The 71,476-nt window shown below is 42.1% G+C and overlaps 2 protein-coding genes, 1 long non-coding RNA gene and 1 other non-coding gene across 13 annotated transcripts in view; 2 read left to right on the top strand and 2 right to left on the bottom strand.

The window, feature by feature from the left end:
* Positions 1–6,971, bottom strand: part of LOC142095175 (uncharacterized) — a 187,208-nt gene extending 180,237 nt beyond the window's left edge. Inside the window, exon 1 of the long non-coding RNA XR_012677752.1 lies at positions 6,917–6,971. This is a non-coding gene — a long non-coding RNA (uncharacterized LOC142095175). The remainder of the gene's footprint in view (positions 1–6,916) is intronic.
* A 20-nt stretch (positions 6,972–6,991) lies between these two features.
* On the top strand, positions 6,992–23,293 carry NOL11 (nucleolar protein 11). The gene is made up of 18 exons (XM_075178026.1): positions 6,992–7,190; positions 8,572–8,685; positions 9,090–9,146; positions 9,585–9,733; positions 9,845–9,902; positions 10,006–10,147; positions 10,424–10,603; positions 11,226–11,302; positions 16,110–16,233; positions 17,414–17,496; positions 18,015–18,086; positions 18,170–18,354; positions 19,093–19,218; positions 19,299–19,529; positions 20,277–20,355; positions 21,132–21,224; positions 21,689–21,796; positions 22,991–23,293. The coding sequence occupies exons 1-18, from the start codon at positions 7,041–7,043 to the stop codon at positions 23,105–23,107; spliced, it is 2,145 nt and encodes a 714-aa protein (XP_075034127.1). The 5' UTR covers positions 6,992–7,040; the 3' UTR covers positions 23,108–23,293.
* A 3,046-nt stretch (positions 23,294–26,339) lies between these two features.
* On the bottom strand, positions 26,340–26,421 carry TRNAS-AGA (transfer RNA serine (anticodon AGA)). Its single transcript has one exon. It is a non-coding gene; the product is annotated as a tRNA-Ser (tRNA).
* A 2,316-nt stretch (positions 26,422–28,737) lies between these two features.
* On the top strand, positions 28,738–70,881 carry BPTF (bromodomain PHD finger transcription factor). 10 transcript variants are annotated; one of them, XM_075178016.1, is made up of 32 exons: positions 28,738–29,395; positions 35,336–36,158; positions 40,060–40,283; positions 40,610–40,783; positions 40,941–41,093; positions 41,583–41,747; positions 41,830–42,014; positions 42,654–43,009; positions 43,093–43,224; positions 43,403–43,532; positions 43,616–43,748; positions 43,864–44,055; positions 44,735–46,769; positions 47,755–47,879; positions 47,982–48,110; positions 48,198–48,348; positions 48,583–48,706; positions 50,807–51,056; positions 51,427–51,573; positions 51,655–51,803; positions 55,187–55,316; positions 55,422–55,636; positions 55,760–55,976; positions 56,253–57,223; positions 61,094–61,176; positions 61,262–61,487; positions 61,567–61,886; positions 65,256–65,429; positions 66,002–66,194; positions 66,829–66,913; positions 68,217–68,403; positions 69,932–70,881. In XM_075178016.1, the coding sequence occupies exons 1-32, from the start codon at positions 28,936–28,938 to the stop codon at positions 69,963–69,965; spliced, it is 9,072 nt and encodes a 3,023-aa protein (XP_075034117.1). In that variant the 5' UTR covers positions 28,738–28,935; the 3' UTR covers positions 69,966–70,881. The 10 variants fall into 10 exon arrangements, with proteins under 10 accessions (XP_075034117.1, XP_075034121.1, XP_075034118.1 ...); XM_075178020.1 differs by having other exon boundaries at positions 40,610–40,795; positions 41,583–41,732; positions 41,830–41,939; XM_075178017.1 differs by having other exon boundaries at positions 40,610–40,795; positions 41,583–41,732.
* Positions 70,882–71,476: the final 595 nt, after the last annotated feature.

The raw sequence follows: 71,476 nt of genomic DNA, 5'->3' as shown, positions 1-71,476 counted from the left end.
GCGGCCAGGAGCAGTCACCATTCTGTTGAATGGTGACTGTTAGAAAAAACGAACTGCAGCGAAAATTAGTGGTTTTGAAGATTGAACAGTCGAACGGAGCTGTCTTAAATATCAATTGCAGACTTCCTTCACCTATTTTCACGGTAAGTGCACGATAGTGCAATACCGTCATTTGTTAAATGTGCCCCTATGTCCGCACTGCATGGCGAGCAATATGAAAAGAATGAAAAACACCACATAAGCCTGTCTACTACTACTTGCGAACAATTCCATAGTTACAATTTGTATATCTTTCTTCTAATCTACAGCTTGTTGGCTCTTTATTCATTTGTTCAATAAATCAGTAGACATTTAGGCTCTCTTGTCATGCAGCGCATTTTAGTGAATGTTATTGCGCTGTGTGCATATAAAGAAACTATATAAAGTGTGCCCGTATTACACCTCACTGAAAGTAGTGGCAGATAACCGTTCCACTTGGAGAAGGTTTATTAATCAGGTCATTTTGGGGGAGAGGGGGGGGCTCTGCAGCCACTCACTGAACCCTATAATATGCAATCCCTTTAAAGTTTACCTAAATATCTTATACTGCAACACAAAACCTCATTTTTGCATTTGGGGTGAGGAGTACCCTGCCTGCATTCAGCACGAAACACTGATCCACCAAGCTACTCTCACCTGAAGGAGAAATACGCAGCACCGATGCAGCAACCACTTTAACGCACGCATACATGCACGCAAACTGGCGCCCTCTTGCAGAAATATATCCATGACCACACCAGACAGCACTGGTGCTGCACATCTGCATTTTGTAAGCTTTGGAAATTATCCTTATTGACTTCGGTCATAACTTTGTGACGCACACATGGTTAGTTAGTGTAGCTCATGGCAACCAATCAATGCAAGGTTTAATAAATTGCTTAATTTGTGAGGTGGCCCTAAGCAGAGGTTTAAGCCAGCAAAGCATATTTTTGTTTTTGTTGGAAAGTTTTGCTCAGAAATAATAATAATTAGCTCAGTTATTATAGGTATACAGCAAGTATGTTTTTAAAACGTTGTCATTTTTAACACTAGTGCAATGTCATTGTAATGTTTGCATCAACTTCGTATGTTGATAACATTTATAAAAGTAGGAAAACTGGAATAAATGTGAAACATTGTAGTGTCTATCATGACAAGTTACTAGTTGTCATGATGTTTGTTAGAACTTCTAAGACAAGGCAAAGGGGTTTATTTACTAAACTGTGGGTTTGAAAAAGCAGAGATATTGTCTATAGCCACCAATCAGAATCTAGCTTTTATTTATTTAGTGCATTCTATAAAATGACAGCTAGAATCTGGTTGCTATAGGCAACATCTCCAATTTTTCAAATCCGTAGTTTAGCAAATAAACCCCAATTTGTTGAAGCAGCCATTTTATTTTCAAGATAGTTGCATATACGTTACTGAAGTTAGAAAACAATGGCTGATTCAGTAACATGAAGATAAAAATATGCTGCAACTCATAACAACAAATCATATCACTGCTTTTATTTTGACCTGCACTAGATTGAGCTAAGCTAATATCTGATTGGTTGCTATCGGTTACATAGCCTTGACCTTGTCTGTGGTGGTTGTGTTGGACATATTATAAGTGATTTATTACCTTGAGGTCTTCAATGAAGCAAAATGCCTTCTGTCTGCCAACGGACTATTTAAATGTACCTAATCTTCCGTTTAAAAACAGGACAATTTGGGCTCTGCACAGTAAAATTCTCTGTGGGGTTCCGATAAAACAATTCAAGTGACAAAGCCAATAATGATGGCCACACACTGGCTGATTGACAGAATCTTTATCCAATTTGGTGACACACAGAGCTGGTTAAATTAGACAAGATCAAGCGAATAGGACCAAGTGACTTTCGTCATCTGTGGGGCCTGTTAATGTGTTCGGAAGAAGATCTCAACAACAGGCCTATAGAAGTCAACTTGTGATCACATTTACAAACGTGCCCAATAATGATCCAATTAAATTTGATGAGATTATTATCAGCAATGATAATCACACATTTGTGGCTGCTTGACTAATACTGACTGCAATATCACAGCGTATTTAACTAGCATAAAGTCTAGTGGAGGCCTGGCCAACCTGTATCTCTCCAGGTGTTGTGAAACTACAAGTCCCAGCATACACTGCAAGCTATTGACAGGTTATCTACTTGTAGAGCACGCTGGGGCTTGTAGTCTTACAACACCTGAAGATGTCTGATCTAATATGTCTGTATATCAACCTCAAAGAAAATGTTCCGTTTACATGTAGCTTGATTTCAGGAATTTTTACATTACAGATCGTGTATCTGTTTTGCCGTCTGGACAAATAAAGGACCAAGTTAAAGGAATATTTTGGTGTGTGGGGATGAGTCCGTACGCTGACTGTGAACCTAGCGCATGATAATCCATATTACTTTCCTGTTTCCTCCTTATATATTTCTGTTTTTGTTTCCTTTTGGGTGCTTCATTTTCCCATTATGTTTTAATGTAAATAAACTTCCAAGCAATCTTTTCACGTGTTTCTTGTGTTATTTCAAGATTAAAGGTGGAGATGCTATTTATCCAAGAAGAATATTGGATTTGTACAGTAAAACAAGGGTACTTCCATCTCCTAGAGAGGTTTTCAGTACACACATCGTGTGCACTCACGCAGATCTTTCATCCCCATATATAAAACACCACATGTCTTTAAATAAATAAAGACATGTGTCTATGTCCAGGGGCCGGCTGTCAAATTTTAGGAGGGTAGAGACTCAGCTCGGCAGCCTTTTCGGACATTTTAAAGGAAAAAAATTCAGGTAGCCAACTAGGGATAAGATGTCCCCGGCCCAGCTAGTCGCTGGACATGGACACATATAAAATATATAAAGTATTTTTTCATTCCTCTTTAGAATATTTGGTGCATGGGCATCACTGGGCTATATAGTAAAATTTGGGGGAGGACCCAACTATGCTGCTCCACCCTCCCCCACCCAACTGTGCTCTTAAGGCTTCGCTGCACATAGATCCCCTGCTCTGCTTTTATGAGAACAGATCAGGGGGTCCCCCTTACCTACAGACCTTTCAGTGCCCCCTTCAGAGCGGTAGTATCACCACTAGTTTAGTTTGTAGCCATCATTCTTAATACTGCCAAAAATTCTGCTCAAACAGAACCTCACTACACATGTGCTACACACTCACAAGAGAGCAGACTGGGGACCTTTCTGTGGGCATACTTACCTACTCTCCCCGAATATCTGATTTGTTGGGAATCAACGCTAAACATCTATATTAGCGTTGATTATGTGAGATAATTACACCTGGTTGCCTCAACTATGATTGGACAAAGGTATTTTTTTAAAAAAGTTTGTCCATATTGCACGATCTCCAAGCCTTGATAAAGATTGTTGTAATTGAAAAGCGTCAGCAGCTGGGGATGATATGCATTGAGGATTTTTTTCTAACATACATAGATAGAAAGTGCCAGCAGACCTGAATACCATCCTGGGGTTATTAATCTTTCCACGCGTATAACATTCGTATTAGGGTAAGCATCCACCTCGTATGTGCTGCTGGATTTTAGAGTGTATTGTTTTGGGGGGAATTTACCCCTAAGTGAGCAGTTTGGATTTTAAATAAATGATATCAAAGTTAATACACTATTAGTGCTATTCTTGGCTTTATATATGGAACGGATGAATGAAGTTTATAGTAGCTCCACACTCCAAATTGAGAAGATACATCTGATGTGATAGTCAATGCTGTTGTGGAACAGATATCTTGTAAGTGCACTCACAACAGGAGTTGAAGGGACTCAAGTGTTATCACTTTTTGATGATTCATGGGTGATTAGTTTATAACATTTATTATTGGATTAAGAGGATTAAGAACATTGTTTACACACAATATTCAACAGTGTTACACTATGATCTGTTTTTTTCATGTTTCCTTTTTAAATACACAATTCTTGGGAGTGAATATCAAAAAAAGGATTTGAAAATGGATTGCTTGACATCTATGGTATCACTCTTCACGTTATTTATGAATTGAAAAGTAGAGACTAAAATGGACTTCCAGAATTAATGGCACATTTGCTGTATTTTTTAAGTTGATTTTGAAGGTGTTTTCAAAAGAAGTGTTGACAATGTTTGTTAAAAGTCTACCCCCAATCCTCAGTCAATTGCATATAATAAAAGGTACTGCACCGGATTCTTCCCCACTTATTTCTTTGACTTGGATTGGTGGAGTCATTAGCTGGAGAGTATCCGTAATTCGTACGGGGGATGGAGTTTGAAGAACACTGGTGAAAAGTTTCCATTTCTATAGTTCACGGTGGAGAGAAGAAAGGGACTGTGTCTCTGGAGGGACTTTTGGGTCTTTATTGCTATATATGGGACATATTACACTATGGAAGTGTTTTTGTGAGTTTGGATTTCAGGTTCAAAGAATTTGTCAGATCCATATAGAAAAGGTCCTTTTGTTTGGAAAGATAAAAGGAAATTATCCTACTCGAGTAGAGATTGAAGAAATACCTCTGTGTGAAAAAGTGAGGGCTTTATGTACGTATATATAACTTACTGTTTTTGAGCTGGATTAGGTGTGCAAAAGGAGTGCCAGGCCTCACTGCTACAGTCCAAGGTTGTGTGAGGTGAAGGAAAAGTTAAGTAGGCAAGCAAACATATGAGACGAAGTCAATGCATGGCTTGTATTCTAACCACTGCTCATATATAGACTGCTCCAGATGTTGAGAGGAGCAGTCAGCACTCAGAGCGAGGGTACAACATATCTTTATACCAGATGTGGAGGCAGGCCAGTGGTAGGCCAAAAATCTCAGCAATCCTGGCCAAGCTGATAAAACCGAGAAGCTCCAAAGGCAGTGTGGGCCTCAATGTACAGATTAAAGGAGCCTGTAAGAGGATCTAGGAGTCTCTGTGGACCTGTACAATCAGTAGGCTGTAGCCAGACGTATTGACCTCGCAGTTGGTCAGGCCCAAACCACTGGAGGACCAAAATATACCTTAGAGGTTCTAAGTTAGCCTTCATGTTGATGCACTGGTTGGGGAGATCTGGGGTGGAGCTCAGTGGTCTCATAGAGGCAAGCATAGAAAGGGATCGTGGACCACTGCGGCGGTCACAAGGTGAATCCGGATGCAGGCCCCATGCAATCAAGGAGGAAGTGGCTGTAGGGGGGATGCAAAGGTAACTTGACATCCTGGGTGAGTCTGACACAGAAGCCTCAGTTAATATAACTTGAGGCAGCTGGGCACCAGGTGCACGGTGGAGCTACAGCTCGTAGCTCCTGTCCAAAGCGGCTGGTTTCATGGCCAAGCCCGCAGTTTGTAGCACTTCACTGGGTGTGATGAGCAGGTTGATAATGAACTCGAAATGGGCCAGAGGCTCTCTGATATTCAAACCTGGTGAAGTGGGCTGCTGTTGTTCAGGACAACACAATGTGTATGGATCTGCTGGCTTGACGGAAGGAGCTCTCAGAAACCACGACCAGTAAGGACGCCATCATACAGTCACGATACAGTAAGGAATGCTGCAATTTGTACAGATACACACACTAACACCTTGCTCGGCTCACTTCTATGCAACTTTGTGAATAACCCTTATATACCTTCCAGCATTTCAAAATTAGAACAAAATAAACCCCATCCCTGATTCGCCAACATCTCGCCTGAGCCATGCAGAAATGACCATTTCTGGATGAAACTTTGCCCACTTTCATGTAAGCATTGCGTCTTTAGTAGTCCGCGGATTGCGACCGTCCTGCCAAAGTGTTGGTTGGTATGCCTTACATAGCTGCCAAAAATGTAAAAACCTTTTTCCAGGTACACTTTGCTGCTGAGCCAATGCATCCATAAAAATTACATGCAATCCTGTCCTGGAGGAGTAAAGTTGGCAACCATCTAATATATAAATGCTTAGTGGCGTCTGTGTGTGGAAAAAAACAACCAAGTTGCAGCGCCACCTGCTGGGCAGAGTTATACACTGACCTACTAAATTCTTAGTATGTGTGGGGAAAAAAATTAAAAAAGGGCTGAAATTTGGTAGGGCTCAAACTCATTTTCGTGAGGTAATTTTACCTCATGAACACACATGTGTAGAGGCGTGCGTTAGTGTGTGTGTGTGTGTGTGGAAAAAAACTATTTTCTCAGAAAGGGCTCATCCAATTGACCTGAGATTTGGTATACTGACATTATTTGACAAAAAAATTAGAATAGTCAAGTCAGTTAACTTCCATCATCCCCCCTTCCCCCCGTGGGAGGGGTAGTAAAGGCTAAATTTACGAGTTGAGGGGTCAAACTCATTTTCGTGAGGTAATTTTACCTCATGAACACACATTAAAAAGGCCGCTTGCGTCGGGAACTAACGCTCTTCCCCTGAGGAGGCCTGGGCTAGGTCCAAATGCATGACAAGAACCTTTTTAAGACCTTAAGTATCTTGATTTGACTAGAATGCATGAGTATCATGCACGGGTTAACTTGTGTTTAATAATTGTGTACCTTTTTTTTTTTTTTTAAATACTATAACTGTTAACTGAAGCCTAGAGAGTAAGAATAGATAGCAGAATTGGTACAAAAAATTTAACATAAAATGTATAAAAATAAGAATTTAACTGCGCAGTGGCTCAATACTGATCTATTTTGATAGGCACAAATCTTTAAAACCTTGGACATTCTTTTGAAATTAGGTTAAGTTGGCATCTATGCTCAATCAATGTAGGGGGCAGAAAGACAACAATTTGGTTCCATATGTAAGTTTCATCTTCACTTGCATGTGAAGTTTTCACAGTGCCTACAAATTGTAAACTTCATGCAGGACCATTTTAAGTGCGTCATTCATTTCCTAAATAATAATAAAAAATAATAATAATAATACTATGTAAACACAGTCCATTACTCACATACGCCGCCCAGCTGTTACTCAGTCCTCCGGCCGCCAGGTGGCGCTGTTACAGACTATGACCGTCTTATCTGAGCCTCGTTCACTGACTCCATGTGACGTCACACGTCTGTCCGGCTGCCAAGATGGCGGCGTTCTGTGAGGAGTTCACGTTGTGCGGGCTGTTGCCTGGAGGACAGGGGAAGCAGCAGGACAGATTGCAGGGTGTGGAGGAGGTCGCGGAGCGAGACACGGTGCTGCTGACGGATGCTGCGAGGACAGTCACGTTGTATAAGGTGGAGATCAGGGAAGAGACCCCACGTGTGTGTGTGTGTGAGGGGAGCCGGCACTGGGCACGGCGCTGCCTGGACCGTCTATAGGGGAGACTGTGTGTGAGGGGAGCCGGCACTAAGCACGGGGCTGACTGGATCGTCTATAGAGGTGGCTGCTGGCACTGGGAACTCCTGTCTGGTTCCTCTACAGGGGAGACTGGGAGGGGAGCTGGTACGGGGCTGTCTGGTTCCTCTACAGGGGAGACTGGGAGGGGAGCTGGTACGGGGCTGTCTGGTTCCTCTACAGGGGAGACTGGGAGGGGAGCTGGTACGGGGCTGTCTGGTTCGTCTACAGGGGAAATTGTGTAAGGGGAGCTGGCACTGGGTACGGTGCTGCCCGGTTCATCTACAAGGGAGACTGTGTGTGAGGGGAGCCAGCATGGGCATGGTGTTGTCTGGCTTCCTCTACAGGGGAAACTATGTGTGAGTGGAGCTAGCATGGGGCTGCTTGGTTCCTCTACAGGGGAGACTGTGTGTGAGGGGAGCTGGCACTGGGCATGTTCCTGTCTGGTTACTCTACAGGGGAAACTGTAAGGGGAGCTGGCACTGGGTACAGTGTTGCCTAGTTCCTCTACAGGGGAGACTGTGAGGGGAGCTGGCACTGGGCATAGGGGGCTGCCTGGTTCCTCTACAGGAGAGACTGTGTGAGGGGAGCTGGCACAGGGAGCTGCCTGGTTCCTCTACAGGGCAGACTGTGAGGGGAGCTGGCACTGGGCATTGGGGGCTTCCTGGTTCCTCTACAGGGGAGACTGTGTGAGGGGAGCTGGCACTGGGCACGGAGGGCTGCCTGGTTCCTCTAGAGGGGAGCTGGCACTGGGCACGGGGGGCTGCCTGGTTCCTCTACAGGGAAGACTGTGTGAAGGGAGCTGGCACGGGGCACTGCCTGGTTCCTCTACAGGGAAGACTGTGTGAAGGGAGCTGGCACGGGGCGCTGCCTGGTTCCTCTACAGGGAAGACTGTGTGAGGGGAGCTGGCACTGGGCACGTTGCTGCTTGGTCTCTCTACAGAGGTGGCTGCTGGCACTGGGCACACTCCTGTCTGGCTTCCTCTACAGGGGAGACGGTGTGTGAGGGGAGCCGGCACTGTCCTGTCTGGCTTCATATGAGTGCTGGATTGATAACCTGAGTTGGTTAGACACTCAGAGTATGATCAGTTTGTGGGGAGAGATTTGCATGACTTACAGGTATATTTTTGAATTAACAAATGGTGCTGTGGTATGCCGAAAAGTCACACGGCTAAACTGAGTAAAGTTGTAAAACTCGCGGTTGGTTGAATGTTGGGGATTTGATGGAGAGGGGAACATTTGTTAGATTAATCAGAGCAATAATTTATTTTCTATTTCTAGGTATCTGATCAGAGGCCCCTAGGTAGTTGGGCAGTAAAACAAGGTCAACGTATCACTTGTCCTGCTGTGTTTAATCATGGGACTGGAGAATATGTTGTTGTACATGACGACAAGGTAAGTGTGTAACTTCCACTGTTTTTCCCTGTGTCATTCCATCATTATTCCACTGCGGTCTCCTCTTCTGCAATGTAAGCCATAATTAGAAGCAACCAGTGAAGTTCAGCATTTTTATACGTGACATGACAAAAATGTTTAATGCTTTAGTCGCTGCTGTATGGAAACTCTTGCTTTTAATGTGTTGATGGGTTCCAAAACCTAACTGTCCACTCTCCTCCTATGTAGTCACATGTGTGGACTAGATAAGTCATCCTGCTTCTTCACGTTCTATCGGAGTAGTAGGATTGACCTGTGTGAGGCCACCAATCGATTTTTTTTTTATTTTTTTTTTCAATCTCTGTGACACAATCAGCCTGTAATTGAGGCTGCCTTTCTAAGTTGATGCTGTGTTTTCTCCTCAGGTGCTCAGGGTGTGGAAGGATGATGATGTCAGCTTTGATAAAGTGTTTAAAGCCACGGTATGTAGTGTTTCTTTATAGAGGGGGAATGATTGATCTTTATTTGGCCTCTAGATAGTCATAAGCATAAGATAATCACTCAACTAGTAACTTTTATAGCGTACCATCTGGTTTACTTTTTGTTTAAAATGAAATATGGTCCCTAAACACTAATGAACAGTCTCTCCAGTGGGCAAATTGACATGGGAAATGGCATTGCCAGCTAAAAACTTTCCTGATGTATAACCAACAAAAGTGTATTTGTTTAGTACAGAAAAATAAGTGAGCTATAAAATTTGTTGTTTTCATAAAACTTTTTAACATAATATTCCCTGAACATATAACTAACTCCACACAAAACATGTCACCAATATGAGAGCATTCTGCCCCCGGAGGCTGATTTGGAGCATTACAGACATAATTGAAAGTAGCAATCGTGTTTTCTTTCTTGTTCTACAGCTCTCGGCTGAAGTGTGTAGAATCCACAGCCTCCCAGACACAGAGCCACTCGTGTTGTTTCGAGGAGGAGCTGTCCACTTCTTGGATGCTTTACTTGCAGATCCACAACAAGAAATTGAAACTAAACTACCAGAAGGAGAGACGATCATGTATGTTTCATGCTGAAGGGCTCGGGGGCCTTATTTATTAGTTTTACTATGGGATTTCCTTTTATGTTGGTCATAAGTGCACAATACTTATTTTTTTTATTTATTCACTAGGTGGTCAAAAATGTTTATGGAGGATGGACAACTTGTATTAATATACATTACAGCGAAGGTATGTGTTTTAAACCCCCAACCCCCCCCTGCCAAAAATTACATAGCCAAAAAATTCTCAGCGAACTGCTAGCAGTAAGCTTAAAGCTATTTTACCTCTGCAGCTTCAGGGTTGCTTTGTGCACACTTGGCAATCTAATCCCAGTCTCTGCCAGAGGTATAAACTACAGCCGTTCACAGAGCACTCCCGAATATTGGATTTTTCAGCATCTTTGAGGAACAAAATGGTGTCTCTAATGATTTTGGGTAAGTAAACGTATACACTTCGGTGCTAATATTTACGTGTTACCTACGTTCTTTGTTAGTTATTTTGAGCCAATTGCCATAATATTTCAAAAGGGGAAAGACAGATTCAGCTGGCCGCTTGTTCGTACACGGCAAACCTATGGCTCCTGGCACTGTGGGTGGGGTTGCAGGGTTTGTTAAATTTACTAGTATGAATGCTTTACACCCAATCCATTGCATTACACCTATGTGATTTAATTCCTCAGTCCATTATGTAATAGTTATTTCTTCCTCCAGACTCCACCGGACATGTGTGCCTGTCTCGGGTTTCTCTTGTTCAGGCCGATCAGGGGACAGAGCCGGTCCTGTCGATGTCATCTATACTGCAGCTGCCAGAACCTGTAGAAGTCGGAGCTTTAATAGTTCTTGATGACTCTTATATTGCCACCCTTGCACCCTCCACAGCAAAGCAGAAAGGTAACGACTAGTCTTTATTAGTGTATGCTTTCTTCTATATTGCACAGCTTGGCCTGGTCACTAAAGGCATAGTAGCCCTACTTAAAATTCTCATCACATTTGTCTTGTATAAGTAGACTAATGTGTCAACAAAACAACATTGATGGAGACATGGTTTGGCTCACTCTTCCTGTGCTGTTAGCTTACAGCATCAGTTGCCTCTCTGCTTAATGTAAAGAAGGATCTCTCTGGAGGGGACAGGTCGTGGTTAGGCCAGGTTGCTTCAAAGGGGAAATCCGCCTTTAGAGCACATACACACTGCTGACTTTTAAATTCCTTTTACATGCAGTGTCGTTCTTGGTTAAATGCATGCAATCAGGTCTGACATTTAGAAACCATTGCTTCCCGTGTTTTCATACCGTTTGCACATTCTGGAATACTACTTGTTTCATTGTTTAAATGCATCTGAAGCCCTACAGATGTAAGTAAAACGCCTTTGTGTTTAAGAAGTCTGGCGTGTACCTGTATATGTAGTTTGAAATAAATTTGCAGCTCAGTAGTGACGTTGATTATTTAGCGATTGATAGTCTGATCTGGTCTATTTTTTTTTTTATTTATTTTTTTTTCTAATTTTTTTTTACAGATTGCCTCTGTATATGGAACACGTCTTTACAGACTATGCAGGATTGTAAAGAGTTCACACAGAAAACATGTGCTCAGGTAACTAATGCAAAAATTAAGCAGCCAATGGAAAAAAACAACTTATTCTGCTGCAAGTCAATTCATCATTTGATCAGTACAGCTTTATGTTTTGGTCTTTTCTGAAAAATATGTTTAGATCAAAAGGCTGAAATTGTAAATAGACCTCCTCGAGCTTGTGACTGGAAAGTGTAGCAGGATGAACTTATTTTGCCACCCTGTTGTGGAAGGAAGTAGTTTTGTAGATTATCTTAGGGTTTCTCTTCTTGTTAGTTAACCTGCCCTTACTGACGTCTACTGGTTGCTGCTTGACCACAGTATACACAGACTAAAGGGCTGTTGCAGTTGGCTGCAAAATGAGAATGTTACTCTTAAACAGAACACAGAAAAGGAGCGTATTTCTGTCTATGCAGCGCCGTACACATCGAAAATATGCCTGGTTTGCTGTGAGTTATCAGCTAGTATTTGCACATTTCCTCTATCTAGCAAATTAAAAAGCTGTCTCCTTACGGGGTGTATTGGCGTGTTTCAGCATTCCTGCGCGAGTCGAATTTGCGAAATCACATCTTTACAGCTCGGACAATGTTAAAACAACCCATCCCTCCCCTGTCCCGTCTCCAGGCGCACGCAGGCATAAGTTCCTAAATGTCGCGAATTTGCGTAGGTACATATGCGTCTTCCCCAGCACCTGGGATTGCACCTCTTTACTGGTCACCCACATAGGATATCGGGTTTGCAGCAGCCTTAATACTACTGCCCCCCCCCCCCCCCCCCCCCCCCTCTCTCTATCTCCTGCATGATTGGTTTGAACTCTGCATAACTATAACTATTGTAGTGCTTTCAGTGCTGACTTGTCCCATTCCCATTACTCGTTGGCAGAGAAGGCAACACAAACACTACTGGAACCCATAGCATCCACACTAGATCACCATGGATAAGTTTTATTCTGTTTTTAGCCTGAAAACAATAAATAATTTACGTATTTACATGGGCCTGCAATGCTTTTCGCAACGTTAAAAAGCAGTCAGGTAGAGGCAGTTTGCAATGAAAATGAAAAATGTTGGGAGCTTATTACTCAAATCTGCCAGAAATGGTCAGGCTGGTGGTCAGTGGTCTAACACACACTGCTGGCTGTAGTGCTCACATGCCTGTTATAGTAGAATAAACCATTGTTTCTCCTATTAGAATAGGACTCTGTTGGGCTCCAAGAGCCGGATGGCAAGTAAAAACAGACGGGTGGAGCACCCGGGAAATAGGTGCTGGGGAGAACACTGAGTTACCCGTACATCACTTAACTGGATATTAACATTCCATGCTGTCTTTTTTTTATGTACACCATGTGAACGATCATTAAAGTAACTTTATAAATGAAAAGTTTCACACAGACATATTGTTCGGCCAGCCATTAAAGAGGAGTTCCGCTTAACTAACTTTGCAGCCTAGCAACTCTTCCCTTTTAATTATCCGAACTTTGAGGGTCTGGGACCCCTGCTATATGAGATGCTGGCTTGCCAGTTATTTGGTAGTGTTTGTTTTACCGAATTGGCCAATATTTCTATTGTGTGTATCACATAGGTCAACACTGAAGTGGACACACATTGTGTTCTGGCCACCTTGACTGGTGCCTGAATGACGGATCTGTTCATCTGGGCTTCCATGTGATATACCAAATTGCGCACCAAAGGATCGGCAGAAGGTGAGTGTCTCCACTTTCCCAGCTGGGAGAGGGGAGTATAGCTAGTCCACCTGCAGAGGGGGTGCCGCTGTCAGTGGCCTATCGGTTGCTGAGCTAACCCAGATTGCCACTTTTCTTTGTGATGAGCGCTTGTCACATCCTCCGCAGAAGCATTGGTGAGTGCCGTTCCTCTTCTGAGGGAACTTGGCCATGGGTTTCCTGGCTCTGTAGTGACCTTTTCAGATGAAGCAGTCTGGACAGATAGCCTGGCAATGTCAGTGTAAGGGCTGGTTAACGTCGTGTAGTGCGAGCCACAAGACAGGCCCCGGACATCCAGGATAGCTGGGCGTGCTGGCAATTTGCGGTTTATTAGGAAAATAAAAAGGTTGGTATCCTTCCCTGTTCTCTGTATTGGAGTTTTACTATGTGAAGTATGTACCCGGCCTGGACAGAGGTTCATAGACACTCTGTCCTCTCTCTGTCAGTGTGTACACTAAGTGGGAATCTCCTCCTAAAGTTCATGCAAACTTTATTTCTAACATTGTAACTCATATGGGTAACAAGGACCCCTTATGGTTTAGTACATATTTAGGTCTATATGTGTGGAGGCTAGGGCTGCTCTCAGACCTGTGTTTGCTTCGGGTTGAGTCCATACAGCGGCGGAAAAGTGGTCAGATCTGCCTTTATATGGCTTACATTCCGGAAGACCAAAGTCTTATTGGGTATGAACTGGATCCGATTATTTACCAGGCAATGGGTGTTAGAGGTTCTTTGTTGCTGTCTATGTTCTTCGCGTGCTTGGCCTTAGGTTTGGTCTTTAGTGCTGGAAGAAAATTCAGGAGTTGGACTGTTGGAGCTCAGTCCTTTTCGTTTAGTGGAAAGCAGGTTGCGTCTGCTAAGCAACTTAGTCGACATGGCCTGCAGGTGGCTGAACCCAGTTAAACACATGGTGGGAACCTTTCTGTTTATTTTTGGAGGCCAGTGGGCCTGTTCCATATCAATCTCCTGGGTGAGAAGGTGAGTCCTCTGTGGAACTCCACCGATGAGTGACGGTTAAAAAAAAAACAAAAAAAAACAGTCTTACCGGAGGCCACTCAAAACACCAGATGCTGAGGTTTCCATCCAGGCATTAATTTCCCTGAAGAGGGGTTATCCTAGTGTCAGAAGAGCAAAAAAGAGCAGTGTTTACTCTCTCATAATGGTCCAATAATCAGGGCGATACTTTCGCCCACTTTGTTTCTCAGGTCTCTGAACACTCGGGTCTAGATGAACAGATTCAATGGAATATTTGAGATCGGTAATGCATGACATGGAGCAGAATGAGGTTATGGTGTCTAGGGTCATCAAGATTGCTTCCGACAGGTTCCTATATGGGAAGGTTGCTAATTTCTTCTCAGAATTGTGGTACGGTCACAACTCTGAGTTTCTTGCTTTTCCTTTGTTTTGGTTACAACGCTGCAAGTATTCACAAGAGCAAGGCAGTCTTTGCTCCCTTTCTCAATTCAACAGGTGCCAATTCTTCCTTGTTTGGACGATATGTTTGTCAGGGCTGGATCTCCAACCTTGCCTACACCTCATATAAAAGAGATGGATGTTCAGTCCCTTGTGTGGATTGTCAATGAACGCTAATCTAACTTTATTCCTAGGCGGGCTTTTCTTTCTGTACCTGCTGTTTACTTCTTGACAGCAGATAGTATTCTTGTCTAAGGACAAAATAGACTTCAGTCTGGTTAAGCCTCTGTTGGCTCTCAGACAGGTATCTGTCATCCTTTTGCATGTAGTTCTCAGGAAGGAGGGTCTGGACCTTCTGGTCTATACAGTTTACAAAGTCCAAAACAAAGCTAGACCAGTTAATTCATCCTGTCAGACTATGATGTATGCTATCAAAAAGACGACCCTTGTTCAACCTTCAGGGAGGCACCAGAAGATCACATGCAGTATGGGAAATCAGTAGGATCTTACATGGGGCAGAACATAATGTTACAGTAATGTCGGCAGTATACATTCCAGGGTTAGCCAACTGCGAGGCAGTCTTTCTCAGCAGCCATTCCCTGCAACCTGGAGAATGTTCAAGATATATATCTGTATATCTAAGTTTTTCATCAGATTGTGGAAAGTGGGATCAACTGGTTGTCGATATAATGGCGATTTGGTTGAACCACAAGGTGGAATGGTTTTGCTCTGGGACAGGGGATTCAATCCATTAGCCTTCTCAGTTGACGCATTCTCTAAAAGTGGAAAAAGAAAGCGTCCAGACAGGCACTGCTAGTAGCCCTGGACTGGTATATGGATGTCTCAAAAGGATGAGTAAGCCTGTCTTGGCCTACTACTTTTAGGATGGGATCTGTTATGTCGGTGACTCTTTTTCTAAAAGAATTTAGAGGTGTCTTTAATGGTTTGGTGGTGGAAGCCATGAAGGCTTCTCTGACAGTGGTTGTCAAGATAATGCTTCAAGAATGCCAGTTTGGTGATGACTTTTGATGGGGTCTGGAAGACCTATATTTCCTGGTTCAATAACTTTTTTTTCTTTTCTTTTTTTTTATTTTTTCCCAGTTGTTTTGGTTTCTTCTGTTTTGCAGGAGGGAGGGGACAATGGCTATTGTTAGAGGATGATTACAATTTACTGGATGTGCTCACTTTATTCAGGGAGGTATGCATGGCAGCCTCCATACAGTACACTTATTTCGCCTTGGGATTTGACTTTGGCCTTGACCACTTACAACATCACCCCATCTAACTCTTCCCCCATTTTCACAAATCCCTGTTCCCTGCCTACACTATATTTCACACTGCTTTTATCTTACACCCAGTTCCTAGTATAACATTTCCTCCAGCTGTCTAATCATCTTCTCCCCCAGCACAGCAGCAACATGTCACTACAGAAGGGAGAAATCAGCCAAGTTCTCCAAAAATATGAGGATCCTCCTTCCTACATCAATGTTTCAGCCACTTACTAACGTCATATCGTCTTTTAGGTGTAGTACATGACACAAGCAGTATTTCAGATACTACATAGAGGTCTGCTTTAAATATACAGTTTAAATGCTAAAACTAGTATTTGAGGACCACCCATGTGCCCCCCTAGCTCTGTCATTAGTACAGATGGTCCTCCCAACAATCTATTGACCTGAGTTTTCCCTCCTCTGTCCCCAGCTCTGGAGTTACGACAGTAAACTGTATCTACCCCATGGAAACTCGCTGCTGGTTCTACGGTACATCTGTGAGCCATCGCGTCTGGCATCTGCACTCGGGAAAGCCATCAGTACCGGAAAACCAGGTAGGATTCTGTTTGAGGGTCTAATACAAATGACACCTTATTTACACCATCAATACACAAGCATATTAGTTGAATAGCATTTAAAGAAAACGTTTTTTCGCCTGCCTGATGCACACCAGTAACACAATTTGAGTTTGTGAATGTATAAATGATTATAAAGAGAATTTGTTTGATCTCTGTTCTTCATTTAAACAAAGACAAAAAATAAACTTGAAATATCATCTGACACCCAATGTTCTCAGCTTAAATTGACACAACTTGAAACCCACTGATGTTTGACAGTGTTGTGTTGGTCTGTATACTACGCCCACCCCATGAAAATAGAAGGCTCTTTGTTTTTAACAGATTTAGCTAGCGTATGTAATGAATGGTGCAAAGCTAGGGAAGCAGTTGGTATTTGCAGATGGAAACGGTAAAATATGAGAGTGTTGCATTTCCTAGTGTATATGGTAAGCAGCCAGGGCAAACTTAAGAAACTAAAGGAGAATGGACCCAATCTCCTGATGAATTGCAAAAAGAATTGAGTTCCCCAGCGCAATGAAAGGATGTGAGAGTAAATAAGATTGTTAGAAGGGCTTTATAAACAAAGTTGTGCAGTTGATAAATTAACAGATGCACAAACAAATGGTAAAGCGTGATCACTCGAGCTATGAAAACAAAACAAAGCATAAATTAAGCCAATTTAACAGAGCAGTCTGCTCTAGTAACACACATTGACGGTAATGGGTATTGCTGTCCTAAAATATAGGAAAAGAAAAATCAAGATTAATAATAGCTCTCAAGCCCATAATTTGGTCCTGATGCACATAAAGTCCAAAAGTTCATCTAATAAAGAACAAGGGCTGGCAGTATCTATTCTCAAGCAGAGCAAAATTGCAAAACTGTTCCTCTGGTAACTGAAGCGAGTGTCTGAATATTACCCAAGAGATGTATCTTGATCAACAGTTTGCTCAAACCTAATATATTTAATCTGGCTGTGTTTCCTCTATAATTTCCTTTTATTCCTGTTAGGAACTAACTGAAATCATGCGGTCATTATTCCACTTAATAGGCATAAAGTCTGGTTGTATACATTAATCGGCTATATGGTTTCTGCAGAGTGGTGTTTTTGGTCACCGGTCTCACTAGGCTCTATACCTTATAAGCCATGTAATAATTTGTCTGCACCATTCTATTTCAGCCCTAGAATCTGTTCCAGTTGTAAATTGGGAATTATTGATTGGAAAGTCCACACAATCCAGACAGTTCGAAGGACAGAAAGGGGTAAGTTCCCATAAACCTTCTCGGGTGAATACTGTGCATTGGTTCATTTATCTGCATGTGATTAAATTTGTTGTGAGGACTAGAGTACAGTCCAATTTATTTTACTCTTGTGTGAAATTACTTATTGAGGTTAAATGTGATGTCCATTTAATTTTTTTTATAGTCCTTAGTTGATCTGAAAGTTTTATTAATTTGTTGGTTGAAAGACAAAAAACATTGTTCAAGAATTCCTGCCATTTTCCTCCATGCACACACGGTGATCACTTCTGCTGGCACCTTAATGGGCTTTCTTGTGTTCTGTCCACGCAGTTGATGTTGTGTCATTTTTTAGTTGTGGGTGGAGATGTTTAATATACGCTGCTTTCTCCTCCTTCAGTAGAGAGATAGCGGGTAATCTACACCCTGTAGGGTGCTGGAGAAAAAAATGAAAGCTGTAAGGTGGGCTCTGGCCGCATATTACTGTTATCTTTTATATCTGTGTATTTTATGGTTTTGTTTATTTCCTCTTTTGTTTTCAGTCCAGAAGGAAGAGGAATCCAGACAGCAGTGAGAACATATGTCAGTTGCAGGTTCTCCTCTCTGATATCCAGGTATGTGTAATGTGGTAAGGCTGAGCTCTCATCTCGTACAGAGCGTGTAGTCCACATGTTGTAAACTTCTATCTCTATTCCAGACAACCACGGAAAAGAAGATTCCCTCTCTTGTGCACCGTGCCGTATCCGGCCAGCAGCTGCCAGACTTCCAGATAGCTGCTGGTAAAATGATGCAAGCACTGGTAATTCGCTGCCAGAGCGACCCCAAGTTCTACCCCCAGAGTTCTCTCGTTAAACTCATCGAGACCAAAAAGTTGTCCTACAGGTGCGTATAACAAGGCCTTGCCCAGGCTTTCATTTTGTTTTAGATACAATGAATTATTTGGATGAGCACTGCATTATTATAAGCAATTTCTCCTTTATTTCACTAGACTTCAGTGTCCTCGGTGAGGCACAGTACGTGGGGTGCTGTAATTATGCCTCAGTGGTTTATACAATGTTTTCCTAAAATATGGCTTCCTCCACTGTATTTAAACAAATGTCCTTTAATGAGCTGTTCACCTCCATGCTCTTCATGCCCTAAGATCACCCTGTGTATCCCACAGTTTTACTTCTACACATGAACTTTTCTTGGAAGTATTTTGCAAGATAGAAAAATGAGGATTCTTCAGTACCCTCTTCTACAGTAATTTGGAATTAGGCATTCTAGTCTCCTCATGTTTCAAAAACCACTTCCTCCCCCAACTAGTGTCTTTCTAACTGTAAGGGGGTGCGGGGAGCTGTGGTTATACTAGGTGGTGGATAGGGAGAAATGTGAAAGGAAATACTTAGAACACTGCAGCTGGGCTACTGTTTAGGGCCCGCACTGCATTAATCGTACATTAGGACATAGTTTGAGACTTGGCAGCAGTACTACTAAGACTTATGTTGGAGATGTGCTGTTACTCCACATGTTCTTATTGTTTTTTTTATTTTAAAGAAATAACCAGTGATTTGTCTTTCACAAACACATTTTCAGTTTGTGTTTACAGAATAATTGATAGATAACTTCTATATGTTTCAGCTTATGCCCAGATTTAATGACGCTTTGCCTGGAAAAGCAAGATGTCCGCATTTTACAACTTTGCTTGCAGCAGTTCATAGATGTCCCTGAAGCTGTTGTCTGCTCCTGTTTAAAAACATTTCTCAGGTGAGCGCTGAATCCCTTTTCTGCCCAGGCTTCTGCTCCATTGTAATGTGCTTAGGCTAATACACTGTTTGATGTTTCAGTGTTGATGAAAATCTCCTACAAGACGTAGTCCTGGACACAAGCTCGTCTGCATGTTATATCCATCTGAGCGAGCCCTCGAGTGTCCTGCCGGAGCCAGTGACTGTGGTACAGAATGGGTTCAGCCCCATACTGATAGAGGAGGACAGCTGTGACGTTCAGATGTTGGAGAAGATAATTCGGAGGCCAGAGACGCAGTGCTCGCCAGTCAGCGTCAAGCGAGCAGTCCTACTGTATCCTTGTGTATACAAAAACAGGCATGATGATTTAGCAAGACTGAAGGGAATTTATTATTTATTTATATAGTGCCAAAATATTCCGTAGCGCTTTACAATTGGAAACACATTAATCAAACAAGACTAGGTATTACAGACAGAGGTAAGATGGCCCTGCTTGCAAGCTTACAGCCTATAGGACAATGTGTGTTTTGATACATTTTGTACATTGGTCCAGCCAGATGGCAAAGGTAAAAAGTGCTTAGTGGGCTATATGATCCAGTCACACAGCAATGTTGGTCCGGATCAGAATATTGATTGAGTATAGAAAACACATGCAAGCCTTTTGTGAACTGTGTAAAAGATGGTAATAGGGTAACCTAGGAAGATTAAGAGGGTGATTGAGAAAAATAATAAGCTTGCATGAAGATTTGAGGTTTTCAGAGAACACTTGAAGGTTTGAAGACTAGTAGAAAGTCGTCTTGTACGAGGGAGGGAATTCCACAAAGTGGATGCAGCCCGAATAAAAAAGTTCTGTAACTGAGAGCATCCACACGGATGAGAGACACAGATCTTGTGCAGAATGGAGATTTGGAGACAGATTCTAATACTCTGCTAAGGGCAGCAGGTAAAATTACCACCTTGAGCTTTGTGATAGCTTTGATGAAATCCTTGTCTCTCCGGAACCTCTTCCACTGTGTAATTGCTATGCAGGCTGTTAGTGTTGGTTGGTGCTTTGATTGTTTCCTTAATGTCTGTACCCAGAAACTCTGTGCTCACAGCCCTGTACAGTGAGACATTTATCCTGCCTCATCTGAAGGATCTGTCCTCTGACCAAGTCGTTGTACGTATCGCTGAGTTGTCTCTTTTGTTAAATTTTGCTATGTTTGAAATCCTTAATGTATGTAAGAAAACTGCTACCCTTTCTGTCTGTTAGCTGCAAACGCTTAACAAAATGACAATAAGCTGCTCTCAAGTCAATGCGTCTCCAGCTTTGACATAATCCATACTATGGCCTTATATAGGGCGTCTGTGTTACAGACAACCTATCTGTGTGTTGCCCTAGTGTTACAGTAATCTAAAACCAAGTGAGAGGTGGCAGGTGTGTGTTCAGTGTGGATGTCTCCATGTGAGAGTGGTCTTGAACCATACGCCCTTAATAAGTTTAAAGGGACGTCGTATGTCCACTCGACATTTAGTACAGTTGCCTCCTCTTACTGCTCTTCCCCATAATCCCTTTGTCTCCTTGCAGAGCTCTCCTGTTAAGTAAGGTCATAATCCTCACACTACAGTATTTTAAGGGCATAACCTAATGGCAACAGATGTGTCCTCTCTGGGGGCAAACATATGAATTCACTTGGAATAAAGCCACAAAAAGATACATTTTGTGTCCTGTGGAGGAGGGTGACCTACTTTAAAAACAAGGCAACTCTCAATGTATTTCTTCCTGTTAAAACCTTAACAATTGAGTTGAGTTTTGACATAGCAGCTCTCAGATTGCACTAAATGCTGTGCCTTCTATCCAGAGAACGTGTAGGATATTTGTTTTGTTTTGAATGATTGTGGGGGGAACTTATTCCACAAATGTATGACATATATATTTTTTTTGTTTTTCTCCAGTTGTTCCTGCGTTATCTGTCCTATCTGTATAGAAGGTGCAGTGAGAATGTTACATTAAATCTTCCAGGAGAGGAGCACCTGTCGGTTACACAGGTACTTGTGTCCATTCTATGAAGTGTGTGTATATGTGTGTAATTGTTTGTCCTACTACTGCAAGGCTTCCCACATGTTCTGTAATAGATGTCAGCCACCAAGGGTGACTTCCATTACTCTTATACCTGTATGTCCTCTCCCCTCTCTTGGCGACTGTCTTTTCTGATGCAAGTTGCTTAAGTATATAAATAAGTTGGAGGCAGCTTATTCTAGTGTAAGATTGTCCACATGAACTGGTTCAGAATGGAGTGCAATTCAAGCAAAACGCCGGCGAAATTGTGCGGCACTTAACCTCGTATACTGTTGTCCGTGTGGGCAGAAGCAATTTTGCTGGTTGTGTGGATGAACTATGTAACTGGAGAACTGTTTGTTTTTAATTAATACCTACATTAAAAAAAAAAAGCTTTCCAATCTGTTTTTAATTTTGTTTTACATAAATTTTTACTATGTATTTCTTGCATCAGGTATTAGATTGGATGAATCTCCTACTGGATGCCAACTTCACTGTGTTGGTTATGCTGCCCAAAGCCAGATCATTGCTACGTACCCTCCAGAAATTTGTTAGAGTACAGGTGGGTATCGTTAAAAACTGGAATCCCGCGAGCCTCAAGATTCTAGTTGCAGTGTGACCACATTCTACTGTAGTAGTGTTCACCTGCAGGAGCAATTATGATACAATAATTTAGTTTGTGTTCCATAATATTAGACACAAAAAAGAGATAATCTTATAGTGGAGGCACTCTTATGCTATGTATTACTTGTATAGAAAAGCAAAGATATTACATTTTTCATATAATCATCATCAGTTATTTATATAGCGCCACTAATTCCGCAGCGCTGTACAGAGAACTCGCTCACATCAGTCCCTGCCCCATTGGAGCTTACAGTCTAAATTCCCTAACAAACACAGACAGACAGCGAGAGACTAGGGTCAATTTTGATAGCAGCCAATTAACCTACTAGTATGTTTTTTGGAGTATATAATAAAAATATATCTTTATATAATTTAAAACAAGTGCAAAAAAGAGGAAAAAGGGGACTGCTCCGCACAGGATAGTACCCTACCTCACTAATATTTTGTATTAATAGAGTATGAGTGAGGGGGTGCTAGGTCACATATGAATATGGAAGTTCAAAGTAGGGAGAAAAGCGATGACCTAAATAGCACTCCAGGTACATATGTATTAATGCACTTACTCATTACTTATAAGGTTTTTATTGGTATGCATTAAAAATGATCGTAGAGAGTGTACTCCCTATTAAAACAAGCAAAATATTAAAAAATAGTGTTGAGAAAGATAGAGATTAAAAATGATTGACCCTGTGGTGGAGCCGATTAAAGCCTATATAATACTTCTAGAGTCCATATTGGCAAACATACATAATTAGTTCCATTCTAGATGATACATTGTATCAATAGAGATTCTACAATACAAGTACCATGTATGTATTTTTTTGGTTAATAGACTCGTATATGAATTTGTTATAGAGAGCATATATATTCCATATCTTCTATTACATCTCTGATTTGTTATTGTGTTTCACTTTATTGTGTCACAGAAACATTACATACTAAATTTCAGCCTTTTATTTATTTTTTAGCCTCTATCACTGATAATGACCACTAGGCTTGTATCAAAATGGTTTAGATTAGAATTATGTTCTTTAAATTACACATAGTGGTGTTTTAAAGTCAGTCTCCATTTCCTTGCCTAGCCTGTGCTCATGTCCCTGGCTTCTATTCACTGTTTTTATTTTTCTCCCAGATGAAGTTTTATTCCGAGCTCAACAAGATTGAAGGAAGTTTATCAGAATTACAGAATTTACAAAGGCCTTCTAAAACCAGCGGCAGATATTCCATCGAAGTTTTGGAACTGTATTAATATCATGGACGTTGCTTTGTTTTGTACTTTCATCAACAAATATATTTCTTGACGCACGGAGAACACTTCACCTGCTCCCTAGCTTTCTGTTATGCTGTCAGGATGAACAAATGTACAATGTGTTGATAAATCTTTGTATTTGTTTAAAAAGAAAAAAAAAAAAGAAAATATCTGTCTAATTTCTTATTCACTGGGTTCTGTGTTTTTGTGAACAAAGCTCAGTGTTGCATGAGAAAACATACTGTTGAAGCATAATACATACTATGGCAGCCTAGGTAATGCACCCAGCCTTTATATAACTTGTAGTTGGTCTCCTGTGTGTTTTGTTTTGGTTCTTTTTAAACCATGGACTTAATTTTATCTAGCCCAAGTTATTTTCTTTTCCTTTTGCATACAACTCAGCATAGTGTGTTCGAGACTGGTATATTCAGAGCATTTTTATATTACATTCCAGTACAAATTAAATCATTCTTTATGGATGGTATGAAGGCTTTGATGTAATACAAAGGAGCAAACTAGAAAAGTATCTATTAAAAGTTTGACATGGGCCAAGTAGGAGCTTCAAATTATTTGAGGGAGTCAGTCAATAACTCAGTGTGGTCTTTGGGTCCCTGTTTGATACATAACATGCAATACCTGCAGGTGAACTAAGCCGTAATGTTACCTACATCTGCTGGCCATTGTTCAGGCTACGGTTTTACACTAGACAATGTGGCCTTTGACTCCTCAGGGAAAGGTTATGTTACTGTAAATGTGACAATGATATTGTGACATTAAGGGCAGTTCTCGGGACATCTGGACAAAGTTGCTTTATCCGTTAGTGTGGCTGTCTGTAATCTCTGCAGGATGGAGAGAAATGGAACACTACAGTACTGGAACATGCTTTAAAGACTGCCTTTGTCTAAAATACAGTATAAAGTGATGGAATGCAGAGAAGTAGATATGTCTGTGATCTTACTTAGTAGCCATAGCAGATCACTACTAGATAGCACAAACTGCGGTAATGTGCATTCTGCACTGTAACAAGGGGCTTGCCAATGGGTGGCTGATTAACTACTGGCTGAAACTGTAAATGTAAGATGTGTAGTAGCCTTTCCCAGGCTGTAGATATTATGGTTGATACAATTGTTCTATACAGAACTTTAGTCTACAAACTGTAAAAGCAATAGTAATTAGTATGAGTATATACCAGTGATTCCCAACCTGAGTGCCTAGCCTTCCTGGGGTGCCTTGGCAATCTCACAGGGGTGCCTTGGCCAGGGTCAGTGGTAAGCAAGGTGGGGGGGGGGGACTACTTGGTAATTATTTTGGCTTAGGGGTGCCTTGAACTGAAAAAGTTTGGAATCCACTGGTATATACTGTCAACATTACCGCTGATCTCAGGATGCCCTTATATATGTTCTGCCGGCATGACACTGGTACAATAGGACGCCCCTATACCTGGTGTGTTGCAATGACACTGGTGCAATAGGACGACCCCTATACCTGGTGTGTTGCAATGACATTGGTGCAATAGGCCGCCCCTATCCCTGGTGTGCTTCAATGACACTGGTGCAATAGGCTGCCCGCCCCTATACCTGGTGCGTTTCAATGACACTGGTGCAATAGGACGACCCCTATACCTGGTGTGTTGCAATGACATTGGTGCAATAGGCCGCCCCTATCCCTGGTGTGCTTCAATGACACTGGTACAATAGGCCGCCCCTATACCTAGTGTGCCCATGACACTGGTACAATAGGCCGCCCCTATCCCTGGTGTGCTGCAATGACACTGGTACAATAGGCCGCCCCTATACCTGGTGTGCCCATGACACTGGTACAATAGGCCGCCCCTATACCTGGTGTGCTGCAATGACACTGGTACAATAGTCCGCCCCTATACCTGGTGTGCCGGCATGACGCTGGTGCAATAGGCCGCCCCTATACCTGGTGTGCTGCAATGACACTGGTGCAATAGGCTGCCCCTATACCTGGTGTACCCATGACACTGGTGCAATAGGCCACCCCTATCCCTGGTGTGCCGGCATGACGCTAGTGCAATAGGCCGCCCCTATACCTGGTGTGCCCATGACACTGGTGCAATAGGCCACCCTTATCCCTGGTGTGCCGGCATGATGCTAGTGCAATAGGCCGCCCCTATACCTGGTGTGCCGGCATGACGCTAGTGCAATAGGCCGCCCCTATACCTGGTGTGCTGCAATGACACTGGTGCAATAGGCTGCCGCTATACCTGGTGTGCCCATGACACTGGTACAATAGGCCGCCCCTATACCTGGTGTGCCCATGACACTGGTACAATAGACCGCCCCTATACCTGGTGTGCCCATGACACTGGTACAATAGGACGCCCCTATACCTGGTGTGCCCATGACACTGGTGCAATAGGCCACCCCTATCCCTGGTGTGCCGGCATGACGCTAGTGCAATAGGCCGCCCCTATACCTGGTGTGCCGGCATGACGCTGGTGCAATAGGCCGCCCCTATACCTGGTGTGCCGCAATGACACTGGTGCAATAGGCCACCCCTATACCTGGTGTGCCGGCATGACACTGGTGCAATAGGCCGCCCCTACACCTGGTGTGCCGGCATGACACTGGTGCAATAGGCAACAATAACGCAAGGGAGGCTTGGCAAATTTTAGCCCGGGGGGGACAAGATTACACTCTGAACATGTTAGGAACAATTTAAAGGTAAAAAAATGCAAGTGGCTCAGTGACCAATCCTGAGGCAGCCCACTATGGGACCGGCCCGTGGGGCAGATGCCCCCTGCCCCCTAGCCCAGCATTAACGCAATGTATTTTGTCCGCTACGAGCCGTCAGTAAAGTGAAATTGTGCAGTTCTGCAGAGCTGTAATTCAGAATTCTAGCGCCTGGGGCGAGAAAGACAAATGACGCCCGCCTCGCCCTAAATTTTAACCAAATGTACCGAAAATATTCCTAAATTGCGCCCCCTTCAGCGTTGTGCCCTGGGCAGTCCCCCCTGTTGCACAGCCATAGTTACGGCTTACGGCCCTGCAGTTTGTCATGTGCTATACAGAAGGAGAAATGATGCAGGGATGTTTGTAAATGTAAAATAGTGTGTTTTCTGCATACTGCAATCTTTTTTTATTAATAATAATAATAATAATGCATTCAATTCTCAAAATATTTATTTCATACAATACATGTGTAAATATGTCAGCGTCATTTAAATATGATCAATTGAAATTAATTAAGTGGAGTAAAACGAAACCGTAGTCGGCAGGATTCGAACCTGCGCGGGGAGACCCCAATGGATTTCTAGTCCATCGCCTTAACCACTCGGCCACGACTACAGCACATGTGACTCCTTCTCTTACGTACTTCGTATACATCACACTCATACTAGGTGGCAGTATTGAGCTTTGTTTATTATTAAACGTATGGTATACAATGGTGTATAATATATTTTGCAATTTACGTTATGCTGTCTTTAGAATGTAACTAGCTACTACTGTCTGTGTATTATCTACATTATATGTGATTTACAGCATGCATTATACCATCCTTACAAAACAAATAGTTTCTATCTGTACATTATGTATTTTACAATAGGCATGCTAGCATCATTGCAGGATATCTAGCTGCTGTCTATATATGCATCATATATGTATTTTTCAACCTCAATTGTCTATATAATAAATAGACAATTTAGGATGCTATTTTTTACATAGTGTTACAGGTCATCCGTGATTGGCTTAGCCTTATACAACCTGTGGCTCACTAGGTATTGTAAACCTACAAGATTTCTTACACATAAAGTTTTTAACAAATTATTAATGAAATTGATGTATTATCTCTTGTGGCCTGATGTGCAGATTATTTCATATTTAATGCAAACAATTATAAAAATATTGTCAGGCTTTCTTTTTATAAGACTTAGCGATTGAACCATATTGATAAACGCACTTTATTTAACATCTGTGCAGGATCCTGGAAAAAAGATGGAAGTACAACCTTCAGGTGGGGTAAATATAGGCACTGTTCTAGAGTACTTAATTCTTAAGGCTAGTCTCCCAATGGCATGTGAATATGCATACAAACGCTTATGATTCTGCACATGCTTTTGATATGCAGTTCACGTGCAGTCTACCCATGGTTGATATGTTTTCAACACGTTTGCATGCATTTGTGAATGTCTCCAGATGCATGCAGTAGTGAGCTTCTCACTTATTGTAATATCCCATTAATTTCAATGAAATGAATGAGCCATTGAAATAATTGTGAGAAGCTCCTCCAGTAAATGAACAGATAACTAAAAAAAAATCAAAAAAAATTTCCCTAACTGAAATCCGTTACCCAGGTTAGGCTGGTCCCCAATAAAACAGGGGTTTTGGGCCCTCACCCCCGCTGCCCCCTACCCTGGCTGGCAGGAGCTTACAATCTGTATTCCCTACCATGCAAACATTAACCTACCCACAAATATGGATTTTTTGTTGGACTGTGGGAGGATACTAGAGAGAGAAATCCAAGCAAATACATACAAACTTCACACAGATGCAGTACGGTATATTTAGGAGGCTGTATACGATATTTATTGGAGACCATGGTGTATATAAGAGGAGATAGACACAGGACAATGTAACACGGTATATGAAATAATGATTAGGGGGTGTATATAATACACATTGGAGATCGGACAGTCTATTACAGTATGTATAATAAATAGGGGTGGGTATAGTAATTATTGCGGATCACTCTGTATATGATAATGAGAGTTGAATATACAGGACATTGTAATACAGTATACATAATATGTAGAGCTGTAAATAACTTTAGGCATAAGGTGTAGTACAGTAAATATAAGGGGTGTATATGATAAGGAGAGTTGTATATAAAGGACATTGTTGCACAGTATAGCTAATAATATTTAGGGGTGTAAATAATTTAAAAAAAGTAGTACAGTAAATATAGGGGGTGTATATAATAATTATTGGGGAGTTCTGTGTATGAGATAAGGAGAGTTGGATATACAGGACATTGTAGTACAGCAAAGCTAATAATATTTAGGGGGGGTAAATAACTTTAGGCATAGTGTAGTACAGTAAATATAGGGGGTGTATATAATAATTATTGGGGAGCTCTGTGCATATGATAAGGAGAGTTGTATATACAGGACATTGTTGCACAGTATAGCTAATAATATTTAGGGTTATAAATAATTTTAAAAAAGTATAGTACAGTAAATATAGGGGGTGTATATAATAATTATTGGGGAGCTCTGTATATATGATAAGGAGAGTTGTATATACCGGACATTGTTGCACAGTATAGCTAATAATATTTAGGGTTATAAATAATTTTAAAAAAGTATAGTACAGTAAATATAGGGGGTGTATATAATAATTATTGGGGAGCTCTGTGCATATGATAAGGAGAGTTGTATATACAGGACATTGTAGTACAGCAAAGTTAATAATATTTAGGGCTGTAAATAACCCTAGGCATAGTGTAGCACAGTAAATATAGGGGATGTATATAATAATTATTGGGGAGCTCTGTGTATATGGTAAGAGCTGGAGACAAGGCAATGTAGCAGGACCCCTCTGCAGTTCCCACGCAGCGGCCGGCAGGGGGAGCCCGCCGCCCTCTCTTCCCCGGGGACACGTGACGCAGGCCTGGCTCTTCCAGTCGAGGGAGAGGGAAAGATGGCGGCCGCGGTGGATCCGGAGCGAGGCGCCGCCAATTCGGATTGAGTCTTTTCTCCCCGTCCCCCCGGGCACCACAGACGCTCTCCGGGACCCCCTTCCGTGTCACCCCCCCTGATCCCAGCACCGCTCCCTCCCCCTGCCCCCGCTCCAGGCCCCAGCATGAGGGGGCGGCGGGGAAGGCCGCCCAAGACCCCCGCGTTGCCGCCCGACACCTCCCCGGGGCCCACCGCCGGCCTGCGCTCCAGACTGCGGGGGAGCAGCCGGGGCCGCTGGGCGCCAGACACCGAGGCCCGCAGGCAGAGCTCCCCCAGGGGAGGCCGGCGCCGGAGGAGGGGCGGGCCCGGGGCCAGCGGCGGCGGCGGGCAGCGGGGGAGAGGCCGGGGATGCAGGGCCGCAGCAGGCCGGAACCCCAGCAGTAAGGTGGTGTACGACGACCATGAGAGCGAGGAGGAGAGCGGGCAGGACGAGGAGCCGGAGGAGCGCCGGGAGAGCGAGGAGGAGCAGGAGGACATGGAGGACGAGGACTACCAGCACGACGTGGAGGAGGAGGACGAGGACGACGCCAGTTACTGCACCGAGAGCAGCTTCAGGAGCCACAGCACGTACAGCAGCACCCCGGGTGAGCAGGAGCGCCCCCTGCCGGACGGGGACCCCTGAGGGGGGTGGGGGTGGTAGTGGGTGGGGGGTGAGAGGCGGCCATTGTGCAAGATGGAGACCTTGTTGTCCCTGCTAGGGCTCTCTGCCACCCTGTGTGGTGGGATAGTGCCCCCTCAGGGGGTATCAGCACTGCCCCCTCTGTCCCATGGCCACTTCCACTCATACACTTACATGTGGGCACTCTGTTACTGCTCCTACACTCTATATACCTGCTGCAGAGAGACTTGTTTTGGTCTCTTTACATTTGGAAAGTTATTGGAACAAGCAGTTCCCTGACACCATTAATTATACGGTTTTGTTATTATTTCAGCAACATTGTTTTGTTGTGACATTTCTTTTTTTTCTTTTTAGGTAGTTTTTAATAATATTTTTTCACCCCAAATGTACACAAACAAGTCTTGTTTTTTAGACCAATACTTTTTTTTTTGTAGTAATTTTTTTTTCTTCTCTTGCCTGTTGAATTTTGGGCCTGAAGCTTATGGTTATGGTCTTGTTTCCTTTTTTTTTCCTTTTAATTTTGACTTCTTGCTTTTGTGAAAATAGATACATTTTGAATTTGTTGGAGGATTTATCTCTCTATTTTTTTTAATATTCTGTTGTGAACGCAGGAGTATTTGGTGAGAGTTTGTTGCAGGTGGTTTGTTGATTGGATATTGTGCTTTGCTGTTTTACTGTATATAGTTTATGTATACTATATTATTTGTATTATGTAGTTCTATATTCTATAAATGTCTCTATTAGAGGAACTTCAACTCTATAATAATGGATGGTGACTATGCTGTTCTCAAAATAAGGTGGTTTAGGTTTTTGGCGAGGTGTATTGTAGGATGCTACTTTTTGCAGGTAATGGTACAACTACAATGTTGTATACTTTGTATTGTGTTTAGCCCAGATGGGATGGTTAATTCAAGATCTCGTTAATGTTCCAATGGCAAGGGAAACTGGTTTCCATTATTCCTGAAGAATTTGATGCTGAGACAGGGCTGAGTTTAATTTTGGTTTCAACCATTTAGAGCCTCTTTTTTTTTTTTTTTTTGCTTCAATTGCTGGAATTAATCAAGGATAATCATGTTTTTGTTTTTGAACTGTGCCAAGTTAGTAAGATGATCATTCTTTTGTGTTTTGATTAGTCTGTTATAATTTTCTGGTGTTGCTTCAAGTGAACAAGCGTTTAACACAATCGTATCCCTTCTTTGAGTTTACCAATTATTTATTTGAGGGTTAGGGGAGATAAGTGCTTATAACACCCCATCCCTGTCAAACAGGGGGATGTAGCCCTTGGGTGAAGATCTTCTTTTTAATTTGTATGTAAACAATATAAAACTGGCTGATATATTTAAATTTACTCTTAGTTGTAGCTCAGCATGAAGTGCATGGAGCATTGGGTGCAAGTGGTTTTATTGTAGACCATTTAGTTAAGTCTTTACAGGAGTTATGCAGGACAGAGAAGTATTGTTTAGCATACTATGTCAATCATACCTAATAAAATTGTTCTAATGTCCAGTTGCTCAGTGGAGAGTTTATGGGACAGCTCTCATGAAATTAATATGAGCCTAGATGCCAGTGACTAAAATTTTACTGATGTGCTCCTCCCTTATAATACAGAACCGGCAAATCAATTACACTTTAAAGTGACAACAGGGAGGGGTTGGTGTTATTGGGAGAACCAGTCACAGGCCACAATTTCTTGATTTTGACTGGGACTGTCATAAGAACATAGGAGCTTCAGGAGTAGCCCTGGGGTTCTGACTAGGGGGTAAAATTTTAATAACATTTTCTGTAGAGTTTACTACAGGTTTAATAGTGAATTGATTAAAAGTTGTATGCATTCATTATTTAATCAATAAAGCATGGAGGCTGTATACTTGTGTTTTTTGATATTGTTGCTTAGGAGCTGGAGGTTAAGTGACACTTGGTAAATGTATCAACCTGAAAGTTTTCCAGTGGGTTTGAAAAGTGGAGATGCTGCTTATAGCAACCAGATTCTAGCTAGCATTTTTTAGAATGTAGTAAAGAAGTGATAGCTAGAATCTGATTGGCTTTTCAAAGCCGCTGGAAAACTCTCAGCTTTGATACATTTACCCCGTAGTCTTTTTTAGGCAACATGATTCTTACGGATAGATGAATTTACACACAGAAGTTTTGTGAGCAATGTAATTGTTGATATGTTAGTGATAGCAAATCACAAAATTATGTAATGAACAAACAGCAACAAAATAAAAAGTAGGGGAGAATGAGTACAGGTTAGACGATGAGGATTATGGTAACGAGAAGGAGGGAAAGGGACAGAGCAGTGAGCAAGCCGCAATGTAGTAAGCCAGTGCCCAGGACTGTGGGCACAAGAAGCAGGGCTAGAGACGCTGAGGGTTAGCCTTAGAGACCAGGCTGAAAGTGTTTGTCAAGGATGCAGAGGTTAAAAGGAAAGGGTAGGAAAAAGGCCCTCCTTGTAAAAGCTTAGAATTTAGAGGAGAGGGGCAGATACAAAGACGGAGACAGTGAGGAATAATTTTGGGGGACGGGGGTGAGTTAGGAGGGCTGGTAGGCTTTGATGAAAAGATGTTTATAGGGCATGTTTGAAGCCTTGGTGGCTAGTGGATGGCATTATTGAGAGTGTGTTTCGGAGGTCTTGGAGGTGGCAATGGGAATGATTAGTGGGGAGTTAAGGCAGCAGTTGTTTAAAGAGCAGAGGGGTTGGGAAGTGGATGGAAATGAGCTTGGAGATATAGGTGGTGGTGGGGGGTAGTGGCTGTGTGCTTTGTAGGTCAGGGTGAAGAGATTGAACTGTATTCTGTAGGAGACTGGCAAAGGGGGGACCAAAAGTAAGTGAGAGAGAGAGAAATTGAAGTGAGGAAAAGTGAGAGAGGAGGAGGTTACAAAGTAGTAGTAAAGAGATGGCTTATATTTTATCCCCAGAATTGGGAGGGAGGACTAGGTGGGAAGGGTAGATGGGATGGGGGCCGAAGGGAGGAGAATTACTTATTTTGGGGGTGAAGTGGGCGGTGAAGTCTGGCTTTCAGGTTATATTTTAACATTTCATTTATTTTTTTGCAATCATTTGTTTTTAGTGTTAAAACCACTTCCTAAGCCAAACTGACATCTGTTATGAAACGGAATTGTATATTTTGATTAGGTTTCTTACTACTGATTAAGACAATTGCTGTGGGTAAGCGTCATTCAAAAGTTAGTTTATTAAATATATTTTTATAGTCTGCTTGTGTTACGGGTACCAACAAGGCACCTAACTGTTGTGGATTATGTAACCCAATTAAAATATACTTTTTGTCTACATATAATGGGGACTGCCATTTTGTGAATTCCCATTCATTAGTATGCAGCCTGTGAATAGGCTTCATTTGTTCATGGATATCACTAAAAGAAATGTACAATATGATCATTACAGAGTATCAAATATAATTCTAAAAAAATATATATGGAATTTAGTATCATATTTAAATAAAAAATAAGAAAATACCAATGTGATAATGACTCTTTTCAGTGTGGCTTCCTATTCAGGTGCATGGTACCTCATGTATCACTCAAGGCTGGCAGTTCCGCATATATAGAACCACACACACCGTAGAGACTGCTGTGTGCTTCCTGAGAGAGGTACAAGCACCCACAATATTTTACGTTTGTGGTGTAGGGGGGAAGTTCTAGCAGAGTTTCCAGTTCACATTTGCTTATGTAATGTGTCACTGCTTAGTCAAATGTGTGAACAGGGATCCAATGATTTGTGAATGTTGTCCGTAGGTCTTTGCCTTGTGGCTACATCAGTTGTGTGATTTAGGGGTATAGCAGGCATATAAATAGGGTGACTGCAAAGATGCTCCGGAAGCAGAAGCAGGAATTTCTGTTGTGTGTACCTAGCTTTACGCCTGTGTTGCCCAGTCTGCTCTTTAATAACACATGTATTACTAGTTCATCTTCCCCCACTGTCTCACCTAGGAAAATGTGTGGTTCTAATTACAGCCATGAGATGGTGTTTTATCTAACCCTGGACACACAGATCACCGCGCTGTTTATACTGTCGGGCACTCTTTCACTTCTGTGTTTAAGCTGTAAGAGGTTATCTCATTATGTAATTTCTATCCGCTTTGTTTCTATAGCAATGACTGAAGGATTGAAGGGGGTCAATTAACAGGGACATTTCTGTTTTCATTGTGCATTGCTGTACAGGGAAGGCTGCATTGTTTATTGTTTGCACATGTATAACATATTTTTATAAGGGTGCCTGTTGTCCTTTAAAGTGTAAATGCCTCTTAGAACTATCAGTTGTTCTGTATTCACTGCTTAGTGCAGTGGTTACCATTGCTGCCTTACAAAGGCCATGAGTTTGATTCCAACCAGGGCCTTATCTGTATGGAGTCGGTGTGTTTGGTTTCCTCTCACAGTCCAAAAAACGTTAATCGGTAGCTGACTATAATGGATCCTAGTGTGTATTAGGCAATTTAGACTGTAATATCCAACTATAAATGGTCTCTATAACAGTAATGTGTGTATGTGTGTGTGTATATATATATATATATATATATATATATATATATATATATATATATATATATTATATATATATTTCTGTTTTTCTTTTGATGGTTCAGAAAATTATATATTTTTTTATGTTTATTACCCTGTGAAAGAGAAATCTACAGGATGCAGCTGTACAAACAAGAGCTGAACAGGGGGTACTTTTAGGCCTTTGCTGATTGTGGTTACTAAAGAAAAGAACAACCTGTTGTAACTTCTTGATTTGAAGGTGCAGGTTTTTGTTGAATGTGCAATAGAAACCTGTTGCACCAACACATTACAGTGACGTCCCCAATAGGCTGTTTGGTACTTTAATGGTGGAGCATTTCCTTTGCAGATTATTATTTCTTCTAATGTCTGATGGTAGTATCTTGGCACCCAAGCTTTTCCTGTAATTCGCTGAAAATAAATATATATATAATCTCACATACTCTCCCTCTCCAGAAAGCTAAAGGAGAGCTGTTAGCCACACTTTATTTCACCTTAACATATTGTTCACCAAACCTTTATATAATCTAGGCAAAGTTTTCTATCAATTATTGTAACATACAATTGTAGTGCACACTACTGACCCATATATTTGCTTATAGCCCCTGATGTAGAAAACATTTACCACCTTCAATTCCATTGTTTATACAGCTATATTATTTTGTGTTCAATCAGTATGAGTTGCAGTATTGTATAGTGTTATTCCCCAGTACTGCTACTGAATTGTGTCTGGTGCTTTTTAATGCCTTGATGTAACCATAGACCAAGATATGTTGCATAGTCAGTCATTAGGTTAAAACAACGCTACAGTCATTTCTGTGGCTGTGTGCCAAAGTACCATTTATTTTTGTTTCAGTGCTTGTAACATAAGTGTCAAAACTACATTTTTGGTGTTCACCGGTTGTTCAATTATAAGCCTTTTTAAATTAATGACTTTTTATTTTATGCAGTATAAAGGTGAATCTGTCCCCTCTACTCGTTAGCTTTACACTGCTTAAAATCTTATATTTCCTTACTTTACCATCAATGGCAAATATAGACTGGCTAAAAGTGTGCTGCTTTTGATCAAAAGCTCAAATAGCATAGGAGTTTTTCAGTTTTTTCCTGTATGCTAGTTAATTCATTTCTATGTAGCATTTCTGATCAGTAGGAGACTGGAAACCAATTATTTAGACTACCGCTTCAGGACCTCTCCAGAGTTATGCATAAGCGGCACACTTTCAAGTAGCTTTGAAAACCTGTTACGTTACAGTAAAGGAAAGCAGTTTAGTTATATCTAGATATAAACAACACTTCATTTAATGTTGTTATACAAGTCTTGATATATATTCATGTCCAGCATCATATTTTCTGTTACAGCATTTGAACCAATCTTTTCATGTTTAAACAGGAAGGAGAAAACCCAGAGTTCACCGGCCACGTTCCCCAATATTCGAAGAGAAAGATGTCCCCCCTCTGGACTTTCCCAAGTCCTCAGAAGACTTGTTGCTACCTAGTGAGCACTTAATGAACGTAATAGCAATCTATGAAGTGCTGAGGAACTTTGGCACAGTCCTGCGGCTATCTCCTTTCCGCTTCGAGGACTTCTGCGCTGCTCTTGTAAGCCTGGAACAGTGCACGCTGATGGCTGAAACACATGTGGCTCTTCTCAAAGCTGTCCTACGAGAAGAGGATACCTCAAATACTACCTTTGGACCCGCTGACCTAAAAGACAGCGTCAATTCCACCTTGTACTTCATAGATGGGATGACGTGGCCTGAGGTCTTGCGAGTGTATTGTGAAAGTGACACTGAATACCACCACGTGCTACCCTTCCAGGAGGTGGACGATTACCCCTATGGGCCCATAGAGAGCAAGGTGCAGGTTCTGCTCTTCCTCGTTGATCAGTTTTTAACCACCAACATGGCCCGTGAGGAGTTAATGTCAGAAGGAGTGATCCAATATGACGACCATTGTCGCGTGTGCCACAAACTGGGGGACTTGCTTTGCTGTGAGACATGTTCTGCTGTTTACCACTTGGAGTGCGTTAAACCACCCCTGGAGGAGGTACCCGAGGACGAGTGGCAGTGCGAAGTGTGCGTGGCTCATAAAGTGTCTGGCGTCAATGACTGCATTGCTGAAATCCAAAAAAACAAACCTTACATAAGGCACGAGCCAATCGGATATGACCGCCAGAGGCGGAAGTATTGGTTTCTGAACAGACGCATCGTTATGTAAGTGGATTGTTCTTTTAATTACTTGATGTTGGTGGGTCAGAGGCCTCAGTCAATGGTGGGGATCTAACTTCTCAGAAGTGTGATTTATGTTAATGAAGCAGTGTTTAATCAAGGGTGCTGAATGAAAACAAATATCCTTAGTCAGTGGCGTTATGATATTTTGTATATGTTACATGAAACGAGACTTGAGACATTGCAAACAGGTCAGTAAAACATAGCTAAAGGCATAATGCTGCATACCAGTAATGTAGTGTTATAATTCCCCAGCTACAGGACAGGATGCAGTGTTGCAGGTAGAACATTGCAGGGGCTTATGCTAACTCCACATATTATTTTTTTTATGTACAAACTAATGCATTTCTGTATAATTGATACACAGATGAGCCAAACATGTTAATCTGATCATATGCTAAGCTATGTAAAATTGCTCCACACACACAGTACAATTTTGATGTGACATAGCAGATATACATTTGCAGTGTATACCAGTGTCGATTCTGATATTTGAAATGCAGAATTCCAGCGTTATTTAGCTATGGATGAAGGAAAGGTCATGTATTGTGCAAACAATGACCATTTTTGGTGTAGGTATTCAAAATAGTGATATGAAAAATAGATCCCCCTTTGTAGACCTTTATTGCGCAGAGATAACAAAGCATTGTCAGCTATAGCTATTCTACACAGATATCTTTCCCTCCCTAATTGCCAGCCATATTCTGCTCAGACCTCCCCATTTGCCAGACGTATATATTGCATATCCTCATTGCTACACACTTGTTGCACAAATGAAAACCAACCCCCTGCCTGATATAGCAGAGAGAGCCTCTATCGACAACACTTCAGTTAGCTTCCATGTGATATTTTTGATTGAAAAACTTCCAAAGAAAACAATCAAATTATCCAATGGATTCGGACATTAACATTTGATCATCTTAGCCCACACGCGTATCAATGTTTTTAAGAATTTGCTAAAATACAGCCTGATTTAAAGTCCTTGTCAGTCGGACCTTTATAAGAAAGGTGCACTAACTTTTGCTTCTGTTAATGCTTGCAATAGTAAGCTGGGCCTTAACAAAAGATACCTATAAGATCTGGTTTCTCCTAAGTTTATTGTCATGAATGGAGTGAATTAATACCAGATCTTTTAGGAAATCCCATATTTTTTCAGGCTCCCTGGCAGCCCTAACGAATGGATGAGCACCGTATTCCTCTGAACTTATATAATGTAGCCCCTCCTCAGTCTGTCTTTTTGCCTAGCTGAGTAGGCAGGGTGAGTGTAGGTAGCGGATTGTTTATTTGTTTTTTTGTTTTGTTTTTTAATGTGGGGCTTGCCAATACATGGCCGGAGAAGGATCCTGTAGGCCTCGGAATCAAGCCACAGGCAGTATGCTACCTGAGGCACCGGGTGGCTCCTCAAGGCTGTTGTGTGTTACCGTAGCTGGTAATATGGAGCAGGGGCTAGATTTTGGACACTAAAGTCCAGTCAACATGAGAGATGTGAGCGCAGAATCATAAGCTGGCTCCGCCGTAACAGCACTTCCAGGTTACCATGTCGGTGTGCCCTTCGTAGAGGAAGTTATAGTCAAAAATAGACCTAGAGCGCATCCCAAAAGGGCTGAAATGCATGGAACTTGGGTAAGCCTAGTTATTTCTGTTCTCATGTTGTTGTGTAAAAGTTAGGTTTCTTGTTCTTTTAGTACCCTTGGAGAGCCTGTGGGGAAATTAATGCATAACCCATCATAGGGTCTGTAGAGGTTGTGCTAAGGAACAGCTTATTCAGAACCTCTGTGTGTGAATTGTACACCTTAAAATAAGACAGACACATGTCAGCCACCATAGCAGTTCAGATAATTGAGTTGATTAGAAAATTGTTTTTAACAAAGGAGCATTTGTATGTAGATCAAAGTATTAAGATTTAAGTCACAGATGGGGTTCGATAAAGATTAAATACCAGAAATCATGGGAATCTGTTGAAAAGTAAGATTGGTCCTTGAATAGTGGAAATGGTAAGATCAAGGAAGAACCCATATGATTTAATTTCGATATAGTAAAAGTACTACCGAAGCAAGTAATCATGGGAATTCAAGAGTCGGCAACAATAAAAGTTGTTTTCTTTGAGGAGAGCCACCCTAAATGCAGAGTGTTCTTTGTACATAACATTATTAAGGGTTTTATTACACAGAGTGGGATTTTATTCTGAAAGTTGTTGCAGTAGTATTGTTAGGTAATTCAAGGCAAGATAGAAGCAGTAGAGAAGTTCAAACAACTGTGAATTTATTTTGAATATGTAGAAAACATCCAGAGTAACCAATGATCAGATACAGAACAAACACAGCTTGCATCTGATTAATGGACACAGAACAAAGTCTTTAGTAATGGTAGCTTCAAACAGCTGTAGTAATTAAAATATCTGCAGAGACACTGAAAGCCTGTAGAACTTCAAACAGTAGATTAATGGTTCTGATAGTATAAAAGTACTCAGATGCAGTCTTGGTAATGAAGGATATCCAATATACCTGATTACCTGAAGGCATCAAAAGTCCAAGCTTAACTGAGATGAGCCCAGAGCCCCTCAGTACAGTATCAGCAGGTAAAGTGATGTAGAAAGATCTCCTTACTAACCAGCAGACAATTGTTTCATATAAGCAGATCTAGCTGCAGTACTCTCAAGAAATCAAAGTAAGCTGGATGCCAAACGGCTGAGATGGAATCTTAATATTGTTTGTCAAAGTACAGAATCAGAGTGGAAGCAGTAACTGGAGAATCTCGGAGAGCAGGATGTTCAGAGTAACTTCTATCACTAAAAGATTTCATAGAACAGGAGGGAAGTTTTAAACTCCAAAGGTCCAATCAGGTCAGGAGAGACGCACCCTAAATTAATGAGAAAGGTGTGCAGTGACTCATGCTCCCCACAGCTGCAGAAGTAATGACAACATTACATAGTCAGTGAGTGATTCATGATCACCAGAGTTAGAGGCAGTCCCGATATCCTAACACATCCCCTTAGAAGGGGGAGGTCCTTCAAAAAATTTCATGGATAGAAAGATGGAAAATTGTTTGAAAACATTACCTTTCCAGTAGTAACCGCATTTAAGTCTGGGGTAGCTGCATTTTCTTTCTCCAGACCTCTCAGGATTTGGATGGATGCTTTGTATAAAAATACACAAAAGATTAATATAGTTTTTATTGAACAGTATGGAAATTATGAAGAAGGGTGTTGTTTTTTGTTTTGTGTTTTTTAAAAATGGACTTGGCTTACTTGGACATTGTTAAAATATAATCTTTTAGATAAGTTAAGTGAACTCCAGGAATAAATTACCTTTAGAGAAAGGTGCCCTTTCCACAACCAATAAAAGCATGTCTCGTCCAATCTAAGAAACTAAATGCAGTCCTGGGGGTAAAAGTATCCAGCTGAGAGTTTTACAGCGGATTTGAAAAGTGGAAATGTTGCCTATAGCAACCAATCAGATTCTAGTTATCATTTTGTAGAATGTACTAAATAAATGATTGCTAGAATCTGATTGGTTTTTCAAACCCACCGGAAAACTCTCCGCTTGATACATGTGGGGAGTCCTGTTGGTAGGCTACTCAAACCCATCGTTTTCCACATGAGACCTGGCCTCATGTGGAAAACGATGGGGTTGAGTAGCCTACCAACAGGACTCCCAAGAGGTGAGAGATCTGTGGTTTTTCTTAATGGGGAAAATGGGGTTCTCATTACCTTCACTGCCAGCGAATGTGATTCTAATTTAATAACTATTTTGAACACTTGGCTCCTCGTCCATTTTTACATCTAACTATATCACTTTAACACACCTGTCCCTAAGCCATTTCACACTCTGTGCTTTGCTTGATGTGATTATAAGCTCCTATTCTCATATACATATTTTCTTTGTAGAGAAGAAGACTCTGCACATGGTAAGGGCAAGAAGATCTGGTACTACAGTTCAAAACCACAGCTGGATGAGTTAATGGAGTGTCTGGACAAGACCTGCTATGAAGCTGACCTCTGTAAAACTATAGAAGACCTACGGGAAGAAATCCATCGACACATGGACATAACTGAGGAGTTGACCAATAAAGCAAAGGGGAACAATCGATCCTACCTATCGGTAGTCAATGGTAGGAGCTTGCTGTGAATCCTGTAAGACATTCGTTATATTGTTGGCATAGGGCAATCTATGTTGGATGTGGGGTTTGTTGTATCCATTGTCCTATTACATAACTATGATGATGGAGGTTGATCTCTACTTGATTATATTAGCAGTACAACCTCCAATAGTGGATCCTGGGTGCAAGTTTAACATGCTTACACACGTTTGTTCCCTTTATTACTTTTCAGTTCTTTACTTTACATGAGTGTTTTACAAGGTGGCTTTCATGTTTTAGACCTAGTGTCTAATCAAACATATGATACATAAAACACTTATTTCTCTGTCTCTTATTAGAAGAAATAATGGAGCGTCTGAAAAGCCAACAAGAGGATGCGGAGATAACCAAGGTGTTGGCAGAGGGCGAGAAGTCGGCAGAAGATACCAGTGCAGTCGGGGAGGATAGTAACAAGGTTCATAACTCCAATTCAAAACCGGAGGATAATGGAGCTCAAGAGGGGACTGAGAAAGGTCAGACAGGAGGTGAGACCTCACAAGGCTTTTCTTGTGGTTCAGTGATATTGATGGATAGTTAATAACCATATCTAGTTTTTGTAACAGGAGTGACCTCTAAATTAGCCACACTCCAGTTCCCTCATGCAGACCTGTGTTTTGTGTATTACTGTAGAGACAACAGAGGGTGATAAAAGCAGCACAGAAGAGCCTTCATCTACTGACACCCAAGAGAAAGAACCAGAGAAGATCCCACCTCTAGAGAGCAGTAAGGAGATGGATGGTGACAAGTGTACAGACCCTGCGTCGTCCTTGTCTTCCACAGCAGGTACCGTGTGTGTTAATGTCTCGGCTATGTGTGTAGAAGTTGCCTCTCCAGCACTGTTTTGATATGTGTAATTACTCTTCTCGACCCAATGCTCACCCATATCTCAGCCTGTGTGTTTTCCAGTATCGTTCATGATTATGAACCAATTTGTTGTACATTATATTGCTTAAGTTATCAGTATTCCATACCAGCCTATGGCATCCAGATGTCTTTTAGTTCCTTCTGCTCTTGCACATACATTTGTTGGACAAAGTACCTGGCAATAGATCTGACCCACACAGCTTTCTTGTGCTGTATTATTTCCGCCACTATCTGGCATCAGTCATGACATCACCAGGTTTGCCTACAACTTCCAAGTCTGTGGCTCTAGCTTTGTTTATTAAAACGCTGTACGTGGAAACTGCTGTAAAGTCTTTGATCGAATGCATTGTAGATGGTGTTTGTCTCTACATATCACCTTGAATAATTTAATGTTTTCCATATTAATAGAAGCTGCTGATGCTGCCTCCAGTACCAGTACGTCCTCTGCACCCCAGTCTGGCAGCGATGATGGCCGTACCAGCATTACTGCACCTGACCAGCAGGGGGAAAGCTTTAATAAACTATCCCAGCAACAAGCCTCCAAGCAAGAGGACGCAGGTGAGGGTGGACTAGGTACGTTATACAGTTCATATTGGTCTGTCAGTTATGTAATGCATTTTTTAAAAAAATATTTTTGTTTGTTTGTTTTCTTCAGCCTCTGGAGACTTGAAGACGGAGAAGGGTCCTGGGGACGCAACCGAGACTCTGTGTACGGGGAAGGGACCCTTGAGGATGGTTACAAGGTTACGGAACCCCGACAGCAAGTTAAGTCTGTTGAAGAATCACCAGTTCTCTGCCGCAGTCCATGAAGCAAATAAGATTTATAAGGAAGGCAGAGAGGTTTGTGTTTTGCGTCGGCCACATATGGACCAACTGCACTCAGTGGGACACCTAACCTACTCTCTGGTTCTCTTCCAGTTTCAGCTGAGTTTATGGGCTTAGAACCTTTCTGTGCTATTGAATAGTCACCACCTGGTTTCTGGTGTCTATAGACCTTCCTAAATTCTCCTGAGAATCTGCCATAGGTGGTGAAGGATTTCTTGAATATGGAGGTTTGAGGACTATCTGTACTTTTCTTTTACTTTTTTTTTTAATAGTTTTAAATCTCCAACTCCTTAACGAGAGGGTGTCTCCTGCACCAATCACTGAGACAGACTTTCATTCTAGTAAATTTGGGTTGCAATCTCGTGCGGCTTGTGGTATTTGTCTAGCACGTGGCTGTGACCTGCTATTTTGAGAAATGGGTCTTTGTGGAACCTATTTATCCTAAGCTTTTAAAGGTGTCCCTATTATGTCTGAGTGCTGTGATGATAAATTGCAAACCTCTGTGTAGACTGTTTACGATCCTTAGCTGACCTGTTTCATTTCATGTTGGTGTCACCAGGAGACGTTGTTCTCCAGGATCCCATGCTATAAGGGAGACCTTGTGGACAGGAAATACCTTTACTTTATTAACTTACTGTTGTTTTGCTGTTACAGGTCCTGGTGGTTAATTCTCAAGGTGAGATATCCCGGCTGAGCACCAGAAAGGAAGTGGTTATGAGGGGTGTCTTGAGCAATTACTTCAAGCTGGGGCAGGAGGGGAAATACCGCGTGTACCACAACCAGTACACCACCAACTCCTTTGCACTGAATAAGCACCAGCACAGAGAAGACCATGATAAGCGGAGGCATCTCTCCCACAAATTTTGCATGTCACCCATGGGCGAGTTCAAGTGGAACGGGTCTGTGCACGGGTCTAAGGTATTGACTATATCAACACTGAGGCTCACCATCGTTCAACTTGAGAACAATATCCCTGCACCCTTTCTCCATCCCAACTGGGCCTCTCACAGGTACTATATGTTGTGCTGTGTGGTCTGTTTTATATGCGCTAGAGATTTATGGAGGGCTTCAGGAACGCCTTCTCTTCTTGCAGGTCAAACTGGATCAAGGCTGTTCAGATGTGCAGCAAGCCTCGCGAATTTGCACTGGCATTAGCAATACTGGAATGCGCCATTAAGCCTGTCGTCATGTTACCGATTTGGCGGGAGTCCTTGGGCCACACAAGGTAATTGTAGTGTGTGGTAATTGTAGTGTTGTTAAAAGATTGGTGTTCGTGACTTTTAACAGAGGAAATAAAATGTTCTTGTTTGATTGTACACAGCGTCTTTGATAGTTCTCCTCTAAGAGTTTCATTTTAACCCCTGACGTGGTTGTCAGAAGGACTAATAAATGTTAATGTCCAGGTTACGGCGGATGACCTCCATGGAAAGAGAAGAGAAAGACAAAGTGAAGAAGAAGGAGAGGAAACAGGAGGAGGAGGAGACCATGCAGCAGGCCACTTGGGTCAAGTACACTTTCCCTGTGAAACATCAGGTACCTCTTCCCTACGGCCTCACACTCTGCCAGACACTTTACCGCTATCACTGCGGTAACATGAGATTGATTTGGCTTTTCAGGTTTGGAAACAGAAGGGGGAAGAGTACAGGGTCACCGGGTACGGAGGCTGGAGCTGGATCAGCAAAACGCACGTCCACCGGTCCATGCCGCGGTTCCCTGGAAAAACAAATGTAAACTACAGGAAAATGTTGGGTGAGTGACCGCAGGGATTTATCTATAGGCTCGTTACTGTCCAAATATACCCCCTATTGTTTTTATGCAGTGCTGGTGGGTGCTGCCACTTTACAAGCAATTTTCTCTGCTCCAGAAAAGAATGGTGAGAAACCTGAGAGTGGGATGGAGGTCGATGATAAGAAGGGGTGCGAGATAAAACAAGAAGCCAATGCTGTGAAAATCAAAGTTAAAGAAGAGGAGGATCGAAGGGACCAAATTAAAAATCAGATTGAGGCCAGTGAGAGGCAACATATGACCGACAATGATGACATATCTACAGAGAAAGGTAGGGTCCAACATTCTCAGTATTTTTAAATCTTGTCTGAATTAGCTACTGTTACTGTGTTTGTTATTACGGTGTTAGGATGGTTAGAAGTTCTACAAGAAATGTCAACAAAGCTGAACTTATCCTAGTAAAATGATTGATCTGTTTATTGACTGTGCTTGTATGAGGGCATTTTGTCTTCTAATGTCCTGCCATATCAGCTATAGTTACTAATCCAATGATAAGATACTGTGCTGTCCTCCCATAGTCCCATTTATTAGCTGCCATTTCTCAACCACAAAGTGTGGCTATTAACCTGTAGGTTTCACCAGAACTCTAATGCTTTATAGTCCTTCGAATGAAGGGTTTAGTGCGGGCCTAGACAAAATGTGGCTCTACAGGTGGGTGTTGTGAGACTACAATTCCCAGCAAACTTTGCCAATTATCAGCTAGTTATCTGCTTTTAGAGCATGCTGGGGCTTGTAGTTTTGCAATACCTATAGAGCCACAGGTTAATTGAGCCATGTTCATTTACAGCCAGACTGTAGAGATGCACTCTGCTTTGAATGCAGCTGAATAATTGTGTGCTTGGAAGTGTCAGTATTCAGGTGTACATAAACTGACATTGTTCTATATTACAGTAAGATTAGCTCATGTACATGACGTACAAGTCTCGGTGACTATGCTTTTGTGTCTCCAGAACATGAAAAGCCTGAACCAGTCAAGGAGGAGCCGATGGAGGTGGATGCACTTTGCGCGAAAGAGGAGGAAACGTTTCCGGATGCGGATTTAATCAATGTGAGCCTTGGGTTTCAAATGAGGACGTGGTATAAGAAAATTGTTAAAACTTCTCGGTTGGATGGGTTGCTAGAACGTAGGGTCAAACAGTTTACACTTGAAGAGAAACAAAGACTGGAGAGACTGAAATTAGGCAGTGCTGCAAAACAGATTGGGCGTGTTGCCTCAGACCAGCAAAGAAGTTTACCTCTCGGCACTAAAATTAAAGCTAAAACTGATAACGAGTTAGGCGCTGCCACTAAACCTCTAGAAAGGAAGCTGAGTATGGACAGTGACGATGGCAGCAGTGCACAACCTGCAGTCCTTTGCACTGAAAAAAATCCGGACTTGCCTATTCAGGACACTGACAAGTCCACTAACTCTAGTTCTGAACCATGTCCCCCTTCAGGTGACACAGAGGGTGTACAAAAAAATTGTAGTGTGGTAGAATGTGAAAAGCAAGATGTGGATCAGAGCACTTCTTCTCGGAACAGTGATGTGCCTGCCAGGTCAGTAGAAACCAAAGAAGAAAGCCACAACAATGCAGATAAACTTAATGACTGTAGTGATTCCATTACCTGGGCGGAAGACCCTGCAACCACGCTGTCTTCAGACCGTGCAAAGTGCCAGGATTCTCTTAAAAACAGTTTACCCAATCTACATGAGGTTAATCAGGATAAAGATCATCTAAATGCAGAATTGACAACCACTAAGTCTGTTCTCCCTGAAGAAAGCCACAAATCCAATCTTGATGGAATCGAGGTCGGCAGCCACCAGGGCTGCAAAAATCAAGAGGCGGCAAAGTCAGAAAACAACCGAAATCCTGTAGAAACAAATCAAGAAAGCTTATGTGACATCAAAATGGACTGTACGAATGGAGACCAGCAAGGCCAGGGTGAAAGGACTATTGTTGCACCTAAATGTTTGGATTTCCACAGCAAGAAATGCAATAAAGATATTCACTCTGAAAAGGCAGAGGGAGACCTTACACCTCAGGTCAATGGGAAAGAGGTTTTCTCTAATAAAGGACACAGTTTACCCCATGACCTGTGTGAAAACCCGTCTGTCCATGAAATCGAGCCGAAGGTAAACATCTCGCGGGCTGTCTCTGAAAATGGAGGTAATCTAAAAGAATCAACAGTGAAACCTTTGATGAACGGAGACATCAATATGGAGGATGCGGAGGAGAAAAATGGCATCTCTGCTCAGTTATCAGCAAGTCAATCTAAAGATTATGAGACCGCCAAGGAAAATGAAAAACTATTGACTAATTCCCAAAAATGTGTGGGGGAGGCTTTTTCTCACAATGTAAAAATACTTGATGGTGCTAGTGAGGCAGTCCCTCAACCCTTTCTGAAGAGGAATAATTCCATTTGTGCAGTAATAGACAATGAAGCAATCCAGAAAGACCTGTCCTCTCCTGTAAACTCCGGGGAGGAGTCCAGTCTAAGTAACGATTCCACCGAGCAGAATGGGCTGGACACCGTGAACGTGGGCACCAAAATCCAAACTATTGTTACTGAAGTCACTACTACAACTAGGACAACTACAATTACTAAAGTCATGTCGCCAAGTCCAAAACAGGAGGGTGTTCTATCCATAAAAGAGCAGTGTAAAACGGTGGTGACCACCACTTTGACGGACTCGTTGACCACCCCGTCTGGGACGATTTCATCTGCAATGACCGTGAGCAAAGAGTATTCCACCAAGGACAGAGTGCGGTTGATGAAATTCACGAAATCAAAGAAGTCGAGGTCTGGCACGGCTCTCCCTTCGTACAGGAAATTTGTCACTAAGAGCAATAAAAAAAGCATATTTGTCCTTCCAAATGATGATCTCAAAAAGCTCTCCCGAAAAGGTGGAATACGAGAGGTGCCCACATTCAATTATAACGCGAAGCCAGCGCATGATATTTGGCCATATCCTTCCCCTCGGCCGACATTCGGAATAACTTGGAGGTATGTAGACTTTTTCTGCTACTTTATCTGGCACTTGAAGATACAAGATTTCTGTATCTGATCTCTTTTCATACTGCTGTACTCTGCAAAAGTGGATCAAAACCATTTGTTTCTTAACTGCAGAATTTGAACAATAAATTCTTGCCTCTCTGCAATTAACTGTACCATTTTCCTAAGACGCTTTCAATTATTTAAAATATATATTTTAATAGTTTTTTGCTCCCCGCCCACCGACTAAACTAATAATTGTTTAGTACGCCACAATATAGAACATGACCTATAGTGCAATGCTTTCTGAACTGGAAATATATATCCCAATTATGAATGTGCAGGTTTTGTTAGTGAATGACTGTTCACAGCTGGATACTTTTTTTGCCAGGCATGTTGACTTGTGTAACATATAATATTCTGGCTGGTAGTAGGGATGTCGTACTGTAATCTTAGATTATTTCACTCTAAAACTGTTGTTTTGCCTTGTGTACCCTAAAACATATTCTGTACATCGGTTTATGTTAACTGTGTAATGGTTCTGTTTGTCCCATAGTTGGCTCTTCCATGTATCTTTTTTTTTTTTTTTTTCCTGTGCGCTTCAAAGTTGTTAGCTAGAGGAATGCACAACTACATACATTCTCATACAAGCGCACATCTCAGAAGTAGAGATAGGGACACTGTTGGATATACGTCATAGTGATCTAAAATTAAAAGCTCTACACACTTATTGAAATTGCAGGTGTTTGTGATATCTGAAATCAGACCTTTTCCCACCTTTAATGTGATCTTGCAACAACAAAATTGAAATGGAAAAACAAATGGACAATTTTTGGGGACATTTAAAATAGAAAACCTGCACTGTAGTTGCAAAAGTGTGAACACCCCTTTTAGAATTTTTATATTCACGGTACATACCTATAAATATTGTTCTATATAAAGTGAGGCACAATATTTGGACTGTGTTGACTAATTATTACCCATGGTGGTTTTGAAGGTATCGGCTTCAGACAGTGAAATCATTGGCTGGTGTGAGTCTGATGCTGCGTCTTCTATGGGCAAGTTTGAGGTGGGATGACATGGCGTCGAAGCCTCCTCCTGGCGGTGGGATAACGCGTACAGGTATGCTTATTATTATTATTGTATCCCCATCAGTACAGGAGCGCAGGCATGTTAATTTTTCATTGGTTTGTAACGTGACTGGAAAACTTATGTATTTGGTAGAATCTTCAGAAACGGAGATCACTACTACTGAAATAATCAAGCGGCGAGATGTCGGGCCCTATGGGATCCGCTCAGAGTATTGTATCAGGAAAATAATTTGTCCGATAGGTGTTCCAGAGGCACCGAAGGGTAAGACCGCAGTGGTGTACATGCCTTTCAGTTTGTGTCCCTAGGCTGTTACAGAACAGCTTTTCACACACAATATTCCTGTTGCAGAAACACCAACTCCTCAGAGGAAGGGCCTTCGATCGAGCGCTCTTCGCCCCAAAAGACCGGAAACCCCCAAACAGACTGGCCCAATCATTCTTGAGACCTGGGTTGCAGAGGAAGAACTGGATCTGTGGGAGATCAAATGTTTTTCAGAAAGGTGTAATATCGTTATTTAAAAAAACAAAAAACATACCTATTGAGTTCTCCAGTCCTATGACTCTTGTGTTGATTTAATTTCACTATCAATCGTTCTTGTTCGGTCCTCAAGATCTTGGTTTATTTACTGCTCTAGTTCCACCATAATTCCTTTTATTGTGCTGCCCTGTAGAATGTTCAGGCCTAGTTTCCACCAAGATTCATTGTTGATTTTGTTTCCTCCTTCTCCTTCCAGGGTGGAGAAAGAGAAGGTTCAGGCTGGAGAGCAGCACAGTAAGAGCAGTGACCAGAAGAAGGGAGAAGATGCCAAGTCTCAGGTGGAGGCTCAGCTGAAGCAGCAGCGACTGACAGCCCAGCAGGTGGGTGAAAGCATTGACTGCAGCCTAAACGCTCTTAATTCATGTTCATTGGATTGTCTGTAATGTGTTATTCTCCTCCAGCATTAGTGTGTTCACAGATGGTTTAAGTTTGACCTGCTCGGAGGTGGGGTACTGGCAGAACCCAACCTCCATAACCTCCTGTGGCTGGATCGCTTATAAATAACTTATTGTATACGTTTATTTGTGTTGTTGACGCAGCGTGTTTGTGTGTATATTGTTTAGCAATGCAGTGTGTATTTTTGCTTCAGGTATTTTTGAAAAAAACATTGGGTTACATTGGAATAGGAAATCATATATTTATGAGTTTCTCGTTTGATGGAGATAGTGTTACATTGACTGCTGTATACTTTTCCTTACAGGGGTTCATTATACCTTTGTGTCCTGTTCTTTGTGGCCTGTGTTTTAGGGTTTCTTGAGGATATGTGTCAGTGAGACAGCAAGTCATTTGGGAATTTACAGATTGCTGCAAATTGTGTTTCTTGTTCTTCCACTGTTAACCATGAGGTATAGAGTGCGCTGGAGCATACAGTGGTGTCAGGGTTGGTTAATGAGGCAGAGGGCTTGATTACCCCCTGGTAACCCTGTGGGAAAAAAATTTGTATAAAGGGCAGTAGAGCCCCATGTAATGTATAATACCGTCTTTGTACACACTTTGGAGTGTATCATCCATAACACTGGTAGGTGTTTCAGAATGGTGCAAATAAATACCATTCTGTGTGCAAAATCCAGTATTCCACCTGTCCCCTGCATTAGTCCTGTATCAGACTGATGAGAGCTAAACTGTAATGCGTTTCCCGGCTGTCCCGTGTTCAACCCAGTGTCCTATGGCAGCGCTACCCAGTAGTCCTTGGCACTTTCAATCAGTGAGTGTCTGGTGTCGAAGAATACCATTAGGAGTGGTCAATAACTTCTGGTTACTGATGGTAGGTGCTGGTACCTCCCTCTAGTAGAATGGCAAGTTGATTTATAAAACCCTACGTATGCCTGCTCCCAATACATGATTTTGTCACCTTCGATCTCTGCCCTTGGTTACCTGGTGTGAGGAGAAGATCTTTATTTCTGCAACTGAATCTGGTCTGTTCCCAGACACAGCAGTGTCTTGGACATCCGTGGCTAATGGTGGCGAACATTTACCAGTCTAACTCTGTATACTGCCTTGAGAGGTTCGGCCTACTTGAGAGATGCATTCCCACTATACTTGGATCACCATGTCTACATTTTTTTCAGGGTAGCGCTAATTATATTCTGTTCCTCTTGCTCTTTCCTGACATCTGGAGCGGTTCAGGGCTAGTTTTGTAACTTACCCCTTTATAGAGTGCAACAGTATTGTTCAGATCTCCCAACTGCACACCATCAAGTGTTAGGTATTGGAGGGATTTAGTTGTCACTACTAGGCTGCTTCAAGTCCACATGTTGTCAGAGGCTTGGTCTAGGCACCATTTAGTCTGAGCTGGAGAGGTCCAGTCTGACGTCCAGGGTTTTGTTACCAGTGTCTATCATCCCCTTTGAGTTGAATTCTGGTTCAGGTTTGGCAGAGTCTGGTAGCACCAGCTACAGGAGCTATCTGAGCTCTGGTGCGGCGCTTTGCCTTCTGGGGCTTCCACAAGGTCGCTTGCCTTCCAATTTCATCAGAACCCATCCCGAAGCCATATTTGAAGGGATCTGCCGTACTCAGGTCCTTGACTAGGTCACCACAGGCATGGCAGCAGAACACTGCTGGTCCCTCCCATTGATCCAACAGGCGAGAATATACTTGGCATTGCCAGGCTGCGGATGAGGTAGTACAACTTTGACTGACCTTGACCACCCAGTTAAAAAGATTGAAACATATTAAATATTCTTACACGTTGATTCCATTACATTCACAAATTACGAATGCAAAAGACGATTCAGAGTTAAATTTAAGATTGCAGCTGGGGTCTATGGTCCACTTGTCTGCTACTCCATAGAAAGGTTTTCCTGCTGACAGCCTATACACTCCTGCACGTCATACAACCATACATGTGTGTGGTTTCTGTTTGTATATCTGTTCCACATATCGCTATCTTTCAACTAATCTACAATGATCTGTGACTTTAGAAACGACTGGAACAGCAAAAACTACCACTGATATGCAGCACTGCAAGCACAGTCCCGACCAGCAGCACTTTGACCCAACTTTCCACTCCGCACAAAGTGGTGGTGGGCTCCTTAGCAAGCACAGTTACCTCTGGAGCAAAGGTGGTACTTGCAACGAAGGTCTCTTCTCCTGCCACGGTATCATTCCAGCAAAACAAGAACTTCCACCAGACGTTCGCTACATGGGTGAAACAAGGACAGACTACGACAGGTAAATGGAATGAATATGATGCAATGTTCCTTTTAAGTCTTCATGGCGTGAAAGTGCTAGTGCTGAAACTAAAGCAGTGGGTAGTGCAGAAAAAGAGGGAACAGCCTTGCCTGGACACTGATAACAGCTATGTGTGTGCTGCCAATACAAAAGTTAAAGCCAGAAGGGAAAACAGAGCTCAAGTTGAGGCAACTGATAACTTGGCACGTGTGCTGAGCCCTTCTGCAGTACTGAGGTCTCCTAAATATCGAGGGCTTTTAGATTTCTTTTTTATGTTAGATCCAGTTTAGCTGGAGAAATTATGGGTTTGTCATGTACTAATCGCACATTGAGGCAGTAACTAGACCATTGGATGCATTGTGTTTTGTAGCCTCGAGCACTGATATCGCATGCACCTCAGGCCAAACCTTCCAGATAAGCGGAGGCCCAGTATCTGTGTCAGGGAAAGTCCTCACCACGCTGCCTCTTCCAGCCAATAGCAAGATAGTAGCTCTGAATGTGCCCTCAACACAGGGAGGTAGGGATGGATCTTGCAATTTTGTTTTGACCCTTTTCATTGTGTCTATCTTATCCTGAGAAGTCCTCTCTGTCCATCCAGGTGTTGTTCAGATGCAGCAGAAAGTGCTAGGAATAATCCCATCTAGCACTGGAGTACAGCAAACCTTCACAACGTTCCAGCCTCGTACAGCAACGGTCTCCATCCGTCCCAATCTGGGAACTACGGGTACCACTGGCACCACCCAACAGGTATGTACTGCTGCCCTCAAACACGAACGTAACACAGAAAATGATGGGGAGTCTGGGAAGATAGGAGCCACAGACCAGGTGGACCCATGGGAATGGAGGAAGCCCTCTTGTGGGCTTAACAAGTATTCACAAAAAGGCAGCCTATAGATTCACTAATACGCACTACTTCATAATTGTTCACCGTTAAGTGCCTCAGTGATGTCACTTGTTGCTTGTGAGTTGATAAGCAACACTATAATACATATAGTTTCCGGCTGAAAAATAACTGCTTCCAATGTGTGTAGTGTAGGTTTTGTTCCACATGTCCTTACAGACGTCCGGGTGGTAGTTGCAGTCTCTTTATCAACATTGATTTTTCTGTTCCTGGTGCCTCCAAGCTGTGAACAGTTTTTACACTCACAGGCCTAACCTCTTCTTGGACACTAGTATACAGACTAATGGTAATCGCTATTAAATAAAATAGAAAAACACCAGTTCAAACTTAAAGACAAAACAGAATTGTTGAAGCCACTTTCTACAGAATTGAGATCCTTGCAGTTGGTTATAGAAAAGATGTTGATTCAGCGCTCCCTATATATAGGATCTGTGTATACTGCAGCCACACGGGGACCGGAGGGGAAAAAGGGATGGGGGAGGGAAAGGATAAAGGGTAGCTCAACCCTTGTACACAGTATTGATAATAGTAGTTGGTCCCTGGGCCCATAGACAATGTACCTTTTGTAAAACAATTTAATAAATCATTGATAATATATTCATACAATGCTGTACATAACCACATAAATAACAGTAGTAAATGACTTTTAAATGGTATATCACTGTAAGCCCCTTGTAGGTATCAACCATAGGTAACAACTATAGAGGGCCAATAATGGACCAAATACATATATGATGGTTGTAAAACAGCTGGTAGCCAAATGAGCTGACCGTTGGACCAACAACACTATATTATAGTCCAAAAACACTGAATTAAAGTCCAAAACAATATCTTGTATTAGTCACAAACAATGTCCAAATGTAACTTCCATAAGTTCATCCCTCCTGAGCGGGGATATGTAACAAGTGAAGGTGATGCAAAACGGTGAATGATCCCCAGATAGGGATAGTTCAGTTCCGAAAAACAAATCCTGGTATATGCGTATTATAAGCCAGATAGGTCCATCGGGTGAGCCCAATTATGGAGACTGGTTTAGAGGACTTACCCTTAGTGATGCAGATTGCGATTCACAAAATTGTGGATAGTCCTAACCTGAAAACGCTCCTTTGTGTGTTGGGCCTGTTGCCGTGGTGATGTTCCTCATGTCCTGTTGCCTGGCGGAAGTGTCCGTCTCAGAGTAAATGTTCTTGCGCATGCGCATGCGACTGTAATGCCGCCGCTCGTAGCGGTGGTTGAATGTGCTTGTTCTCAGCAGTAACTGCAGAGAGCTGCACAGCTGAGTGGTTGTGTGGCTTCAAGCCAACGCGTTTCACCTTGGGGCTTCCTCAGGGATTGTAGAAGGGGGCCCATTGATTAGTTTCTTATAGGCGCCCATGTTCCGGGTAGGCCACTGATAGGTTATCATATGCCCCATCTTTGATGGACAGATCTCTCAACCAATGGGGGTAATCATGATGAATGAATTTGTTTTCCTTTTGTGTTGTTGTGTATTCCACATTTCGTGTTGCTTACCTATGGGGCTTAGGATTGATTGATAATGTACCATAATTGGATAACACAGGATATTTGTCCATATTAATTGTTAACTTAAAAAGTTATAGTCTTATTGGTAATGTTCCCAGATAAGTTGCAAATATTGCATTTTCCTTCAACTGGTTCCTAGGTTCATGACCAATGATGGTGTTTGGGCTATTTATGCCACAATATTGTGGCCCATACTTAAAGTGGGTAATGCCATTCATATTCAACAATACATTTAAACAATAAAGTCGTATTGGATACTCGGGATTCCCACACCGGTGGTGAATGTGGGAATCCCGAGTATCCAATAAATAGCCCAAACACCATCATTGGTCATGAACATATGACCGTATACATATATACGTTATTTATTTTAGCAATATGGCAATAGGAATTTGTTGCAAACATAAGCAATACTTGCCACTGTGCAACTAGCAACAAGGACTACTTTTACCCGGAACTCCTAGGAGATGTTTATTGAACGATAGACATTGCACCACTGAAAAAGGACTTTTGACTCCTTATAAAGGAACTAGTTGAAGGAAAATGCAATATTTGCAACTTATCTGGGAACATTACCAATAAGACTATAACTTTTTAAGTTAACAATTAATATGGACAAATATCCTGTGTTATCCAATTATGGTACATTATTAATCAATCCTAAGCCCCATAGGTAAGCAACACGAAATGTGGAATACACAACAACACAAAAGGAAAACAAATTCATTCATCATGATTACCCCCATTGGTTGAGAGATCTGTCCATCAAAGATGGGGCATATGATAACCTATCAGTGGCCTACCCGGAACATGGGCGCCTATAAGAAACTAATCAATGGGCCCCCTTCTACAATCCCTGAGGAAGCCCCAAGGTGAAACGCGTTGGCTTGAAGCCACACAACCACTCGGCTGTGCAGCTCTTTGCAGTTACTGCTGAGAACAAGCACATTCAACCACCGCTACGAGCGGCGGCATTACAGTCGCATGCGCATGCGCAAGAACATTTACTCTGAGACGGACACTTCCGCCAGGCAACAGGACATGAGGAACATCACCACGGCAACAGGCCCAACACACAAAGGAGCGTTTTCAGGTTAGGACTATCCACAATTTTGTGAATCGCAATCTGCATCACTAAGGGTAAGTCCTCTAAACCAGTCTCCATAATTGGGCTCACCCGATGGACCTATCTGGCTTATAATACGCATATACCAGGATTTGTTTTTCGGAACTGAACTATCCCTATCTGGGGATCATTCACCGTTTTGCATCACCTTCACTTGTTACATATCCCCGCTCAGGAGGGATGAACTTATGGAAGTTACATTTGGACATTGTTTGTGACTAATACAAGATATTGTTTTGGACTTTAATTCAGTGTTTTTGGACTATAATATAGTGTTGTTGGTCCAACGGTCAGCTCATTTGGCTACCAGCTGTTTTACAACCATCATATATGTATTTGGTCCATTATTGGCCCTCTATAGTTGTTACCTATGGTTGATACCTACAAGGGGCTTACGGTGATATACCATTTAAAAGTCATTTACTGCTGTTATTTATGTGGTTATGTACAGCATTGTATGAATATATTATCAATGATTTATTAAATTGCCTTGCAGTTGGTTGATGATGGAGCATGAAATGTGATTGTATTGCAGTATCTCCCAACACACTAACCATACACAGCCTTGTCATTTTGTAGGTAATCACTGCAGGAACACAGATCAGACCTGGAATGACTGTCATCAGGACCCCCTCCATCCAGCAGTCCCCACTAGGAAAGCCCATTATGCGGACTCCACTCGTGGTACAACAAGGAATCCTCCAGTCTGGTACTTCATCTCCCTTCTTTAAAACATTTTATGCTCTTGGCTATGTCTGTCTTTCAATTTCCATTGTGTGGATGGTTGATTTTTGTGTTTTTGTTTCTGTTATAGGTCAGCCTCAACAGGTGGTCACTCAGATAATCAGGGGTCAGCCTGTCACCACTACTATTCCCATTGGTACTACGGTTTCCAGCGGAGCACATAAGTTGGGCACATCTGTGCAGCAAGCTCAGCCCCAGGCCACTACTGCACAGGCTAATAGAGCCCCTCAGCAGGGGCAGGTGAAATTAACTATGGCTCAACTCACACAGCTCACCCAGCAACAGGTAAGATAGAGGTCACTGACAGAACCCTCCAGCTCACGGAGACTGCAAAGATTAAACCAACGTCATTACCGATGCCTTCAGTAGAAGGATGCAACTTTTATCTGCCTTTCTTGTTTTATCTAGGGTGGAAACCAGAGCCTCACTGTTGTGGTCCAAGGCCAGGGGCAAACCCCTGGGCAGTTGCAGTTAATTCCACAAGGAGTGACTGTGATACCCAGTCCTGGGCAGCAATTAATGCAGGCTGCAATGCCAAATGGCACCATCCAGAGGTTCCTTTTCACACCGATGCCCCCAGGATCCACATCAACAGCTACTGCTGTGACTTCCACAGCCGCGTCAGGTATGTTTCTTTATACAATAGATGATGGGTGTTCCATCACTATTGGAGGGCAGGATAATTAGGACTGGAACTTGACTTCCTCCATTTAGCTACAGACATCTTGCTAGATATGTTTGCAGCACACTGTTTTATTAGTGAATTGGTGAACTCCAGGTATGTACAGGTTTTTTACTTTTATAAACTTGGATATATTGCTTTTTTGAACTGGTAAATCTCATGCTGTAATTAAATGTCCCTTCCAAAATGATTAATTGTTTTGTATCTGTACATTTGCAGTGCCGGCGGCATCAGAGCAGAGGTCTGCATCTCAGTGCCCTGCTCAGAGTAATCAGTCAGCACCTCCTCCACTCGCTCCAGCCCATTCTTCTCAGCTGCAGACACAGGCCCAGCCTCTGTCCACAGATCAGGTCCCAGCTCCTCCTGGTTTACCACCTCAGGCTTCTGATCACCCTCAGTCCTTGCATCAACCACAACAGCCACAGACATCTCAGCCACAATCTGCTGTGCCATCTGATGACAGCCAGCAGAATGCACCAACCAGCACATCCCAGCTGGTGCCAGAAACGCCACAATTCAAAGATTGTCAACCGGCATTGCCGGTCCAAGCCCCAGTGTCATCCGAGACAAAGACTTCTACTTCTCAAGTTACAGTCCAGACCCCCATATCTGAAGTCACTGTCCAGGTGCCTTCTGTACACGGGCAACCTCGGCTTGTAAGCCGACCCCAGGTTCAAACCTTGACATCCACTCCAAGCCAAACACAACCCTCACTTCAGATGGCACTGCCGGCTTCCTTCCATATTCAGTCAACGTTGCCCCAGCAACAGCTGCTTCATTCTGCTCCCCAGCCAAAGTCTCAGCCCCACATCCAACCAGCCAATCAAGTGATGGTGCAGTCCCCACCACGTGCCCAGCTGCAGATCCAGCCCACTCAGGCACAGGTCATCACAGTGCCCCAGCTTCACCAGCAGGTGCAAGTCCTCTCCCACTTACCATCACAAGTTGTGGCTCAGATTCAGCAAGGCGGCATTCCCCAGCAAATAAAACTGCAGCTACCATTCCAAATCCAAGCAACAGGAACAGCACAGACCCACCAGATCCAGAATGTTGTGACAGTGCAAGCATCTAGTGTCCAGGAGCATCTGCAGCTGGTAAAGCAGATGCAGGAACAGAAAAAGAAACATCAAGAAGTGAAGCGCGAGCAGACTCTCCAAGGCACAAACCAAAGTGAGATCATTCAGAAGCAGGTGAGGAACCAGCAATAGTCTCTTCAGGCTGTCCTGACTTTCCTAGTGCAGTGATATATTAGCAGTGTTCCAAATATTTGTCTTAAAATGCATTGATAAATCTGGCAAGTGATGTTAGCTGTCTTTGTAGTTTATGGCAACTGATATTTAGAACTCTAGCAAGGAAATAACAAGAATAGGTTTTGTTTGGGGGGGTGGGGGAGGGGGGGGATTCTGAGTCTTAAGGTACCAGGAAGAGATTGTGGTTTTCATTTATTAGCAACTCTGCTCCTAATGCAATTATATGTCTTGTATAAGTCATATTCACGAAAGGAGAGCTGTAGAAGTGTCACTAGCTATCGTTTATACGCGTATGTTTCAAAAGGAGATAAAATCTCATCTCGGGTTGTTCAACGTGAACAGGGCGGACCCCACTGATTGGCTGCCTTCCCCATTTCTGAGTTTTGGTAACAGGAGAAGACCGCTTTGGGAAAGGGGGGGGGTTTCAGGTATTGGAGAACAGCAGCAGTGAACTCCTTTCCGTCAGTAATAGAAGGATTCTAATGAATTCAGCATGTGTGCTGCCCCCTGGAGGTCCAAGAAAGCAAAGCACCACAGCTGACATCGAAGAGCTCTGTCTGTGGCAGCACTATCCTCTTGGAGTCATATTCAGCTAAGAGTCGACACCCGAACTCAGGAAACAAAGTCCTAGAATGTATATGTAGCGCGTGAGATTTAGACATGTCACCCAGACAGCTAATCCTCTAATCCCCCTCTGGCTGTCCTGTGATGAGCCCAGTGTTCTGAGCCAACGCTCTGCCAGTTATCCTACAGTCTTGATTCAAAGTAAGTGATCAGTAGGGACAAGTCAGTCACCAGCAAAGAGGTGCTGCAGCAGCTACACAAAACACCCAGAAGCAAGCGATTACAGGAGCCTTATGGTGGCACATCTGTCACAGATTTAAGTGGTGGCTAGCAATGGGATAACCAACCAAGTGTGGCCAGGTCCCTCACGTATTTTAAAATGGTTTGGTTAATACCTGAAGTTGCGGCGCCAATCAGATCAATTTGCGGCGCCAATCAGATCAATTTGCGGCGCCAATCAGATTAATTTGCGGCGCCAATCAGATTAATTTGTGGTGCTATGTGCCTGGTGTGTAGAAATATGATTTTAAATGTGTTTTGTAAAATAAATGTGTATTTAATGTGTGGTGCCGCAGCATTGGGTAGGGGATTAATTCCCAACTATACATGCTGGAAGAAGAAATGGCTGGTGGTCCAGTAGGAGTTGGGACGCCCCCCCGACAGGTCACATGAATGCACCAGGTGCTCGGGCATCCTGACAGATTCATCACGCAAAAAAATCGTGTTTGAGCTCTTAGTTCCAGGAGCTGTAGCAAGGGGACCTCTGAGTCTGGCTGCTCACCCTTGTAACAAAGTATTATTATAAGGCGCGGCAAAGGGTCCGCAGCGCCGTACATTACATATACAAAAAAACAGAGACCCAAGACATAACATGATACAGAAAGAAGAAAAATACATACAAACACAGGTAACAAGGTAAAGCACATCAAATTATATCTGGGACAATGTGTGAAAATGATGGTAGAAATCAGCGATAAGTAGGCCGAATCTAAAGAAAACAGGGCTAGCGAAGACGTCCAAGAGGTACAGAGGGTGATGGAACAGTAGAAGGAGCACACAAGGAAAGAGGGCCCTGCTCCTGAGAGCTTACATCCTAAAGGAAAGGGTGGTACTAACTAGGGGAGAGAGCCAGGATACAGGAGTTAGGAGGAGGGCTGATAGACTGGAATAAAGAAATGAGTCTTAAGGGCACTTGCCACAGTAATAGGCAGTACACCTGCTTGTGAGCTGGCATTCCAGTAATTGAAAGGAATTAAAGATCACTGTGAGATCCCTGGTAGTAGTGGCACCAAATTTTATTAAGGACTTTACTGTTCAAGCTGAATTTATAGTTTGTATTTGGAGCAGTACTCAGCCAGGACCTGAGGGGGGCATGCCATAATTGAGGAGTAGTGTTTGGCTATTGTTCTGGGTAACACCCAGTGACCAAAGGACCAGTAGTCGTATTGTGTGAACATGTCCCTTTGGTGGATTACAGACATATGGTTGAGGAACGTGACTGGGTCAAAATATACACACTTGATGCAAGACATGTTGCTTAATGCTACAGAGCCATGTGGGTTATCTATATAAATGAAATGTTTAACTATGTGAAAGTACTTGTACATGTTACAAAATAGTAAATGAATGTTTGAGGTAAGACCTCACCCCCTAGTTGGTCGAGTTTGGGTCTGGTGTTGGTCTGCCTTCCCTGCTCTGGAGTGTTGGGAGCTCCACAGTAGCTCCATGCATTGGGTAAGTGTGAGAGAGGCACCAGCAGTGTTCAGGCTACTACAACCACAAGTAGGGACCGTAAAACTTTAGGGCTGGCAGTATACAGAATGCTCCAGTGGAACAAAGCACCACAAGTGAACCATAGATGAGCTCTGTGTGTGACAGCAGTAGGACTGCTGCTCCGAAGTCTGGGTATTATCCTCCTATAGCTATATTTGTCTTGGAGGGGCACCCAACCTCAGGGATCCAAATTCAGGAAGGTTCTTTAGTTAGGAGATTTAAAGTGAAGTCTCTCAGACTCCCTGGCAGTGTGTGTGTGTTGGGTAGATACATCGGCCACTTTACAATGTGTGTGTAATGGTCCGGGCTGATTGACGTGCAAGATAAGTGACTCAACCTGGGCTGGTTGCCGCCAAAACGTGTTCAAAACTATACAAGGGGCAGCAAAGCCCCATTTAAAGGGTGTGTCTGTACATCCATTCGTTTGCTAAGGCTGTTATGTGTGTGTTTGTATAAAGCTCTTTTAAGAGCTTGTGTGTTGAACCCAGCTCTGCATGCTCCTCTGCAGTTATAATCCTGAATAAGCGGTCAGAAATATCAAGCCAGAATAACCAGCAAATAGAGTACTAGGTCTAGGAAAAAATCATGTACAAGGGCAGGAAACTGCTTAAGGGATTAAAAAAAACAATGGATAGTTCTAAACAGAACATATAGATGACTGAGTCAGGAAGGTGTCCATATTTGCTGATAATACTTTAACCCTCCATATAGTTAACTGGACTGTGACATGGCAGATGTAATGTAGATAAATGTAGGTGTCTACACCTAAGCCTTGGTAATAACTGCTACTTGCACAATACATGGGAAAAACAGATTGAAAACAAGGTGCCAGGCAGCAGCTTCAAAGGCAAATCGCATCCTGGGTTGCGTAAAAAGGGATTTTGGACACTTCACTGTAAGAAAGTCTTAATAGACCTAGAGAGGGTTCCACGGTAGGCAGCCTCATTAATAGACCTAGAGAGGGTTCCACGGTAGGCAGCCTCATTAATAGACCTAGAGAGGGTTCCACGGTAGGCAGCCTCATTAATAGTGGTAATTGGAAGTGTTAAATTCTAAAGAGAAGTTGGAAAAACTAGGTCTATTTACTTAAGGGTCAAAAAGGTTTTATTAAGATTATATTTATAATGTGTGTATGTATATAGATAGAGATATGTAGCCTCAATTGTTCAAATAAAATGAACAGACCAGCACCAGCATGCCAGAATACACAAGCATTTTAATAGAGAAGTAGAAAAATACAAAAAAACTAAAAAAAAGAAAAAAAAATCAAAGAAAAAGATACATTACAAAACATTTTCTGCCCACATTTTTGGGTCAGAAAGGATTTTCCCCTTTTTGTGAATCTCAATGGGCAACTTGTAACACTGGGAATTTCTGATTAGCTTCCCTTTAGATCAGGACAAATAGAATTTATAAAACATGTAACTTGCTAGAGCCCAACCTTAACTGTTTTAACGTATTTCTGCTTCTTAGGTTGTGATGAAGCAAAATGCGGTCATCGAGCACTTGAAACAGAAGAAGACAATGACCCCGGTGGAAAGAGAGGAAAATCAGAGGTAGGACACATTGGTCAACAGTCGTAATGTCTACATGTTCGATACTTGTTTAGAGTTTAAAACCTTTGGTCATATCACCTTTTAGAGTGATCGTGTGCAACCAGGTGATGAAATACATCCTGGATAAGATCGACAAAGAAGAGAAACAGGCCGCTAAGAAGCGAAAGCGGGAGGAGAGTGTGGAGCAGAAGAAGAGCAAACAGAATGCCAGCAAGCTCTCCGCCCTGCTCTTCAAACACAAGGAGCAGCTGAAAGCGGAGATCCTAAAGAAAAGGGCACTTCTGGACAAAGAGCTACAGATCGAGGTTCAGGTATTGTATTGTTCTATTGCAGCTGAAGGACTGGGAAATGAAAGCTTAATCCATTCTGAATTCTCTAAACTGCTTACAGGAGGAGTTAAAGAAAGACCTGAATAAGATCAAAAAGGAAAAAGAGAGAGCCCTTGCGGCTGCAGCCGCAACCCCGCCCCCGCCGCCACCACCACCACCTCCTATGCCCTTACCAACCCCACCACCAGTACACAGACCGACACCCACCTCCCCTACATCCATTTCCACCACTGTGTCTTCCCATAAAAGGAAGCGAGAGGAAGAGAGAGAGCCTGCCCCTTCCAAGTCAAAAAAGAAGAAAATGATTTCCACTACCTCAAAAGACAGCAAGAAAGACAACAAGATCTACTGCATCTGCAAGACGCCGTATGACGAATCAAAGTTAGTATCTGTTTTAATAGGGTTTACTTCCTAGGTAGTACTCTGTTACACTTGTTTGGGCTCGTCCCCAACCTCCTCCCCCAATGTTGTTTGGAAGTCCCCCAGAGTACTCTAATGTTTACTGTAGTAAAGCAGCAATCTACTGGCTATATTCTTTTCAGTGCAGATAATTTTCTATCCCAAGTGCTGCTTCTTTCAAATGTTCTTTAATTTATGGTGTGTTTATACAGCGCCAATGAAAATACCCAGCGCTGTACAGAGAGCGTATGTAATCGTTCACATCAGTCCCTGTCCCATTGGAGATGATAGTATAAATCCACATACATACACACACACCCCTTTTGGAGACCTAAGTGCCCTTGTTAATAATATGTGGGAGTGTGGCTAATGTTGGCTGTAGACGTATCGTTATTCCCAACGTTTGCATTGAAATGTGATTTTACTGCAGGGCCTAACACTACATTACTAGAAATGTCCTTTCTTGTGGCAACAGTTCAGTATTTAAGGGTTAAAAAAAGGTGGTGTTTTCAGGCATGAATATACTTTCTACTAGATCATGGTACAAACATTTTGCTTACTGGAGATATTATTTTATTTTCAAATGCATTGACTTCAGTTTGTTTGCCTTGTGTAAACCCAGCTTCCTTTGTGGATCGTCAAGTATCTATTTTATCAAATACCTATTCTATCTGCATGGATGGAATAAAAAGTTTATTTATTAGTGTACATAATTTTTGTTGGTTGCTTTAAAAATTGCCACATAGTCATCAAGTGTCATTACTCACATAGTTTAAGACACATAATCTAGTTGGCAGCATTGGTGTGTACAGATGGAGCAGGGCTTAGTGTAGCAAACACTGAACTACAGCTAAGCATTGCCTGGAGAATCTGCTATCCTGTGACAAATCTGTGCTCAAGTTTGGGATATTTCAGTTAATTGTAATTAATGAAATTAATTGTAATATCAATACAAGTTTTCTTTGCTTCATTTACTTCACTAAATTATGCTCCATATGTACAGTTCATGTGGACATATCAAAATGCAACCAAGTCTCCTGCCATTGTTCCTAACCTGTGGCTTGAGGCACAAATCATGGTTTCTGGGCATCTATGTTGGTCTTTGTTTTTGTTGAATCTGCAAAACTAGTGTGCATCGCTAACTAATAAAATAATTTGCCTTTTTTTTTTATTTATTTTTTTTATTATCATTTTGATATTTCTAAACAGGCATTTTTAGTTCAAAATTTGTACCCATCAATGAAGCCACCCCCTTCAGTTTTTCCCTCCCGCTGACCATGCCCACCATGTAACAAATATGTTCCCTGTAGCAAGGGACCACCAAGTACTACTATATCATACCAGGGAAGAGTGACTATATCCAGTCCGCTTCTATAAAGCTGATGGATTAATTACGCCAGCCCCATCGCCTCCCAGCTGGAGGTAATGGGGGGGGGGGGTCAGGTAAACATGAAGGGGTGTTGTCCAAAATTGGATAACACTTAAATGCTTCAAAATGGAACAATGGGTCCTAAATCTGACTGAAAATGTATTTTCATAGATTTTGTTTTTTTTCTGTTTTAATGGCTCTACGACATCTGGTTTGAAGTAGACTCGCCAGAAAAGATTATCAGATGGGCTAATCCAATTGCAGATTTTATGTACTCTATTATGTATGATCATCTGTCTCTATAGACGTTGAGCCAAGATATCATCACTTCTAATAAGTTTTGATTTATAATTTGTCCTTGCCATCCCCTTTAGTGTATAGATTATAGTGATACTTATAGTCACTGTGCTGTATAACAGCCCAGTCTGTGGCTTTCTTTCTGCATGTAAGGATTACACAACCTGTGGTACTACAAGTCTCAGCATGCTCTGCCAGCCTGTGGTTGGTAAATCATGCTGGGTTTTGTAGTTACTAAATAAGACTACTTTATATAGTCACCGTTTTACTATGTCCTACCTATCTTAGGTGGCGACACAAGATCATATGGTCAAGGTTTGGTTTTTTTGTTTTTTTTCATCCTCTCAGTATGCTTACAACTCTGCCATTAATTCTTATGTATTTACACACTGGCTTAATCTTGTAACCGCTGCTGCTTATTGTATTAGGAAGAGCCAGGTGTGTCAGGACAGGCCAGGTAAGTTATGGAGATTGTAGACAGGCCCACCAGTCATCCTGTCTACCATGCCATGACCTTTTATATGTTATCGGACATCTGCAACACCTGTGACACGCTCATTCTTGTTGTGGTTTGGTTCATTTGTGTTGTGCCTTGTGCATGGTGCCACCTTAGACAGTGCTGTGAGACTTGTACACTCGCTTGGTCTTAGTTTATCCAGATATTTGATTGGCCGTTTCATGTCATGTTATCCAGATAATGTAGAACGCCATAAAGATGTATAAGATATACCAGGCAAAGTTTCTCAGTGTCTACAGTCCCAGAAGAGCGGTGCGGAGCATGGGTCTGCACATTATTCCCCTTGTGTGTGAGTAGAGTAGATAAGGGAATCGGGCAAGCTTCACAATGTGTCATTGTGTGTCCTGCATGCGATGGTGCCTTTGTATATCCACGTCACCAGCCTCATGTAGTGGTGTGTGTTTCTATGCAGAGGTGAGCACAACTTTACCCAGGGCCTCAAGGCCTCTCACAGCTAGACTTAGTAACATGTGGGGGATGCCAACACTCCTGATGTCACCGGTCAGAGCATGAGGTAAGGGAAAGAAAAGACGCTTCATGTTTAATGCGCTGCTGGGCAAAGTAAGCAATGCACTTTTATTTCCAAGTTTAGAAAGTAATACGTTGCGTACCACAACACAGCTACTGTAATTTCACAGTCTAATGTTTTATAGGCTGGATCTGTCCCAGATGTTTTCGGCAGATGTATTTGTTTCCATTCAAAAATATAAAATGTATTTTGGCAAGTTGTATAATTTTATTTTATATGATCTGTAAATGGAAATTTAGTGCTATGTTTTAGACTTGGTACAAGCACGAAATTCTAAGCCAAATTGTGAAATTTTAGTCCAGGACACTCAGTTTAAAACTTCTGTGTTAACACAGTCTGTCATGGAAGTGGTCCATCTATTTGGAAAGGTACTGGCTTTTCACATTTAGGGGTGTTGGTGAACTACTTTTCTAGAAGTACAGGCTGCAGTTGTCTCACCTCTGTATAGAATGTCATTAGCTGCCATTCATTGCAAAGCAAGACACACCTAGGTGATTCCACTCTGTTATATTGAGTAATTGCTCCAAGTGACAGTCTATCCACCAAGGAAGCTGCGGACTCTACAAATGTTTGAAATCCTGGATGTTTTCTCTGAAATGACAATGTTGTCATCAGGTCACTATTGTGAATATGTTCTAGGTTCTATATTGGCTGTGAGCTTTGTGCTAACTGGTATCACGGAGAATGTGTTGGCATCACAGAGACGGAAGCAAAGAAAGTGGATGTGTACATCTGTAATGATTGTAAACGGTCACAAGAGGGCAGCAGTGAGGAGTTGTATTGTATCTGCAGAACACCTTATGATGATTCACAGTGAGTTCTGGTGAACCTTTTTGCACTAACTAGACAGCGCTCGTTGGATATGTACAGCAGATGCTTGTCTCCTACCTTTTCCCTAGCTCAGTACCCTTATTAACCGACCTGGGCATGCTTTGATCCTCTTACTGCTTTTGGGGACGTATCTGCTCTCCTGCAGACCCCATGGGGAGTGAGTTTCTTGCAAGCACCATCTTTCTGGTTACAATATATGTGATGCATGTTTTCTGGACTGATGACGGCTGAGCATCGTACCTTTTTTATCTGCTTCACATCTGGAAATTGATTAGCTTTTAAAGGACTTCTTTGTTCTAAAGCATTTGATGACCTCTTCTCTTCTTTACTAGTCTGGCACTGTGTACCGCAGCTATGAAAATACGGGCCATATACACCAAACTTTGCTTAGGGGCCTTGGATATAACAATCCCTTAGACTTAAGATTTATGTTTTGTTGTGTGGTGCACGTTCCTACGCTGCTTATCTGTAGTTATTTTTCTTTTTACTGTATTTGTCAATTGTTGACTGCCTTGGAGATTATAAACGCCTGTGTTTTACGTTGGTGTGTGCAGATTTTATATTGGTTGTGATCGCTGCCAGAACTGGTTCCACGGGCGCTGCGTTGGGATATTACAAAGCGAGGCGGAGTACATAGATGAATATGTGTGTCCGGAATGCCAGTCCACAGAAGATGCCATGACTGTGCTCAGCCCTCTAACCGACAAAGACTACGAGGGTTTGAAGCGGGTCCTGAGATCATTACAGGTGGAGTATTTAATGAATCGCTGTCATAACTTTAAACAGATAACAAGACTGGCACTTAATCAGTTTCTTTTCTAACCCTGACTTTTGTTTTCTCTTTAGTTTTGAGAACACGTTGTAGTGGACAAAATGTTACCAAATGTGCTTTGTTTTTAGTTTGTTTTTTGTTTTTTTTTAATAAAATCCATTTAAAGGTTTTCCAGAAAGTTCACACTCAAAAACATAACTAAATTGTAAATTAACGGTCAATTCATTCCTTTTTTTTTTACTTTTGTGTTAATACAGCCTGCATGAAAAGCAAAGCAGTGTTTAATGTGTGGAAACGGCCTCTGAAACCCAGAAAAGCCGCTCAGACACCAGATATATTTAGAACGAATCCGTTTTTCATTACCAGTCTTCATATCTTTCAAACGGTGTTAGTTTTATTCACTTTATTTCAGGCAAGACCACAGATTCCTTCTGTTGCGGCATGATAACCAGATCGTCTTACAGCAGCACAGAGTGATCTGACTCAGTTACAAATGTTACTTGTTTACTAGATAACTGGCGGTGCATGCAGGATATAAGATTGCCTCAGTAATGTTTAGCTGATCACGTAGGGGTTTCGTTACTTATTTATTTTTCTTCTTTCCCGTAGACACATAAAATGGCCTGGCCCTTCCTGGAGGCTGTGGATCCTGAAGACGCACCAGATTATTATATTGTTATCAAGGAACCAATGGGTTAGTCTGTAGATGAGAGCATGTAGAAATAACCCGCCGTAATGTGAATTGTTGAAAGACGTTATGCAGTTCTATATTACGTACATGAGTAGCCATCGGAAAGTTTCCTAGCTTCCTAGGGATTCATTTTTCTGGCCTATTTTTCTTTAATTCCAACCCCCCCTGCCTGGTTTGTATGACATCACATCAACGGGCAGAGCCATCCTCACCCCCTGTATATCAAGCAGGTGGATGAGCAAAAATGCCATTTGACACTACCGCCATAATAGAGAAAATCCTTTGTATTTTTGGCTCTGAACTCCTAATTTCTGATTTAATATTACTATTATTCTCCAAACCATTAATATTACTGGTCACCACTGTTGATAAGTGCAGTAAATTTTCACTGGCACAGAAACAGTGCGTTGGCCCCTGATATCCATGATTAGGGCAATATTATTGACACTTAGTCCTCTGCGTTGGCTCTGATCTCTCCTGGGTGCTGAGGTCATTCCCTTATCTGGACATGCATAGGCTACTCCAAACAATAGTGTTACTGTAGAGTATGTGCTCTAAATATGTTTGGAATGGGGCAGGACTTTAGCCACGTACTGTGTTTAGTTAGCAATCTGAGGCGAGTGTTTAGGTTTGGAAAGTGGTAGAACAAAAAAAATAAACATTTACAGTGTAGTAAAGCCGGTCACTGTTTGTCTGTGTAAGCTTCCTGGCGGAGGTGGAGACGGTTTATCACAGTCCAGTAGCTCACATCACATGGTCTCGCTCTGTGCACTGACATTATATGACCCTCAGTGAGTTAACAGGAAGGACAAACACAAGATTGGAATGTTCCTGAATAGCAATGTCAATTAGTGTTTGCTTCTTTGGGGTAGTTTATGGGGTTTATTAAACTTGTCACGTAGACTTGACTGCTGGGCTCCAGACCATTGCTCTCTCTGTGTGTGAACATAATGGGAGATTCACCCAACTGACTCCGATTTTCTTTATTATTGTTTAACAGACTTGTTGTTTTAAGCCTCCATACTACATAATCAATCTCTCCAGTGTTTGTAGAATGTTTAATGAATCAACCACTTTTATCCTGCAGATCTTGAGATCCACCTCTGTGTAGTCGCCCTGTAGAAGTTCTGTTAGCTTGTATTGCTGGTCTAGTTGCCTAGACATTGCGCAGTGATTTTGCAGATGCCAACACTTTAATTGTAGAAATGGCTAAACCCTTGGTGTGTGGCAAGGTTTGGATCCTCATGTCTTTGGAATATGACAACACTATATCCCAAGTGCAATTCATTTTTGTTCCTTTTTACAGACCTGTCCACCATGGAGGAGAGAATACGGACCCGATACTACAAGAAACTGACTGAGTTTGTCGCTGACATGACCAAAATATTTGATAATTGTCGTTATTACAACCCCAGTGAGTCCACATTTTGCCAGAGTGCTGAGATTCTAGAGTCCTTTTTTGTACAGAAGTTGAAAGCATTCAAGGCCAGCAGGTGAGACAGACGGGCTTTCATGATCCTGTTAACACTGAATTAGTAGTCAGATATTTTCTGTCTGTCCAGAATTTTAACATGGCCCAGTGAGGCCCTGTATCCATATATGTATGTCCCCACACATCCAGTGCCACTAATACTGATGTTTCATCACCTCTTATTCATTTGTATGTTATGTACATTTCTGAAAGTGACATTAAGAGATAAAAAAAGTAACCACCATCCTAAAAATGTTACATATTTGGGGTCCTGCTGTTCCGGCCATTTATTAGAGCCCCAGAGTTAAGTTTGTGATGTCTGCCACACTTTCCTCACTCCTGGGCCCCCAGTAGGTTGTCACACAGGCAGCGTGTATTCCCCCATGACTGTGGGAATAGAGCAGGAGCAGTGGTCACATGCAGGAAATCGCTGTTCCCATCCCCAAAGTATAGCTTTGTGGGATGGGGGGGGGGATTGTGGGGTTTGTTTGTTTTTTTTGCTGGGTTTTTGTTTTGTTTTTTTTTTTCTTTTTTATTTTGTTTTTTTTAGTCATTTTATGTTTGGTAAGTATCTAACTTTGGTGTCATTTTAGTAGGCATACTGGCAGGAAGCCTAGTGTAAATACTTTGCCATGTTTTTAGTTTTATTCAATATATTCTTTCTGTCCCCTGAAATTATTGTCTGAATGTCAGTAATCTATCTTTCGTATAGGGCAAAGCACATTTTAATACTTTAGAGCACATTTAAAGGTCATGCATCCATGAGCACCTTCCAGATCGCCTACTGTGTGTTCACTGGTAATTGCTGTACCGTCCGTCATTGTCTGTGCGGCATCTTCCTGTTAGTCAAGCAGTGTGTGACAACTTGCTCATCTCATTGCATGCTCTGTCTCTTTTCTCTTGCAGATTGTGATTCTTGTAGACAGTACAGCTGGATGTTGGATTTTTGTCTCCCATCACTTTGTTTTTATTTTTTGGCATTGTTTGAAAGACAATACAAACCCGTCTTCTTACCCCTGCCATCTCTCCAACACCGCACCACCGGACACTTTAATTTCCATATAACTTTGTATACTGTGCTGAGGACGTGGGGGAAAAGTGCCTGGATTCTGTATTTGTACATGTATAAAGCGCTGTGGTTTCCTGACTACAGACATGCACCAATCATTGTAACATAGTATATATTTTGTACATATATTGTATAATTTACCTGACATCATTTGTGAATATCCCATAAGCCACTTGAGTTGATGTGTAGAATATTTTCATCATGTATGTATGTTTGTTCCTTCCTTCCCCGTTTTGCAAATAACCTGATCGCCAAATCTTAGTTGATCACCCTGTGTTGACTTGTGGGTGGGTGGCCAGGTGGGACTGTTTACAATTGTAGGATAATTACATCAGGTCTCCAGATGCAGATTATATCACGTATCCAATCGTAGTGCCCCTGTCATCGTTTTATTAACTTGACATTGCTTTTACCCTCCCGAAAGTCGATGAACAGACAGCTGTACCTCTGTGTAAATCTTGACGTTTTCTGTACCGTACAGGTCTCATAACAACAAGCTGCAGTCAGCCTGTTAAACGGACACGAGCTACGGACCTGCTCACTGACATTTGTGTGCTTGGCTTGTCAGCCAACAGAGCTGGAGAAACTTTTTATTCTGCACCTCGGTCAAATAGGATTCTTGGCTTAATTTGTCCAAAGGACAAAGGATATAAAGAAAAGGGGTAAGCGGGCGGCACTCACCTACTTTTTAGCTCTGATTTAAATCCCTTTATCCTTGCGACAAAGCAGGAAAAGATCAGCTGAATTTGGGGGCAGTGGATTAAGCGATGCAGTGGACCCTGCTCCACGTATCATGTCGCATGTTCTTCAGTGAAGAAGCTGGTTTAAAGTTCACACAGATGACTTTTTGACTGTATTTATTTATTGTTCAGAGACACTTTTTTATTGCTACTCTCATTTGTCGACTAATTATTTTTTCTTATTAAAAAAAAAAAAAAAAAGAATTTTCTAAAATGAAAGAGTGGAGAAAAAAAAAAAAAAAGGCAAATTGGACCCTATCCATTTAATTCGTCCTGTATTTTAACACAATTCCTATAATTAAAAAATGAAACTAAGAAGTACAAGTCTTTTCTTTCTATGAAAGGAGCTGCTACCTGTATATTTGTGCACACTCAAAACTGGTGATTCAGCTGAATTTCTTGTTCGTGGCGGGAGAAAAAGTTTTACAGCAATCTTGCAAAGAAAACAAAAATAAAACCACAAAACAAAAAAGTTAGACTGATGACTACAAGACTGTTTCGGAATGATGAAACCAGACCCCCTTCCCCTCCCTCCTGCTGCGCTCAAGCTGCCAGGCGGGATTCTCTTTCAAGATATCTTCTTTGTAAACATTTGTCAGATTGAATTTTTCTTTCTTTTGTATGTAAAACTCAAAATATGGATGTATATGAAACAATAAATGGAGGTGAGAATCTTCTAGAGACCTTTTGAGGTATGTGCTGGTAACTGATCACTTTAATATCACAATTTTCAAAACAATCAAATACATTATGTTTGCTATATATTACATTGTTTACTTTCTACATCTACACCCAGTGCAGTTTTCCTGTCCAGCCTATTGCCTTGTGTAAATGAGGAATGACACCGCAGGTAGTGTAAAAAGGATTATTACTTTTGACACTTTTTATGGAGAAATCTTTGCTGATGTTTTTAGTGTGTATGAGAGAGAATTAGATTTCTGTATTTCTGCCTTCAACCCCAGGCCAGAGCAGATGCAGTAAACTCCCATTAGGTGTGTGGCCGAAGCTTATTGCTCTCAAGACCTTCCACCACCACTGATGATTCACTTTGATAAAGCTGACCGCATTAGCCAGGGTTTGTTCTCGCATTAAAGCGCAAGTAAATCCACTACTGATTAATTTTGTGTTTGACTGAATCAAAAGCCTTAAGTAACTTCCTGTCCCCTAGGTAACGGACACATACTGCGCTTACACTGTCACACAGGTCTTTTCTGGTTTTATACTAAATAAAAGCTGTTTCCGTGTATCCCATGTGTAGAAAATGCTTTAGCTATTGAGGTATAAAT

The sequence above is a fragment of the Mixophyes fleayi genome, chromosome 6, assembly GCF_038048845.1.
Source record: "Mixophyes fleayi isolate aMixFle1 chromosome 6, aMixFle1.hap1, whole genome shotgun sequence".
Lineage (NCBI taxonomy): Eukaryota > Metazoa > Chordata > Amphibia > Anura > Limnodynastidae > Mixophyes > Mixophyes fleayi.
Note: the sequence above shows the minus strand (reverse complement) of the source record. Positions and strands in the feature narration are given on the sequence as shown.

What these genes read in the sequence shown, in the direction of transcription:
- NOL11 (XM_075178026.1), top strand. Translation starts at nt 7,041, where the DNA reads ATGGCGGCGTTCTGTGAGGAGTTCACGTTGTGCGGGCTGTTGCCTGGA. An exon ending in GGTGTCTCTAATGATTTTGG is followed by an intron (nt 10,148 to 10,423) that starts GTAAGTAAACGT and finishes TTCTTCCTCCAG; the next exon opens with ACTCCACCGGACATGTGTGC. An exon ending in GTCAAGCGAGCAGTCCTACT is followed by an intron (nt 19,530 to 20,276) that starts GTATCCTTGTGT and finishes GTCTGTACCCAG; the next exon opens with AAACTCTGTGCTCACAGCCC.
- BPTF (XM_075178015.1), top strand. Translation starts at nt 28,936, where the DNA reads ATGAGGGGGCGGCGGGGAAGGCCGCCCAAGACCCCCGCGTTGCCGCCC. An exon ending in CCCAACTGGGCCTCTCACAG is followed by an intron (nt 43,010 to 43,092) that starts GTACTATATGTT and finishes CTCTTCTTGCAG; the next exon opens with GTCAAACTGGATCAAGGCTG. An exon ending in CTTTCCCTGTGAAACATCAG is followed by an intron (nt 43,533 to 43,615) that starts GTACCTCTTCCC and finishes TTGGCTTTTCAG; the next exon opens with GTTTGGAAACAGAAGGGGGA.